Genomic DNA, 72,089 nt, shown 5'->3' with positions numbered 1-72,089 from the left:
CATAGAACATGCTGACAGTGATTGTTAGGCATCATTGGAAAAATGATAGAGGCTTCCACAGAAGGTAGGTTGGTTTTATTTTTTTTTTTTTTTTATTTGCAATACGCGGGCCTCTCACTGTTGTGGCCTCTCCCGTTGCGGAGCACAGGCTCCGGACGCTCAGGCTCAGCGGCCATGGCTCACGGGCCCAGCCGCTCCGCGGCATGTGGGATCTTCCCGGAGCGGGGCACGAACCCGTGTCCCCTGCATCGGCAGGCGGACTCTCAACCACTGCACCACCAGGGAAGCCCCGGTAGGTTGGTTTTAAATGGTTGACATTTGAAAGAAATGTCTCCCTAAGACATCTGTAAATTTCTTAATTCACAGGTATACCGGAGTATATAATAACCATACCCCCTCCAACAAATGGCTTTAGAATAACTAAAGATGCTGAATATCAAGGGTTTTATATACCTAGGTCTAAAGTAATTTCTCAATTAGTTACAATAAATTCCTCTCAAATTATGTATGTACCTAGTGTCCCATACTTTTTATCTTGTCTTCTCGTAATAGTATTTTGTATTCAACATAGTAATAAACTAATTTATTTGCTCCTTTGTGTCAGGCATTGTGCTAAGCTATTTACATGTATGGTCTCGTTTTGTTCTCACAGCAATCTCAAGACACGGGCACCATCATTACCGTTTTATAGATGGGAGAATGGGAGCTCAGAGAATCAAAGCTTGTACCCAGGTCTGCCTGATGACTTCCTGTGGTCTTAATTCCCTCACGTGGCTGCCTCTTGAAAGAGGTGAGTTGTAATACCATGAAATAGAAGTGGGATTCCAAGTAAATATCAGCAGTGCAAGTAGAAGATTGGGAAACCCTGACTTGCCAGCAATTGATGTCAGTAATAAATACCTTAGAGCTTTTGTTGACCACAAGTTCAATAGGCGTTAACAGAGCAAGGCTGCTGCCAAGAACCCACAAGGAAGCTTTGATTCTTTCCTAGGGATGTGTATGGCTCTGTCCACAGACTGTGCCATTTAGGGAGTCAGATTTCATTCAATCTAGTGATCATTAGATTGATTAACTGTATCTGTGGCTTTTAAGGTGGCGCGTTTTAAGAAGGTCATTGACAGTTTGGAGTGTGTCCACTGAAGGAGAATTAGGAGGGTCAGAGTTTGGTGAAACCATGATATGTGGGAAAGAATTAAAAAATGGAGTATGTGTAATCTTCTACCAAGAAGACTTAGAGGTTATATGGATAAATTTCTTCAGCTACTTGAAGGGATTCCATGTGGAATATGACACAATCTCATTTAAGACTGATCCAGAAGTCATGGGTAATGGTTATATGATCTGTTGGGCTGGTGGTTGCAATCTGGGTTGTGAATTGCTTTGAGATGTGGTAAGCTCCATGACTCTGACGGAGTGGCGACAGAGGTGACTTAGAGGGGGCTGCTGCCCTGAGGAGGTCCTTTTCCCCACGTTGTCTTCCGAAACGATGACTTCATTACTTATGACCAGAGTATTTACTGAGGTTTCCTGTGTGCTCAGCCATTACGATACAATGTAGTTGGGAAAGTGGTACACCTGCTCATCAAATAATGCATGAAAATAGTATTTTAAAGGGAGAATGTTTACTCCTCACTCCTGTTGTTTCCTTTCACTTGGAGGAAACTCCACTAGTATAACACCCCTGGCTGCTTTCTGACGCTCTGCTCATTCCACACCATTGAAGGGCGAGAGAGAAGAGACTTATGTGCTATACAGTTTAAGAATAGTAAACTTGACATTCTTGGCTCAGAAACCCCCTCATCTCTCTTGGGAGTGAGCTGCCCGCAGAAAGCATAATTCATCCATTCTTTTCCAGGCATAAATACCCTGTTCATGTCCTCATATTGGGTGGCTGTCTGAGTTCAGTGTTGCCATTACTATGTGAATAAATGTGTCAAATTTCAAGGTTTAAGATTAAGAATCAGGTTTGCTTTTACCTTAAGTGGCATCTTGAATTTAGGCTTGTTTGGGAATAAGGGGGCTATGGTAGCTTCCATCTGCAGCTCTCTCATCTCACGTCTCAATTTTTTTGGAACTCAGGGAAAGAAGGGTAACTGGATGTTTATTCTCTGAGCCTCAGGTCCTTACACTATCTCCTCTGAGCATGCCAACTATATCTCTGTTATTACCATCCCCAGTTTATAGATGAGAAAGATGAGGCTTGATCAGGTTAGGAAGTGAGAAAGCAAGTTTCAACCCATGTCTGCTTGAACTCAAATCAAGGCTTTCAGTTGGTGTTCAGTGAAGAGAAAGGTTTTGAGCTACAGAGGATATTGACAGTCACAGAAGGGAATGACTCTCGGGGCCCCTGAGGGAGTGAGAACTATTATGGGCCTTAGATGGTCAAAGTGATTAATGGAGGAAAAGAAAGGAGTGTAGACCTTCCAAGGATATAAGCAAGAAGCAATGTTCCATCCCAAGAGTGACAGTAATAATGTCATCGTCACTGCCAACTTCTTCATCTTCAGCACCATCTTCATCATAAGAGCCCCCATTTGTTGACCTTTTACTCTATACCAGAGACTGCTCTAAGCACTTTACATCTGTTGTCCCATATAGTTTTTAACTGCTTTACTGAGTTAAAATTGACAATCAGTAAACTGCACATATTTAAATGTATAATTTGATAAATTTTGACATACGGAAACGCCCATGAAACCATTACCACAAATAGTGAACATATCGATCATCCCAAAAAGTTTCCTTAGGCCCCTTTCTAATCCTTCCCTAATTCTCTTTTCCCCTGGGCCCTAGTTCTGGCCCCACACAACCACCGATAAGCCTTCCATCACTAAATCTGCATTTTCTAGAATGTTATACAAATGAAATCATACAATATGTACTTTTTTGTTGTTGTTTGGCTTCTTTTACCTAATATAAATACATTGAGATTCATCCATGTTGTGTTGTATTGATAGAGTTTATTCCTTTCTGCCGCTGAGTAGTATTCCATTGTTTGAATGTAACACAGTTTGTTTATCCATTCGCGTATTGGTGGCTACTTGGATTGTTTCTAGTGTCTGAGTATTACACATAAAATTGTTTTGAACATCTATGTACAAGTCTTCGTGTGCACAAATGCTTTCATTTCACAGCCCATATTTAATCATTACAGTGAATGAATGGCATAGTACTATTATAGTCCCAAGTTTATAGATGAGGAAGCTGGGGTCCACCAAGATCAATCACACTGCCTGAGGCCAATGGCTAATTTGAGGCCGGATCTGTCTGACAACCCCATGCTCAAAGTTCCCGTGCAATTCTGCATCCCCATGCTGAGAGGAATACCTTCACTTGGAGAAATAAAGACATTTATTTTTTTCGCTATAAGAATATATTTCTCAGCCTATCTCTACTCCCTGTCACGGTTATCCAGATTGGCTGCAGCACCCAGACTCTCAGAGGGCAAGATGAGCATTCCTGCTGAGTTTTTTAGTTTACCCATCAACAAGAGATAAGAAAATGCTACTAGGGGCCAGGACATTTTCCTGTCAAGAATATGAGATTATATCTTCATTTACAGAGTAACTTTTAGACCCTGAAAATGAGAGTTAAAAAAAGAAAGCAGATAGAAGAAACAAAGAGAGTGTGCAAACATCCTTGTGCATATTCGCAATCCAAGAGCTGAGAATTTTGTGGATAAAATTAATCCATAAAGAGAGCTCAGCTGCAGAATTATAGTCAAAAGTCTTAGGAGGTTCAATTGCGGCTGATACCCTGGGGTTCCAGGCAAGCACTTTGAGGAATCCCTGCCCACATTTCTCTGTTTGAATCTGGTCTGAGCCTTTGTCCTGTGCTCCTACCTCATTCTGATTCTCCAGCTGATTGATTCATTCACATGCTGGGCAGCTACTGTGTGCAGGGTGGCAGTGTGAGAGAGAAGACTCGATACAGTCCAAAGAACTTACAGGTTGGTAGGGGAAGATTTACAGGAACCAGATGCTTTTCAGGGCAGCGTGATAACTGCTCCTGACAGAGGGGTACTTGAAGGACACTGTGGGAACACTAAGCAGGGAGAAACTGAGAGAACCAGGAAGGCTTCCCTGAGGAGGTGTCATTTAATTATTTAATGTTTTTCTTTTGTTTATGCTTTTTGTAATGCACATGCTTATTATGATAAGTGATACAACCAGTGGTGTGCTGGTAAATGTTTGACAAATAGTTTTCTGAGAAGCCATAAATTGAGCCCTGGCTTGTAGTGTTTGCCAATTTCTGTGGTGTAAATACTCCCACTGTTGCTGATTTCAAGCTACCAATGTGATGTCACTAAACATGGAGCTGGCAAGAAATGTGCAGTCATACCCCATAACATGGTAATTCTATCGTACTGATACTATACGTGTAAATAGCCTCAAGAGCATAGATAATAGTAAAAATAGTAAAATGATTAAGAAATGATGAGTATTGTCTATTTATCACCTTTTAAAAATATAATTTATTTAAATTATATGTATATACATAAAACATACATATGTACATATATACAAATACTTATTATAAAACAGTTATGATATAAGGAATGTATAGTATACAATTTACAAATAACAATCAAATATACAATATTCTTTACTGTAAATTTCATATATATGGCCAATTGACTTTTCACAGAATGGTTTCACTGATTTTTGCCAAACTCTCATATCCTTAGCCAGCCTATGGTTGTAGTTAACAAACAAGTATACTTCTACATGACTGCTGATTAATGTTTTCATTTATGTTAACAAAGAAATAAGGTAATGTTATAATGTTATAGAAGACCAACAGTGAAACAATGAAAACATGTCAGAACTTCACTTGTTCCTCAATTATGTCAGGCACATGTTTGCTGAATCAGATAATAATTTTTGATAACTTGAAGAATAATTTTCTCTATATTTTGTGCTATTCACAATATAACAGCTACAGATACACCCACTTTTGTTACCGAATTGGTGGCCTGGACCCGTGCCAGGGTCCTAGCCCAGGCTGAGACCCCTTGTCTCGGCCAGGGAGGGTCTTTTTCCGCTCAGATTCACACAGCCAATAACAAAATCAGTGCTGAGACGGGAACAGCCGAAGCTTCATTCAATGGCCAAAGAACGGAGAAGCTGGAACTTAGTTCACAAATCAACTTCTCAACTCAATTCGGACTGACTCACCATACATGTAGGAGGGTCGAGGTAAAAGGGAGGAAATTGGAAAGAGAGGGAGGCATATTCATGAGTTTTCTGAGAACAGGAGTGTGGTTTGAACCCGGAACTGAGGCAACACTCCTTTTCAGTCCTTGTATGGGCTTTTTTGGTTGTTGTTATGGCAGTTGTCAACTGTCATGGCGCTGGTGGGTGTGTCATTTAGCATATGCTAATGTATTGCAGTATGTGTATAATGAGGCTCAAGGTCTACTGGAAGTCACATCTTCTGCCATCTTGGGCTTAGGTGGTTCTAATCAGTTCTTGTTTTTCTCTTTGCATCTTCCTCCTGAAACTTAGATAAGAGCAGTTGGTTTCCATTCCAGGGAGGGGCAGGGATATGATTCTGGGGCAACAGCCTTGGTAGCACACTGAGGTTTAATCTATGTTATTAACACTTTTCTCCATCAATTTCTTAAATTTAGGTAATCATCAAAGCCATAAATTGAGCCCTGGCTTGTAGTGTTTGCCCATTTTTGTGGTGTAAATACTCCCACTATGGCTTATTTCAAGCTACCAATGTGATGTCACTAAACATGGAGCTGGCAAGAAATGTGCAGTCATACCCCATAACATGGCAATTCTGTCGTACTGATACTATATGTGTAAATAGCCTCAAGAGCATAGATAATAGTAAAAATAGTAAAATGATTAAGAAATTATGAGTATTGTCTATTTATCACCTTTTTAAAATATAATTTATTTAATTAAAAGTTTGTATAATTTAATTTTTAATAATGGCTAGGTTTAACAACCATCTTGCAAAATTCCTAAATATTTAACAACGGAAAGTCAGTAGGGACCTACAACTAGATACATTTATAAAGGGTAATCATTACCCTCCAGTCAACACTCCCTTCCCTTTGTCCTCCCATCCTGTCCCACTTGAGGTGTATGCTGGCTTCCATACCCTTCTCTTTATACCAGTAAACAAATACAAACATGTGCATAACATACACAAGACTATAGGGGAGTTGGTTGTCTCTGTGTTGACTGAGTAATATCATACCATAAATGTTACTCTGTCAGGGATGGAACTCTAAGAAGTAAATTTGATCAAGTGCTAGTTTTTTATTTTCTAACACACATTTCCCAAAACAGAGTCATGTCATACATACTGCTTTGTTGATGTCATTAGTGTAGTCTTTTTTCTTTTGGGCTGGCTTTGCTCTGCTATCTCTCTCTCCAACTCTACCTCAGTCAGCGCTACCACTCTACCCTAATGACCATCCCTCCACATCATAAACCCAGGCTAATAGCCTGTTGCATATTTTTTTATACATTTCTCCATTCTTACATAATTACTTATATCTATACATACATACACATATACATAGGATTTGTTTTTAAATGTTTTGTTCATTAAAACATGGTATTATATTATGCATACTTACTTGTATCTTGTACTCTACGGTTGTTCTAATTTCAACAATTGTTCTAAATCTCATTTTTCATTTATTTGGCTGCATAGTATAATATTTCATGGTATGATTATACTATAATTTAATACATATTCTGCTACTGATGAACACTTACTGTTTTCAGTATTTTTCTCCTCTCTGAAGAATGCTGTAATAAATGTCCTTGAACATCTATCTTTAGATACTGAAGCTTTTATTTTTGTAGGGCAGAATAGGAGGAATGGGGTTTCTGGGTTGAAGGGTATGTGTATTTTTAATATTAATAGATATATCCATATGGCTTTCAGAAACACTTCACATTTATACCAGTAATAACTGAGAGAACTTTTCCATCAACCCCACCAGCAATAAGTCTTAACTCTCTTTTTAATTTTTGCCTGAGACAGGAGTATAGAGAAATAACTCATTGGTACTTTAATTTGCATTTCTCTGACTACCAGTGAGCTTGAATATATTTTCTTATGTTTATTGGCAACTTGGGTTTGCTCTTCTGTGAATTGCCTATTCATATACTTTGTTTATCTTTTCTGTGGAATTGTTTCTCTTTGTCAATCTCTTTGTATAGCATAGATATTAACCTGTTATTTGTCATCTGAATTGAAAATATTTTTCCAAGTCTTTGGTTTCTCTGTTAACTTGTAAATTGTTACTTTTAGCTATGTTTAGATAGTTTATGGTTTATAGTGATACAGTATATAGTTTGTAGTTAATGTTTATGTAGAATGAACATAAATGCTTTGTTTTTCCTTTAAAACATAGGGTTCCCCTTTTGGGTATGAAGATCTTCCACCTCTAGACTATAAACAGATATACATTTTCTTGTGATTTTGTTGTATAAAATTTTATATCTAGACCTTTTAAAAATCTATGAAAATTTATTTTTATTTATTTTTATTTTTATTTTTTTTGCGGTACGCGGGCCTCTCACCGCTGTGGCCTCTCCCGTTGCGGAGCACAGGCTCCGGACACGCAGGCTCGCGGCCATGGCTCACGGGCCCAGCTGCTCCGCGGCATGTGGGATCCTCCCGGACCGGGGCACGAACCCGTGTCCCCTGCATCGGCAGGCGGACTCTCAACCACTGCGCCACCAGGGAAGCCCAATGAAAATTTATTTTTTTATATGGTATGAGATAATAGTCCAACTTCATTCTTTTAATTCAGTAACCATTTGTGCATGGCCATTTGCTAAGTAAGCCATTCTTTCCTCATTGAATGGTTTACTGGGATCTATTTCTTGATCCTCTATTCTTTTCCACTGATTAATTTTTCTATTCTTATGCTAATATTATATTGATTTGTTTAGAGTGGTTTGTAGTGTGTGTTGGTGTCTGGTAAGGCAAATCCCCCATCTTTAGTCTTTATACATGTATATATAAATTTTAGTATTCTCAAGCATTTTTTCATCTATATGAACTGAAGATTATTTTACCTTCAAGGAAAAGGAACGTAAAATGCTATTCATGTTTTAATAGGAGTATCATTAAATTTTATATATTTGTATGTATAATTTTGACACTTTTATGACATTAGATCTCCCTAATGAAGGACCTAGTTTCTATTTCCATTTGTTCAGAATCTTTTTTATGTCATCCAATAAGATTTTATAGTTTTATTCATATAGGTCCTATGGCTCTCTTGTAAATTTTTTCCTCTATTATAATTTTTTTTTTTTACTATTTCCATTTTTAGGTACTTATTGCTAGCATATAGAGGATCTGTTTTCCCCTCAAATTCTTCTTATACTCTTGAATCTTATCAAATACTCTTGTTAATTATAGAATTTAAAAAATAGCTTATGTAGGCATTATAGATATGCAATCAAATCATCAGCCAAAAAAAGAGTTTTACCTCTTTTCTGGTTTTAGGTCCATTATTTAATATTCTTATTTTATTGCATTGTTAGAACCATTTAGACAATGCTGACCGATTTATTATTGATGGTAGGCATCTCTATCCAGTGTTCAATTTTTATGGAACTTTTTTCTTATTTTAAAATTTGTTAGTAACTTCTGTTAAAAAGCATTTATCATATTTAAATGTTTCCTTTTGATTGTTATTTTACTTAGAGTATGTATTATAAGTGGCTGCAAGTGTTTATCAAATGTCTTTTCAGCATGTGTTAATATGATCATAGAGTTTTCTCCTTTATTGTTGATGTAATGACTGGTGGGAATAAATTTTCTTATACTACAAATTGAGTCTCTAAGGATGAAGAGGAGTCCCCTTGGAGGGAAGGAGAAGAGCATATTCGACATAGGGGGGAAAACTGTTAATTAAGGGAAAACAAGGAAGTTATGGTTAAAGTTAGACAAAAAACAAAGCTCTCCAGGGTTTGAAGGCAGGCAGTCTGCCATGCAAAGTGGGTAAATGAGGACACTCAAGTGTGAAGGCTGAAGTTCCTGAGAAACATGGTGGCTATTGCATATGTGGTCACGGGGGTGTTTTCTGCTGGAGGCAGGACTGGATGCCATATGTTCAGTAATTGGATAAAGGCTCATGGGTAATGGAGAAGCAGGAAATGCTCCAATGACGAGTTTGAACAAAATATCCAGATATCCAGTCAGAAAAATACAAGCCCATGGGGAGAGAAAGTGGAGAATTCTTTGGCCACCAAGGGTGGAAAAATGTACCTACTGCTTAGTATCAGATAGATGGGGGATTAGAAACTAGAGATGTAATCAGATGAAAGACTGAAGCTGTTTCTTGTGGGTGAACCTTTTTTTTTTTTCTTTTTTGGCCATGCCACCTGGCTTGTGGGATCTTAGTTCCCCAAGCAGAGATCGAACCAGTCCTCCCTGCAGTGGAAGTATGGGGTCCTAACCACTGGACCGCCAGGGAATTCCCAGAATCTTTTAAACTATATGATTTTTATGGGCAGATACTACCTTTTAACTATTTTCAGGGCTCAGCATAGAACATCCTATCCAGAAGTTGCTGAGTAAGTGCTTGATGGAGGCATGTGAGCCCAATTTGGGCAATAGGAAGACGGAAATGAACTAGAAAGAGAAAACCACTGATCACCAAACATTAGAGTTTGAAGAAATTTTGAAAATGCAGTCATTCATTTATTCATTTATTTATTATTTCATATTTATTTGATACCTACCATGTATCAGCTGCTAGGCACTGGAAATACAATGATAAATAGGATAGACAATGTCTCTGCCTTCATGGATCTTACCTTTCAGTTTGGAGTGAGATAGGTGATTACTAAATAAACAGATTAGACAATTACAGGCTTTGAGAAGTGCTTTAAACAGTGCTTCTCAAACTTTCATGTGCATATGGGTGACAGGGAATCTTGTTAAAATGCAAATTTTGACTCAGCAGGTCTAGGGTGAGGCTGAGATTCTGCATTTCTAACAACTTCCTGGCTGATGCTGCTGCTCCTAATCCAGGGACCACACTTTGAGGATTGGCAAGATCATGAGGATACAGATAGAGAGTGATGGGGAGAGGGGATGCTTTGCAGACATGGTGGTCAGCAGAGGCCTCTCTGGAGAGATGCTTTTGAGCTGAGTTCTACAGGAGCACTCAGGCCAGGCCAGACACCGGTCCTGCAGGCTCCTAGAGAGTGTGTTGTGGGTGCGGCTGGTGGAATCCACTGTTGTCCTTGATAGAGGGCCTGAAAACAGAGAAGTGGTGATGAACTGAGGATGATGAGATTAAGAGGAGATGGGCTTGTTTCTGGGAAGTGATGTGCCCAGGGCCACTGGAGGATGTAAGTGGAGGTGCTTGGAAGGCAAGCCAGGAAGTAACACTCACCAGAGGGAGAAAGAGGAGTGGAAAGTTGTGTCTCAGACTCAGATATAGAGGCATTCCAAGGAGAGTGAGAGTCTCATTGGATGAGGCTGGAAGGGTGGATGGGGGCCAATCCAAGAAGAGGCCCAGTGGCTTCTTAAGGCTCTATTTATAATGCTGGTGTCGGTAATGGGGGTGGTGTCCACTTACGGGCTGCCTCTGTTGTCCTCAGCTCTTAGGACCTGCAACTGGCCACCCTTTGGCAATATGGCCCAACTCATCGGCCATGTCAATCCTTGTTGTTTGGCTAGAGCAGGAACCTTGATTACTTGGGTGATATGGAAATTATTTTCCCTGGGGGCCAGAGGGCAAAGTCATCCATGGTTAACTGTAACCAAGATGCATGTCTCTGCTGGCATTGCTGTTGAGATAGTTTGAAGGGTGGGGTGAGCCAGCCTCTCTGTGACTTCTCCACCTCTGCCATCCCAGCTCTTTCTGCCTGACTCCGAGGGCTCCACCAGCAGGCTGGACCCTGCTCCGAGTTCCTTCTTTCTTGTGAGAATAGAGCCAAATTGTACCACTATCTTTACACAATTTCTCCTTGGGTGCCACAACGAGGAAGGCTCTGATCCTAAATCTCACTTTACACCGATGTGAAACTTGCCCAATAATTAGGGCATCCCACCTTTGTTAAGTATGCATCATGTACCAGGTGCAATGCAGTAAGTAATTTCATCAAGAATTAGTTCCCTTAGGGACTTCCCTGGTGGTACAGTGGTTAAGACTTTGCCTTCCAGTGCAGGAGGTGTGGATTTGATCCCTGGTCAGGGAGCTAAGATCCCACGTGCCTTGCGGCCAAAAAACCAAAACATGAAACAGAAGCCATATTGTAACAAAGTCAGTGACCTAGAGGGGTGGGATAGGGAGGATGGGAGGGAGGCTCAAGAGGGAGGGGATATGGGGATATGTGTGTGCATATGGCTGATTTGCTTTGTTGTGCAACAGAAACTAACGCGTTATTGTGAAGCAATTATACTCCAATAAAGATCTATTAAAAAAATAAATGGGGCCTCCCTGGTGGCGCAGTGGTTGAGAGTCCGCCTGCCGATGCAGGGGATACGGGTTCGTGCCCCGGTCTGGGAGGATCCCATATGCCGCGGAGCGGCTGGGCCCGTGAGCCATGGCCGCTGGGCCTGCGCGTCCGGAGCCTGTGCTCCGCAACGGGAGAGGCCGCAACAGTGAGAGGCCCGCATACCGCAAAAAGAAAAAAAAAAATAAATAAATAAATAAATAAATGGTCCACATCAAAAAAAATCTTAAAAAAAAAAAGAATTAGCTCCCTTGGACTTCCTGGCAACTCTATGAGATAGAAAAAGGAGAAGAGAAAGGAAAAGTCAAATAAAGATGTGTGTAACTTTAGTTAACAAAAAATTAATCCAACAAATTTAGATTGAGCCCCTACCTCGTACCAGGTAGAGCTGACAATACTGGGGAGATAGCAGTGGACACACAGACAAAAAACCCTGTTGTCACTGGCTTACATTCTATCAATAGTTAGGGGACAGAGGTTATAAATCAAAGAAGGAAGCAAGATATAAGCCATATTGGAAGGTGATGTGTGCCAACAAAGACAAAGCAGGCAGAGGGAGAGTCGAGGAGGAGGGTTTCCTAGACAGAGAAAGCCTCCGTGAGACTGAGAGCTTCTAGTTGAGGTTGAAAGAGGGGAGGGAGGGTGAGCAAAGGCCTGAAATGAGAGCCCCACATGTGTCCAGGGTGTGGCTGGGGGGAGTGAGAGAGGGAGGCAGAGAGTGAAGTCAGAGGGGTAGGGGATGCCTTTGGAGGCCTTGGGCGGGGGCTTTGGCTTTACTCTGAGTGAGGGGAAAGCCACTGAGGGTTTTGAGCAGAGGGGTGATGATGCTGGCATCATTTTTAATGCATCTCTGGCTGTCTCATCAGGATGAGGGTATTAAGGGACCAGGGTCGAGAATAACACATTATGGGAAACACCTAACTTCCACTTTCCTCCACTCTTAAAATGCGCTTGAGCTTCATCTTCTAGGATTCTCAGGAGCTCGAGAGAGAGCAAGTCCATAAATAAAAATAGGTACTGGATTCAGAGTGGAGCGGTGGGGGCTGCCCCCTCCCCTCCCGGAATGTGCTCCCCTCCCTTTAGGCTCCCAGCGCCTGCACACCTGGGGCATGTTGATAATGTTCTTGATTACCTTTGTTCTCCCAGCCTCCTCTGAGTTTGTAGAGTTTTCTATTTGCATACTTTCCCTGAGCTTTTTATGATTATCTCCCCAACTTTACAGTCTGCCCCATTATTTAAATGAGCGTGAGGTAGATGCAAAACTGCCAGCTGGATGAACATACTGCTTTGGTGCTGTGAGGAAGGTAGTGTGGAGAGCGTGTGGAGCCACGGGCCTTCCTTCTGCCATCTGGGGTCCATGTACCTACCTGTGTCCCTACATAGCTCCCTGCTGCCCCCTGTATAAGCCCTGCGGTCCTGTGTCTTCAAGTTCATGGACGCATGGGGACTTTAATGGGAACGTTAAACAATGACCACAACTGTCCATATGAACTCTGACTGGCAACTAATTTGTAGATGTACTGATTTTTTTTCCATGGGCTTGAAAAGACTCAATGAAATATCTGGGTTTCATTCTCCTCCCTCTTCCTCCAAATTGTTTGTTTTTTAAATGCACGTAGATGCTGCATTCGTCTAATGCCTGGTGTGGTACTGGGTACTTTGTTACTGTGTTCCGTCCTCACAACAACTCTAGGGGTAGGAATTATTGTCTTATGTACCAGATGCAAGGAGGCAAAGAGAATCACCTTGCCAAAATTTACAAAGTAGTAAGTGGAGAAGGTGGGATTCAAAATGTGGCCTAGCCTGTTCTTGAACTTGTGGTCTGTTCTGTAGTCCTCCTTCTTGGGTGTGGGGTAGAGGAGGCTGCACATGCACAGGAGGGAGGTGAGGCTATGTCCTGATTTTCCCAACTTGGCCAGCAAAGACAGCGAGGAGGCCAGCAGCGGGAGGGGCTTGCCCACCACTGCCATCTGTGCCTTGAAAACGATGTGGATAGCAGCTTTATAAAGTTTCTGCAGACAGGCAAAGACAGTGTTATGCTGAATGACAGAATCAGGGTCACGAAGATCTCAGTGGACTAGAATGAGGAGTTGAACCTAGTGCAGTGATATTTAATTAATTTAGTAAATGTAAGATTTGGCCCTGGGGTAAAAATATTAACTGAAAAAATGTAGGTCCAAGGAAATCCTGCCTTAGCTGGATGGATATCCAACAAATATTTACTGAACACCTATTCTTGCCTGACATTAGGCTTACAGCAATAAACAAATCAGGTACAACCCTTGTCTCAGGAGGCCGATATTCATGTGGGCAGAGAGAAGCAAACCTAAGTAAACAAAAATAGATAGTAAGTCACCAGTGTTGATGAATGCTGGGATGGGATGGGGCTATGTATCAGGTGATGTGAGGGTGACAAACAGAAGAGGACCATTTAGTTAGTCTTGGGGACTTTGTAATCATGAAGTGCATGTTAGTGGCTTCCAAAGCCAGGTCTTCAAAAGGGGGGCTAGAGTGCTCCGAAGTTTGCCCCATAGTTAGGGAAGGAGTTGTTCATTCTTTTGTTTAATACATATTTGTGCACTGCATGGCAGGTGCTCTCCTAAGCACTCGGGATAGACACTCTCTTAGGGAACATGGGCAGGGAAGAGCTCTCTGGGGACATAATATTTGAGCAGAGACCTGAATGAAGAGATGGAATAAATGTGAGAATATATGGAGAATGATATCTTGGCAGCAAGTACAAAGGCCCTGGGGCATGAAATGAGTTAAGAGTGTTCTAGGTCTAGGACAAAGCCTTTGTCCCTGAAGGGAAGTGAGCAAGACATAGAAAGTTGGGGAATGAGTCTGGGGAGCAGGCACGGTGGATCCTGTGAGGCCAGTGGGCGTGGGAGGAAGTTTGGATTTCTTTATAAATGAGAGGGAAGGACAGCACCATGGTCTCTTGAAGCTTTAAAGGCCACTCTATGCTGCTTTGTGGAGCCTAGGCTCTAGGGGCAAGGAGACCGGTTGTGAGGAGGGAGTGGAAGGGGGCTTGGATGAGGCAGTGGATTAACAGCAGCAGTCCTAAAGTCCCACCCTGTACCTCATGTGGCCCAGGAAGCCCTCACTGACACACAAGATGCTGAATCAGGCTTCCTGAGGCTCCTGGGGTTAAACGTCACTTGAAGAACAACCTTCTTGGTCAAGAGAGATTTCAGGCTCTTGGCCATAGTGACTTGTTGGTCTCAGCCCACGTAGTGCTGATTATTTATAGCAACGCTTACCTCACATGTAGTTTTGCAATTAGACATACTCAAAACAGGCTTTTCTCCTGATGTTCAAGTCTTTGTGTTTTCTGCTTAGTTGTCATTCCTTCTGTTTTCCCACTGGTACCACTGGGCTCCCTATCCCCTGAGCTCAGAATGAAGATGTCTGCTGACAGATTCCTAATCAATACCTCGAGTATGTCCAGGAGTCCCCAGAGGGCATTCCACATGGGCCCACATGCAGTCTCATGCTGCTCTGCCCAGAGCTGGACATCCTTGCAACATCCTTGCTTCATACTGAGATCCCGTTTTCTTCTTCTGGGAAACAGAGCTCTGCCCTTGAGGCTGCCTGTGTCCCAGGGTGAAGGGCAAGAACTTTGCGTTCTTTGCACAGCTCCCAAGTCCCTGCTGGTTCAGCCACTGCTCTCCACGCAGGCATGGGGAGACCGCCCTTCCCTTGGAGCCTATACCTTATCCCTTTACTTCTAGTTATGCCCTTGTCTCTTATGCAGGGACACCGCTGATTGCTGAGTCCCAGGCGGAGGTGGGCATCATGCCATGCCTTTCTCAGCTGCCTGACTCTCCACCACATGTGTCCCTCCTTCATTCAGGAGACCAACAGCCCTCTTGCATATCAGTCCATAAGAAATGATTCCTGGGGACCGAGGATTGCCCTGCCTCTGTGTCCAATTTTCACTTCGCTTCATCTGAAACCCCCCAGCTCGGTATCTGTCTTTGGAATCTCATTTGGAGTTAAACTCAGACTATTCAGTATTATTGATTATGTTTTTTATAGGTCCCTAACTAGACTACAAACACCTAGAGGGCAGGATCTGTGTCTTATCCATCTTAGTATCCCCCAGAGATAATAATGCAGTGACATTTATGGTGGGTGTTCAGTAAGTATACACTGATTGACTGGCTGCTGTGCAGGCCCCAGGAGCTGAAGGGCTTCTGGGAGTGTCTGTGCAGGGACTGACCGAGTGTTTTTCTCTCAGCCTATTCAGTTGTAACAATAGATCAAGGCGAGACTTCAATTATCCTTCACTTTCATTCCCAGACTCTCTTCTCTGTTCATTCTGTTGAAAATGCCTGGTGACAGAGAGCAAGACGCTGAGAGAGACAGAATGCTTTCAGAGGCTTAGGAAAGCCGTGTAGCAGGAAGGACATATTTAAAATGAAGCTATTTTCCACCAAGGCTAATATTGTGCTTCAATTCTTCAGGCTCTAGTGAGCTCATCAACAATGTTTGCCTTTAATTTTACCATTTGAACTCAATCATATGTTACTTGCTATGTTTGTGTCTAGCTTCATTTTATCAAAGGGATCTTAGGGCTTTCATCGTCTTTGAAAAGTTGCTTTAAGATGGACGAGCATGGATATCTATCACGTTTAACTATCTCCATCACATTCTTCAGTCGTCTGTTAAAGGATAAATTGTTCATATACTCATTAAAAAATGGAACTTTTGTTATTGAATGGAGGAAGGAAATTGCATATTGGGTTGGGGTGTGGGGAACCGTCTGCCTGACTTCCCTCTGGGAGGACCCTTGGCCTTTCCCTGAAAGAGCACATGGCCAAGGCCCAGGGAGCCTCTTGCTTGCAGGAGAGGAGAACCTGTGTTCTCTCAGAAAGGATTGCATATAGCTTTGTGAGAGGTTCTCAACTCTGGGGTGAGTGTTAGAATCACCTAGGGATAGACACTGGCACCCCACCTACTCTGGCCAGTTAAGTAAAAATCTCTTGTTTGGGGCTTGGAAACTGGCATTGATACAGTTTTAAAAGCTCTCCAGGTGAGTCTGATGTGCAGCCAGAGGGGAAAGCTACTGACCTGGACCAGTGATTCTGGAGCAGTTTTGTCCCTAGCAGACATTTGGCCATATCTGGGATATTTTGACTGACATTTTGATCCTTGGGGGCTGCTACTGGCATCTAGTGAGTTGTGGCCAGGGATGTTGCTAAACATCCTGCAGTGCACAGGGCAGTCCCCCACTGTGAAGCGCAATCCAGTGCAAATTGTCAACAGTGCTGAGGTTGAAAAACCCTTCCCTAGAGTGTTAGCGAAGCAAACACACACACATACACACACACACACAGTTGTTTTAGTGTAGATATTTTTGCAGTTACATTACCTTCTGTTTGTAAATACATTGCGGTTCCCAAAGCAGTTTTAAACACTTCACTGGATTTGATCTTCACTATGACCCTATAAAGGAAATATCACCATCTTGATTTTATAGATCAGGAAACTGAGGCTGAGGATAGTGAATGACTTCCCTAAGACCACACCACTTCAATTCCTCAGTTAAGACTCTTTTCACTAGCTGAAATGCCAGTGTGTGCACAGACATCCTCCTTGCCCTGTGCCCTTCTCAAGGCAAACAGTGTAACTCCTATAATCAGTCCTCATTCCCACTGAGCCCAAGTGCAGCCTCAGCATCTTTCTCAACACAGCACTCCAGGCAGTCCCAACTGATTGGGGTCTGCATGTGAGACAAAACTTGCTTGTCACATAGCCTCTCCAACCCAAGCACGGTACATCTCCCTGAATTAAGCTGATCTTGCTGAAAGAAACATGAAGGAGAGTACTTGAGGGTAGGAGGGTCGTTGAGTGTCTGCAGGTGTTCAGACAATCTGTTTGGAAATTGCAGTGTTAGCAGCATGCGCTCCTGCCTGAGTCCGTGAGGAAGCGGCAGTCTCCCTAACCCTTATATTTCTTTATCACTTTATTAGCGCATTTTGCTCTCACCATATGCCGCTAATTGATACACAAAGGAAGTGCACACAGTTGTGTTCTTCATTTGGTATAAACGAAAGATTTCGCCTTCTTCTTGAGCTTGCTAGGATCTCCCTTTCAAGCCTTCAACATGATATAATTATGAGAGCGTGATGAACTATGACTCATGAAGCGGGCAGGGCAGGAGCTGGTGTGTGCTCAGTGTGCAGAGTGAAGAAGCTAGAGGCGGCAGCCCCTGCCTGCACCCTGGGCACAGTGAATTGTGGCATGCACAATTAAATGCCTAATGCCTGTAGGCACTCTGCAGTGGGAGGGGTGCAAGCAGAGGAAGAAAAGCAAGCACAATTAGAGACTAACTTCTCCATCTCCCAGGCAGGCAGGTAATGGAGAAGATGCAGGCAGCTCAGTGGATCATTTAGCACCATCCTTGGCAGGCAGAAGTACAAAACAGGGCACCGAGCAGCTGCTCACTGGGGCGTATGCCACCACTTTCAAAAAGCTGTATGAGTCTCTTCAGAATCAACAGGCCTCTGGCCTGGCTTTGCCACCCACAGGTATCCATGGACTCGGTCTCCAGCATCAAACATGGAGAGCTCATCTTATAATTCAGGTGAGGAGATGGGTTTGACCTGACTGGTCTCACCATGGGGCTGCCCGGCATGTGGGTCCAAAGGCCCTCCAGTATGAGGCCACACGGGTGCTCTGCTGTTACGTGCTTCCATAATAGTGGGGAAGAGGAAGGGTCAGGTCACCCTCTCATGTTGGGTATGCAGCCACAATGCAGAGGCAATATTCAGGTGGGTCTTGGTAACAGAACAACTCCCAGCCTCCTCACCTTCACCAGGAACGTGGCAATAGACTTTCCATGAGTGGTGCCTGCTGTTGCCCTGGAGTTCTGGTGCCCACCCTGGCTGTCCCTTGGAATCACCTAGGGAGCCAGACTCTATAGAAATTTCCCTCTTGCTCTGCTGGGCTAGAATCTCCTAAGGACAGGGACTTTTGTCTGTTTTGTTTATAGCTCCACCCTCAGATTCTCTATCAGTGCCTGACACTCCATGAATGAAATTTCACCTACTACGTGTCAGACCTTGCTATACCCTTTCAAAGACATCCACTACTATCATGGTTCTGTAGTCTATTGTGTATTCATTCTTATTTTTATGGTAGAGGAAATTGAGGCTGAGATAATTAATCTGCAGAATGTTATACAGCTGCTAAGAATCGGAGCTGAGACTTGTACCAAGTCAAGCTCACAGCAAAACCCAATCTCTTTTGATTCTGGTGCTTCCACTCTTAAGAGGAATGGATGAGGTAGCGTGAATGAGTTTGCGCACCATCTTCCATTATGGTAGACCAGTCATTTTTAGCAAACTAAGTGGTTAAGAAAATGCAAAACTCTTCATGATATGGTATTCTTGAAAACAGTATTTCTAAAACTGTTCCAGGAATAGGCATCCTTTGGGTGTTTCATTAAATATCTAAAAAATAGTTTAAAAAAAATTTTTTTTTTTATTTTTGGCCGCATTGGGTCTTCATTGCTACACGTGGGCTTTCTCTAGTTGCAGTGAGCTGGGGCTACTCTTCATTGCGGTGTGTGGGCTTCTCATTGTGGTGGTTTCTCTTGTTGTGGAGCATGGGCTGTAGGTGCACGGGCTTCAGTAGTTGTGGCATGCGGGATCAGTAATGGTGGCTCGCAGGCTTAGAGCGCAGGCTCAGTAGTTGAGGTGCATGGGCTTATTTGCTCCACGGCATGTGGGATCTTCCCAGACCAGGGCTCGAACCCATGTTCCCTGCATTGGCAGGCATATTCTTAACCACTGCACCACCAGGGAAGCCCTAAAAAATAGGGTTTAAGCAACAAAGAATGTGGGGATTACCATCTTTTGAGACCCTCTCCCACGGGATCATAATTTCATCTTAGCATAACAAAGGCTCTGAGCAATCCTGCAGTGAAGAACTCTCTGCTTAATGCAGTGTTTGTAAAATCTGTGTCTTCAGAACCTCTCCTTTTTTCTCAAAGACAACCTACCAGTAGTTCCCAAGGCACTGGTGGCCCGTTTACGACCAGATCATGATCTGGAGACAGCCTGGAATGTGCCAGGATGTCAAGCTAAGAAAAAACAAAGCTGAACAGAATGCAGACAAGCTCATATGAGCAAGATGCTCCAGTGACAAATCTGACCTTGATCGATAAGTTGGAAGTGATTCAACGCTCTGAAAAACAGGGCTAAAAAAGTCTTAGAGATGGAACTAATACAGAAGTTTCACCGAAGACTTGAAGAGTGTTGAGAACCCTAATTCATTTCAAGCGAAGTAATACTAGCCTCCATTTCACAGAAAGCATCATTTGTTCCACAATGATTTATTGAGTGCTGTTAGGTGCCAGGCTCTGCTGGGCATTGGAAAGAGAAGATTAAATGAGATAGGCATGGTACTGATCATCACACGGTTGGCAGGTTTGGGTCTTTTCCCTTAGGTGGTTCTGAGGGGGTAGTGAGGAAACAGCTGCTTTCCTGTCTCTACTCATATCCAGTTCACATCCCTGCCTTTTATTCAGCCAGCCCTAGTCATTTATCCATTCGTTGATTCATCCAAGAGATCTTTGTTTTGAGCACCTACTATATAGCAGGCACAGGTATAGCAGTGAATGGTACAGATCAAAATCCCTCCCCTAGGGAAGCTTTTTCCTATTGGAGCTTATATTCAGATTATTCTATATTTACTTAAAGTGTTGCCATCACCCTGAGATCACACCTGGCATCTCCTTAAATGGAAACCCAGAACCATCTCACTTGTTCAGGGTCTTGGATCTCATCTACTGATCCAAACCTTCCTGGTATGACATCCTGTTATGTCCTTGAGACCCACTGATCCCCATTACTTGTTCTCTATTTCCTGGCCCTTCAGGCTTAACTTTACCTTCCTACTACTCCTGGCTGATTCATTTATACAGTCCTAACACCTTTATGGAAATGTTCTAGGCACTGAGCTCCAGACATTGTACAGGACAGGGTATTAACACTTGTATTATTCAGGTTTCTCTAGAGAAACAGAACCAATAGGATATACATGGACATCCACAAAGAGATCTATGATGAGGGATTGATTCATGCAATTATGGAGGCTGAGAAGTTCCACAATCTGCCATCTGTAAGCTGGAGCCCCAGGAAAGCCAGTGGTGTAGTTCTGGTCGAAACCCAAAGGCCTGAGAACCAGGAGAGCCAATGTCCAAAGGCAGGAGAAGATGAATGTTCGGGCTGAAGAAGGGAGAATAAATTTGCCCTTCCTCTGACTTTTTCTTCTGGTCGGGTCCTCAGTAGATTGGATGATTCCCCCTGCATTGGTGAGGGCAGATCTTCTTTTCTCAGTCTGTGGATTCAAATGCTAATCTCTTCTGGAAACAGCTTCACAGACACACCCAGAAACAATGTTTTGTCAGCAACTTAGTCTAGTCAAGATGACCTGTAAATTTAACCATCCCAGTTCTCAAGGGACACAGAGTGTGGTGAGGGTGAGAGACACATGAATGATAGGATGAATTTGGTGATGGAAGTGAGCACAGGAAGTGAGCACAGAAGCAGTGTGGGCTTCCCAGAGGAGGTCACACTGTATCTGGTAACTTGAAGAGTGGGTAGGATGTGAGGTGGAACGACAGCGGGTGGCTTGAGAGGGAAGAGGAAGACCTTACAGGTCGAAGGAGCAGGAAGAGCAGATGCTGGAAGAGGAGAGAGGAACGGATAGCAGGCAGGGCAAGATCATGGCTTCCCTCCTCCTTTCAGTCATTCAGTGATGTGTTGGCTGCTACCTTCTGCTCAGCACTGAGCTGAGCTCAACTTCAGGATGAAAATGGTGACTCTAACAGACTGTGTTCCTCCCAGTCAAATGAAGGAGACAGGAGCAAACCTAGACTTTGTGATGAGTGGTGTGAAACACATGAACATTATTTAGTGGAAGAACAAAGCAGCCAACTAGGGCCCTACTTAGGGAAGAGGGGATCTTAGAGCTGAGACCTGAAGGTTGAAAAGGAGCTGACAGGGAGAGCAGCGGGATAGGCAATTCAAATAGAGGGAACCCTGAATGGGCACTGAATGAGGAGGGACTGAGGATGCTGTTTAAGGAACTGGGAAAGGGTGCCTGAGTGAGAGTGTGGTGGGCAAAGAGGAGCGGGCAGGCAGGAGCCAGTTTTGCTGTGTGTTTTGGCCTCTGTGAGGCGTGTGGACGTGGTCATGAAGGAGCTGGGGTGATGCTGGAGGGATCCAATCATATTTGCAGTTTCAAAGCATAGTAACAATAATAATAATAGCATGGTAGGTGATAATTAAAGGAATTACTGATGATCGTTTGGATGTGATAATGGTGAGGTGGTTAAACAAAAAGCCCTTATCAGTTGGAGGTTCATGCAGAACTATTTGTGGGTGAAATGGTGTGGACTTTGCTTTAATATATTCCAGAAAGATAAGTAGGGGAAGAGATAAAACAGGGTCGGAAAAATGATAATTGCCAAAGTTGGATAAAGGTACATAACGGGTCATAAATTCATTCTATGTTTTAGGTATTTGAAATTTTCCATAATAAAGTTTTTTTAAGTTGAAAAATAATCATATGTGGTATGTGCTCAATAAGGGGGAAATTGTTAATAATAACAGTTGCTTTTTATTGCGCATCTACTGCATGACAGTTTTTGAATTAATGACTTTATTATTATATACATTAGCTCAGGGGTCTCCATGCTTTTTATTTTTTTATTTAAAAACTTTCTTTTAATTTTTAAAAAAATTTTTTTAAATTAAAAAAAGTTTTTTGTTTTTTGGCTGTGTTGGGTCTTCGTTGCTGCGTGTGGGCTTTCTCTAGTTGTGGCAAGAGGGGGCTACTCTAGTTGTGGTGCACAGGCTTCTCATTGCGGTGGCTTCTCTTGTTGCGGAGGACAGGCTGTAGGCGTGCAGGCTTCAGTAGTTGTGGTGTGTGGGCTCAGTAGTTGCAGTGCACAGGCTTTAGGGCCCACGGGCTTCAGTAGTTGTGGCATGCAGGCTCACTAGTTGTGGCTCACAGGCTCAAGAGTGCAGGCTCAGTAGTTGTGGTGCATGGGCTTAGTTGCTCCACGGCATGTGGGATCTTCCCAGACCAGGGATCGAACCCGTGTCCCCTGAATTGGCAGGCCGATTCTTAACCACTGTGCCACCAGGGAAGTCCCTCCATGCTCTTTAAATTGTACACCCCACCAACAAAAATGATGTTAAGCACATATCACCAATATAATAACGCTTAATTAGTTGCTTACACAGTGTCAGATGGTGCTTTTTGAGTACCTTATAAAACATACACAAAACGAGAAATTCTAAAAGAATGAAACTAACTTGGAATAAATAATATTTAATGTCTTGCTAATTGTGGTAGCCTTGTACTATTATTAGCTAACGTCTCCAAGCACAAGTTAAACGTAGAGAAAAAATTGTCATTAATAGTAGTTGTTGTAAATCCATGTTATAAACCATTTTATGATAATTTCCTTTGTATGGGTGAGGGGCGATGTTTTGTCAGCTCAGATTATATTATCATTTTCTTCCCCTATCATGGTATAGCCCATGAGGAAACCTTAACGAAGTAGAAGAAAGGTGAGTTCTATCATTTTTTGTGTGCTCATTTATACTTACCTTGTTAGCATGTTTTGAAATAGATTCCTAGCAGGATTTTTTAAAAGTCACTTGTCCTTTTTGTGAATTTGCTTAAAAACTGGTTATTATAATCCTTAAATCCGTTTACCTGGTCTCACATCAATTGCCACACAAGGCAATTTGCTCAAAGCAAATGAATGAATGAATTTGATCAAAGCAAGTGAATGTGTTAGCAGCTAATCTGCATTGTAGAAGAAAGAAAAGAGCTGACACACAGATCGAATATGGGTGTCAAACGTCTATTCATACAATGAGTAAAGCTTCATTTCCTTTTTTATTTTGAAGTGAATTAAATAAGCTAGAGATCAAAATTCTGATACCTTCTTCTTGCATCCCTCCTCAGAGTGCACACACTCCACTTTGGAGACCTCTGCATTTGTGGAGTTCTCACCACAACCGTGTAAGGCAGACATTACTATCCTCCACTTGGCACATGAGGGAACTGAGCCCAGACAGGTCAAATGATTTGCCTGAGGGACATAGCTGTTTAGAAGCAGAGCAAGATCGTACCTCAGGGATGCCAGACTCAAAGTTCCTTACTTCCTAATAATGGTGCTAGCTGCCAGCCATAGCATTGACCATGGGCCAGGCAGTGAGTTGGTTCATCATAATCCTGGTGTTACAGAGGACAGAGGGTCAGCAAAGTAACCTCCTACGATCAGGCTGGTCTGTCTGACTCTAGAGTCTACTCGTCTGCTTATGAATCCTAGTTCACCATCATGCAGCTTGGGCAAATGACTTTCTCCAAGTCTCAGTTTCCTCACCTTAAAATGGGCCAATAGGAACGCCCCCCACATAGAGCTTTTAAAAGATCTGGATGAGACAGTGGATGAAAATGTGACTATTATCTTTAACTTTTTTGTTCTGTGTACTCAGGGTGATGTCACAGAATAGACTTAAATGAAAAAGAGCCAGAGTTACTCTCAAACATCAATATATTGAATGAATGAGTGACTGAATGAATGAGCTGCCCCAGTAGTTCCCACATATTCTCAAACAGTCTCTATGGCTGGAGTCTGGTCTTGCATTTTACCTGCAGTGAATCTGCCCAGGGACCCATGTTCTCTTGGGCAGGGGCATGGTGATTTCACTTGCCTTGTTTGAATCTCATCCAACCTTACTTGCAGAGGCTGGAGCCCAACCTTTCTCCTCCTGTCACCAGCAATAAAAATCAGGCTCATCCATCCTTACTACTGACTCAGGAAACCCAGAGACAAAAAGGCCAGCATGGACATTGCTTCCAAATTTATGTGACAGGATGAAAAGTAATGTCTTGCATTCTGAGAGGAGAGATAGGCCTGGAATTTCTGCAAAGGTTTCCCAACTCACAGCATATTTTAATGCCATATTTGAGCCCTGCAGCAGAATGCCTGTCTCTAGACACTAGAGCATAGCTGTAAAAAAAAAAAAAAAAAAAAAAATCTCTTAAGATCCAAGTATGCTGCAAATTAAAAAGGGAGAAAAATTTTCAGGTGGCTCATATGAAGGAAGGGTCATCTGTCCAGAGAACCCAAGGTAACAGCAATGCCCAAAGTGGAACTGTGAGAAGGCTGTAATTTACTGAACATTCACAGCATGCCTCACATCATGCCAAATGTTTCTATCTATTATCTCATTGAAATCTTATAATAGCCTTAAGAGGTTGTTATTGATATCACCCAGAATCCCAAAAGGAAACAGATCATCAAATTAAGATAATTTGAAGAGGGTTTATTTGAAAGGGGACTATTTACAAAGATGTGGCAAGGTACAAAGGAGCCTCAAAAGGAAGTGTGGTACCCTGGGGCCAGTATCAGCAGAGCTGTTACCACCCTTAGGCCAAAGAAATGAGCACAGGCAGCAGTTGCTAAATCCCAGAAGGAAAAAAGCCTGCTTTGAGTGGAGCAGGGGCCTACGGGGAGGGACACAGCCAACCCAAGGCAAACCCTTCGAGTTAGAGCAAAGAGAATGACTAGCGTGACTTCATACTCCTCTCTCTCCTGATTTCTGCTAGGGCTCCCCATTGGCTGATGCCAGCCAGGAGCCAGAGGAGAAGAGAACCTATTGGTGTAGCCCAGCGTTTCTCACCCTCTGCACTACTGATATTTGGGGTTGGATAATTCTTTGTTGTGAAGAAACCCTCCTGTGCACTGTAGGATGTTTAATAGCATCCCTGGCCTCTACTCACTAAATGTTAATAGCAACTTCCTCAGCTGTGATACCCCAAAATGTTTCCATACCTCCAACTGTCCCTTGAGGGGGCAAAATTGTCCCAGTTGAGAACCACTGGTATAGTCCGTATAGGTTGGTCTGCCGTATAGGTTGGTTCGGATGGATAGAGAGTGGATCTGGAGAAAATATCCAAGAGAGAACTTACATTAGTCTTAATTCACTGCTAAGGAAACTGTGGCTCAAGCAAAGTAATTAACTTCCTGAAACACACAGATTGTGAGTGCAGAAGCCAGTCTGGAAACCTAGGTCTGTTTGATCTCAGTGCCAGAACTTATAATCACAAGTTGTATTGCATATTCACAAATGGGGAATGTATCAGAGGAAGTGAATGGAGATTTGGAAGTGGAGCTCTTGGAAATTCTGGGAGGGTTGGAATGCCGGCATTGTGGGGCCCTTACATTCTGAATCCAGAGTGCTTAATAGCCCATGTTGCAGACCTTTCAGCAAAAGGAGACCATCAGACATGTAAGGACTTTGGCATCTTGAAAGTAGTCTTTTAAAACTATTGTTGCCCATAAGGGATGAACAAGAAATATGGAGCCTGGGTAGATCATATCTCTATCCACTCTTAGTCCAGGAGATCATTCCATCTCAGGTTCCATCACTATGGGGTGGACTGTTAGAGGGTGCCCAGCCACATCACCTTTTTTTTCTTTAAAACCATCTTAACCATTTTTAAGTATAATTCAATAGTGGTACGTATATTCCAAGAGATGGAAGCAACCCAAATGTTCATTGAGGAATGAATGGCATATATAGACAATGGAATATTACTCAGCCTTAAAAAGGAAGGAAATCCTGTCACATGTTACAACATGGATGGACCCTGAGGACATTATGCTAAATGAAATAAAGCACTCACGAAAACACCAAATACTGTAATTCAAGCCACATCAGAATAGGTCGACATGAGGAATACTACCACCAGGGCTAGCCATTAAAACTCTCCATGCATGAGCCTCCTTTCTTTCTCTCCCTTCAGCTGCTGGTCAAATGTAGCAGATCCAGAGAAGGATGTTCATGGCCCAGGGATTGGTAGAAACACTAAACGGAAGAAGCCTGGGTTCCTTGGTCACTATGTGCAAGGCTGCCTCCCAAACATCCAACTACATGTTAGCTGAATGAGAAAAAACAAAACAAAAACAAACAAACAAAACTTGTAGTTTCCAAGTAATCCATCTTGGTTTTTGCATCTGTTTGTTTTTCGCCCTAATACATTCCTGTCCTCTGGAGCTTACAGTCTAATGGAAGGCATAGACATCTGAGCCACACAAATAATTGTAAAGTTGCAGCTGTGGTAAGTAGTACAAGGAGAGATGCAAGGTGTTATAAAAGTGTAGTGTAATGGGATTCACGTTGGTCAAGGAGGTAAGAGGAAGCAGCTCCAGAGTCCAAGGATCACACCAGTCCCCCCATTCTTGTTATTATCTATCTCATGGCATGCTCTTTCCTACTCTGCCTTTCCACAGAGTGTTCTCTCTGAACTTCTGTGTCCTCCATTTCCATCCCCCTTTCTGCTGTCAGTATAAGATAAAATCTTAGTAATCAAGAAACTCTCACTTGCTAAAAAGTGGAATATTGCAAACAAATTTGTTATACTGAGGGTTATAAGTGTGAACTCACAATTTTAAAATAGCATAGTTCTGTCATTGCTAAAAATGGCTCATTTGGGGCTTCCCTGGTGGCACAGTGGTTGAGAGTCTGCCTGCCGATGCAGGGGACACGGGTTCGTGCCCTGGTCCGGGAAGATCCCACATGCCGCAGAGCGGCTGGGCCTGTGAGCCATGGCCTCTGAGCCTGCGCGTCCAGAGCCTGTGCTCTGCAACGGGAGAGGCCACAACAGTGAGAGGCCTGCGTACCACACACACACACAAAAAGCTCATTAATGGCAGTAACTGATGCACCATTGCCCAGCACCAAGAGGTTAAGTGACCTTTTCAAGGTTACATAGCTGGTGAGTGGGGTACCCCAAATTTGAAGCCAGGCCATTTGGCTCCAGGGTCTGTGCTCTTATCACAAAACATTCCATTTCCCATGGAACCAAATATTTTTATATTCTTTGATCAAGCATTTGCATGCAAAATAGAAATCTGTACTTGCTTCTATCAGTGCAATTAAGAAAGAATAAACTAGACAAGTGTACATAAATCAAGTAATTCCAAAAATAACGAAGTATATTGTGTTCAAAGTGTAGGCAGGACAGATCATACTGATGGTCATGCATAATGGCCAAGTAGAAGGAGGGTTCAAGTCAGTGTTCCAAAATGATTAATTAGCTCAAAGTCCTTGAGAGGCATGCTAAGTACGCAGACCCAATTGCTCATCTCCTAGGAGATGAAACCTCTAGAAAGCTGTAGAAATTATAATAAAATAGAAACAGAAATTTGTACATTTTAAATAATGCTAACAGACAAGATCAGTAAATTAAAGTGACAGCATTAAGAGGCAAAGAGGTGTAATGCTAGCCAAACACGACACTCAAAATACACAGTTTGCAAGGCTATCCCCAAGTTGCCAAAAAGTAAGCCCTGTGTGAAAGGGTGGATCTAGAAAGTTCTATCTTGAGGATATAGTGAATGGACTTTACTCAGTCTTATGACCAGGCTTGAATTACTTCAGGTAATCTTTAACCTCAAGTGGCCTGAGAAGTTCTCCTTTTACTTGGGTATAGCATAATAACTACAACCAGGAAATATTGTCAAAATATTACAGTGAAAACCCTAGAAGAAATAAAAGCTACATAGGAATAACCCTAGAAAGTAAGAAGTACAAAGACAAATATAATGAAGCAATGAATGGAATGCTTGGTGTTGCTGTTTTAGAGTAAGTTTTAGTACCTTTGTAAGCATTATATGCCTGTATATTTTGCCTGCTCTTGAAGGTGTCTGAAATTTTCAAGACTCATACATAGTACATGTAGCAGCTGCTGCTGGTATTTCACCCATGTGCCCTCAGAACCCCATTTCCATGCTCTGCAGCCCAACTCCAGGCAGACTGCACTACATCTTTGTCATTGGGCTGTCCGCAGGCTTCCAGAGCCCACCTGCACATGTGCACAGGGTAGACTGGAAGTGCCTTGGAATTAACTACCCCTATCACTATCCTGTGACAGTCCCTACCCAGTGACTGACAGGTATGGGAGTATAGATACCTCAGTTCCCTTGCCCCTTGGCCAGGATAATTTCCAGGTATGACTTTACATCATTTCCCAGAGCTTCCTCATGAGATTGTTTCAGTCACCAGCTATGGTAGCTGGCTTGATAACATATCCCTTCTGGTCTGACTCTTCTTACCTGGACTGATTCTCCAGTTACTGCCCCCCGCTTCCATCCCTTACAGCTCCCAACCACATTGTGCACACTTGAACCCTGATCAGGGAGTGCTTCTGCAGAAAACCCAACTAAGAGACTACGCTTGTAATTGTAGTTTAATTTCTTTACTGGAGGTTCATAAAACTTGTAAGCAACGTTTACATGACCAAAAGAGTTGTTTTGAAAAATTTACCTATGATCTAATGGATGATTTTAGTAAATGGAACATCAAAACAAAGCACAGTATTTGTGGCTGTTTGTAACCAGGCACAAAAGTCTTTCAGACATTAAACAATATATCAACATCTGATAGTAAAACTCCTAATCCACTTTGTAGAAACAGCTCAAATGTTAGGGTTTCATGGAATACTCTAGAGTGAATTAGCTGTTTCATTTTCTCTCCTTTCACACATTCGATTCATATTTCTGAAACAGCATATACCATGCTGTATTGTAATTGATCTGTTTACATAAAATGTATCTCCAAGATTATATTCAGAGTTCCTCAAAGGCGAAGACTAAATCTCACTTGCCTTTTTCATCCCCACACCCTGATCTGGCCCTGCCACATTGTTGACTGCAATATTTAGTTTTTGAAAAAACAAATAAGTGAATGAATGAGTAAATGAATGAATAAAGGGACATCTTCCTTGTCTAATAGATTATATTATGTGTCTTTAAGGACTGAGACTTATTTATCATCAAAACCACTCCAGCACTATGCATAGGGCCTAGTAAGCAGGTGGGACTTGTTGCTGAAAACTAAAGAAGTGAGTGAATGAATGAATGAGTGAATGAATAATAAGTGAAGCATATGGCCGACCCCAGATCTTTTTTTTTTTTTTTTTTTTGCGGTACGCTGGCCTCTCACTGCTGCGGCCTCTCCCGTCGTGGAGCACAGGCTCCGGACGTGCAGGCTCAGCGGCCGTGGCCCACGGGCCCAGCCACTCCGTGGCATGTGGGATCTTCCTGGACCGGGGCACGAACCCGTGTCCCCTGCATCGGCAGGCGGACTCTCAACCACTGCGCCACCAGGGAAGCCCCCCCAGATCATTTTTGAGCAGTTTTTGCCAAACCCAGTTTTCTCCCTTCATTGTGTTGATAGATAGAATGTAGCTTATTTTCATTATTGATGATGCTTTGTTAATCAAAGAACAATATACTTTCAGGCATGAACTTCTATCACATTAATTTGGGCTGGTAGTTTTGGTGTCTCTGCCTAATTTAAAATTTTGACTTTGTCATCCATCATATTGGATATTTCTCCTAGCTTTGTATCACTCATAAATGTAGTCAGCCTATTCTCATATCATTGCAGTAGAGACTGTTCGCCAGTTCAGTCCATGGCACACTTAAGATTATAGCCATTCCACCATCTAGGCCAGGGATTGGCAAACTACAGCTGTGGGCCAGATCCAGCCAGTAACATTTTTTTGTAAATAAAGTTTTAGTGGAACACAGCTACACTTATTTGTTTATATGTTGTTTATGGCTGTCTATTTTTCTCACACTACAATGGCAAAACTGAATAGTTCTGACAGAGACACTATGGCCAGCAAAATTTGAAATATTCACTCTCTGGCTGTTTACAGAAAAAGTTTATTGATCTTTGGTCCAAGTGATGAATCCAACAACAAGTGAACCTACATTTCACTGTCTAATGCATAAAGTCTAAAAGGGGTCTTGTGACATACTCTGTTGAAATCAAGATACATTGTGCTTGGCCTACAGCTTTCCTCTATTTTCACAGTAACATTACCAAGGAAGGAAATGCACTTATGTAGTACAAATACCTCCTAGTGAACCAACATGATTTCTAGTGATCACCACATTAGGAATTAAAATGTCCACTGAACATACATCTGATCACTGTTTTTGGAATTCTATCCCTGTGCTAATCTGGGGCTAACCATCCTTTGCTAGAAAGGCTTGAAAAAGATGGAATATGAATTCCTTTGCCTCTCCTCTAGCCTTCTTCTCTTTATACTGTTCCCACAAATGAAGCCTCTCTGATGTTAGATCAAACTAACAACTGGTTTTATCTCTATAAATTATATTTTCCTCATCAGCAAGATGTTATTTTTCAGAGTTAACATGAGAATCAAATTAATTGATATAAAAAGCACTATAATTGCCTACATCCATTGACTATTTTTTGCCAGGCACTATGCTGGGTGTTTTTTGCATGCATCATCTCATTTACTATCCATAAAACACAGTGAACAGTGTCCCCATTTTACAGACAAGACAGAGAGATGAAGGAACTTCATTCTTCATTCAGTAAGTATTTATTAAGCACTACAGTGTGCCAGGTACTATTCTAGGCAGTTGGGATATATTTTTGGACAAAATCAGCAAACACCTTAGCCTTATTGTATGTGGTGGGTTGGGTTGCACAATAAACAATACACTACACATAATAATAATAAACTTGTTTAGTATGATAAAAGTTGATAAGTCCTGTGGAAAGGGAAGGGTAGAACAGGGAAAGTAAGATTAAAAGTCTTGGAGCTGGGGAGAGGAGGGAGAGGATTTAAATAGGATAGTCAGGGTAGCCTCATTGAAAAGGTGATGGTATGAACCAAGACTTGAAGAAAACAGGATGTTAGCTCCATCGGGAAGAAGGGCCTGTCTAAAGTCACGAGGTTAGTCTAAGACACAAGGAAGATTCCAACTGAGCTACATCAGACTCCAGAAGCCAAACTTATAACAATTAAGGTCAATGAATGTTAGTTCCATTCTTAGTACTCCCCAGGAAATGTGCTGTGCACCCCTGGTCTTTTTTCTTTGGCTGTTGCCTGCATTAATTCTGGGCTTTCCCCTTCCCCGAAGCCTTGCACTCCTCCAGGTCAGTGGGATGTCACATCCCTGTCTCTCTGATCACATGCTCGGCCTTTGTTACTGAGCCTTTCAAGACATGATGCCTTCAGAGAGCCAGTGTCGCCTTGCTGACTTCACCCCTTTTCCTTCTCACTGGAGCTATTTGGGATTTCGTCTTTACAATCTTTCTTTAGACGCTTCCATCTATTTTTAAGTCATGTAACTATTTAGCCTACAAAACCCCGTGCCCATGTTTTCTCTGTGTAAAGTGAGCAGCTATGCTTTTATCTTCTTTCGAGCTGTTGTTGTTGTTTGCTAAGGTATCCAGAGTCACTTTCTGTCACGCATAATCACAGAACTCTGATATATAAGGTTAAAAAAAAATCTATTTCTAAAAATTCAGGGTTTGTACCTGCCAGTGCTAGTTTTTCTCTTTCTGAATGACTAAGAGCCTCAGGAAAACAGAGTTACTTCCCTATGGCCTTCTGCCACCTCACCATTGCTAACTCATCTTTCTTCCTTAACCCAGGCTAAGCCCTCAGTCGCAGGTCACCTCATTGCTTCATCAACACTGAAAGAATGAAACCGCCCCCAATGGAGCAACTCGCCAGACCCTCTATTTTTAGCCAGATTCCCAGCAGATGTCTGGATAGTACAAGTCTCCTTTAATTACTATAACTTGTCTGGGTGTCATTTTTGAGCTCTGCAAAATAGGAATTGAAAATAGAACCCACCTCCTAGGGTTGTTGTGAAAATCAAATGCAAAAAGTGCACACAGAAATAGCACAGCACCTAGTCTGGGCCAAAGTCTTCGCTTGTCAGCTATTAGTGTTGGGGGAGGCCTTTCATTTGTGGTGGAGAGAGAAAGAGCATGGGGGCCAGACTGGCCTGCATGTCAGCCTTGCTCCAGTGCTTACCAGCTTTTTGATTCTCAGCGATACCTCACACTCCTTGAGCATCAGTACCTTGCCCTGTAAAGCTGGAATGATACTATCAATTTCAGTATCAAATGAGATAAAAGGTATAAAAATGCGTAAAATTATATGTAGAAAAATGCTGAAATAATATCTATTTGAGTGTTAAATGTACACAATGTATACAGTAATATGTATAAGCATGCTGGAATAATAATATCAGTTTAAGTATTGAGTGAGATAAGCTGTATGAAGTAAAAATCCTCTTTAATCAGATCAATTTGAGTATTAAATGAGATGTGTATAAAATTAATATTAATCAGATCAATAAAATTTTAAATGAGATTAATATGTATAAAGGACTGAGTATAATGTCAGGCACGTGGTAGGTACTTGAAAAATGATATGTACCAATGTTACCATTTTTGTTAATACCATCAGCATCCTCCTCAGTTTAGGCTGCATTACTCTCAAGGTCATACTTTGCTATAAAATCTTCTCCTCGGTGGTACCGAGTGAGTGTTTAATAGTAACAATTCTGATCATACATCTTTATCCCTAGGCATGTATATACCATTTTCAGACTGCCTTTTCTTCCACAGTCTCATGAGCACTCATTTGAAAGTGGCTCTGAACACAGATTGGCAGTCAAATTGGGATTTAACAGGTTTTATCTCCATCAATATTTTCATACCAGAAGGCTAAATATGATCTTTCAGGAATTCCAGAGTTCTCGAAGGGAATAATTTTGCTCCAGAGAACTTGGTCACATAGAAAGAGAAGGGGAGTGAGCATTATATATCCAGAAGCTACACAGGAAGACAAAAACTTCCTATATGGAAAGACAACACTGGTCATATATAATAGATTGGAGGAGATTATTTGATTCAGAATTAAATGAGAGAAAAATGATATACAAAGGACACCATGAGAGTATCCTGGAGGCTGAATGTAGCCAGCTAGAGGGCAGTAGTTTGCTGAGACAACAGTTATTGATCATCGCTGGGTCATGACTGTGAGCTGACTGTCTTCCATTGTCCCTCCAGGTCTTCTCTGCTTCCTTCTCCTGCCCAGTGCCCTCAGTAGCTCATCTGTATGAACTCTACCAGCGGGGCTCCTTGGTCCTCTGGACTCTGATTGGCTTGGCCAATGGAGAGCCTTAAGAGGGAATAAAGAGGGTGAAATTGCCTCAGTCTGGTTGTGTCCCTTGACTAACGGTTACATATCTTGTCAGGGTCACGTTCTCTCCATGACTCTCTCCTTCTGGGCCAGGAGTTTTTGAAATGGAGTTAGACCCTAAGCTCTGTGAGTACAGAAATGACTTTGCTTACCATTATACCCTAACACTATGGCTGGCCCCAAAGAGACATTCAATTAATATATTTTGATTGAATGAATGCACTGGAGAAGGCTCACTAAATTGCATTCTAAGAAAAACCACCACCTAAACCTGCCTGTGTACTAGCTGTTAAAAGAAGCCACGCTCTCTGAACAGTGGTTCTTAGAAATAAAAGCTCTTAAAATTCCCATCCACAAGCTGTGACTGCATAAGTGTTTTTCACTGGATTGTGCTTGGTGTCCCAGATGTTTGAGTCTTTTATTTTACAGCATTTGCTTTTCTATGAGATTCCAATTAATTGAATTGGGAAAAGCTGTAAACCCCCATGACAGAGGAACTATCTTTTTGACAAAACCCACATGCTGTAAAGTCTAAGATTCCTCTGTCTCCTGTTTTCTTAGGTTCATAAGGATGAATAAAACAGTTTGATTTCCTGTTTTAATATATTTGGCTGAGTAGCTAGAAATTTTGATATCATTCATAGATAGGCCAGAGTGTCATTTGGGGAAACCCTCTTAGGTGACGTAGCTTTCTAGAACATCAAGGGATAGGGTGGGAATCCCAAGATACCTGCTCTTACATTCAAGGTTACTTTTTCCTGGAAATTGAAAATTCGTTTTCTCTCTGTTACTTTCTCTCCTCAAAGCATCAACCAACATTGTTTTCAGCAACAACCACTCAATTCCACAGTCCTTATATATTTTCCTCCACCCCATACCTCTCAAATGCCAGAGATACTGCATCAGGTAGGGCCTCCCCTTTCACCTGTTGGCTGTTTCAGTTTATCCCAGGTAAAAGTCTTTGCAGTTGCATTGTGCCCACACATCAGAGATGATCTCTAATGATGGAAGTCTTCGTTGCCCACCAGCAAATGACTCAACATCAGTCTCATTTTTCCCCAGGACCACTCTTGTTTGCCAGATGCCTTAGGTTTGGTTTCCTGGAGGTCAAGTCTGATCAGGGATTCAGGTACATGTGATTACTGAGGGATTGCTCTTAAGAAAAAAAACCCAAAAACTGTGAGGGAGTAAGGTTAGCAGAAGAGGGAAGGGAAAAAAGCTGAGCAGGGAAGTGGCCTCTAGTCTTGGCATGACCCATGGAGGCCTCTGGGATATAAAATGTCCCACAAGGTTGTCCTCTGAATTGAGGCAGCAGGATTGGTCTATTGTCCACCTATATCGGCCAGTCATTGACTATGGGATGCCCCTGGAGAATGGTGTACCCTTCTGGATGACGGATCTCTGGTCCTCCAAGGACTGTTTTCTGGAAAAGCGGAGCAGCTGTGAGCAGTTAGCAGCCAAAGCTCATAGCATTTGAGTGAAAATGTTCCAGAATACTCTAGTATATTCCAGAACAAGTGGTTGGTTACTGTGAATCTAACAGGTTTCTAGGGTTTCACCCAGGCCTCTGATTTAGGCCTTCTTTGGTGAAAATCAGTCCAATGTGCTGCAGTAATTTTGAAGCTGTGCTAGGCAGAGATCTATTCTGATTTTAGCTGTATGGCAGGCTTCCATGTAAGATTTACCTGAAACAACAGACTTCATGGCTAAGAAAAGTTTGAACGCCACTACAGTCATGTAAAGAGGCTTAGGAGACAGAGATGCCTGAGTTCAAATCCTTGTCTTTTCATTTATGTGCTGTGAGATCACAGACAAGTTAACTGATCCTCAGAGCCACAGATTTACCATCTCTAGAGACTGAGATGAAAATACCCACCTCCTAATGTTGTTAGGAAGGTGACAGGAGTCAGTGTGCAAGTAGGCTGTCACAGGACCTGATGCTTTTAAATAAGGGCTCAAGAAATGATATCTTCATAGTTATCATTGTAATTATACAACATTCATCAGTAATTTAAAAGACAAGTAATTGTGGGTGACATGAAACTAGAGGAAACATGGAATTTGACACAATCAGGATTCAGAAGGGTCTTCAAAACGTTGAAATTATGGGCTTAGTTTACAAGAGGAAGTTTAGTAGGGATAAACATAACATTTCACCTTGGAATCCTGGAATGCAAGTACATAAGAATAAAATTGGAGATGATGTGGTCTAATGGTGGCATGTCAGAGGATAGTAACTTCACTTTTGTTCAACCCTATAATAGGGCTGTATTCAGAAATGTGTGTGCCCTGTACTTATATGACTTGGCAAACCATGCATGGGTGAACTTTAGGTCTTGCTGTTTTAGGAGTGGCCAATATGAACTGGAGTAGTTTGCTTCTTTCAGTAAATATTTATTAAGCATATCTTATGGTCCAGGTACTCAGGCTACAATAGCAAACACAAAGAAGTTGGCCATTGATTTCTGAGAGCTCACTGTCTAGGGAAGGAGAGAGATATTAAGTAACCACCCAAAACAAACATAAAATTAAAACCGTGGTATGTGCCAGGAAGGAGAAGTCCATGATATTCAAAGAAACTTTATTGGGAGAACTTCTATTCAGGGAGACTAGGTAAATTTTCCCTGGGAATAGAAGATAAAGCTAAGACCTGGGAAAAATAAAGGTGAATTGGGAGAAGAAGAGGAGTGGTCCAGGAGAAAGGATCACAGTCGAAAAGGCTGGGATGAGAGGGAATGAGGAACACTGAGTGCAGAGAGGAAGACTCTTGTTGATGTAGGACGGATACTGGGACATAAAGTTCAGGGGGAGACAGTGGCCAGACCATAGAGGATCATGTAGGCTGTGCTATGATTTAGATCTTTATTCTAGAAGCAACTAGAAGTCCCTGAAGGGATTTAGATAAGGAAGTAGCCTGGTCATATTTGCTCTTTGAAAAGATTACTCTGGCTATAGTGTTGAGAATAGATTAGAAGTGGGAGAAAAGTAGATTTCAACATTTGGCTTTCAACAATTATTCTCCTGCTATCAGTAAGTAAGAGAACCTGCTTCATTCCACCTCAAAAGCCTAGAGCGTGATCATTAAAAAGAAAAGTTTTGAAATAAAATTCTATTTTATTGTTTTGTTTTGCATTTTTCATTGGAGACATTGAATGAATTTTGTTTATTTGGACACGTGCTTTTCTTTTGTAATTTGTTTTTTTGTGACTTGAAATTTTAAAAATTTGGCTTAAGAGTTTTTATTACAGACTTATAAGTATTCTCAAAATATTGAGGCATTATCAATTTATTTTATTTTTGAAACATTTATTGACGTGTAATTGATATATACACAAGCACACACACACACGCTTTGTGGGGGTTTTAAAACAATTTTCCCTGTATTTTGTTACTTTTAAAAGTTAAGAAAAGCTTTAATTTTTGTAGGAAAAATATATGTCTTTTTCATTGCTTTGATGCTTGGATATTTTGAGAAAAATCAGCTAATTTTACACTTGTAAAAAACTTTAAAAAGTGTCCTAGATATACATTTAACTCTTTATTCCATCTGGAACTTACTCAGTGGACTAGAACTCCTAGAAAAAATTTTAAAACAACTTTGGATATTATGGACTCTTATCTAATTTTCAATTTTAGGAGGAATGTTGCTAGTGTTTCACTATTAAATATAATGACACTCGATTTAACTTAATGTTCATTTCACATTAAGTCAATTCTCTTTTATTCCTAATGTGGTAAATTTTTGCTTTTAATTATGACTAGTTACATTGTATTGATTTATTTTTCAATTTACCTTTAAAATTTACCTATAAATATGATGAATTGTGTTATAGATTTCCTATTATTAAACTACCCTTGCTCTGAAATAGTAAACTATGTTTGGTTGTAGTAAATTTTTCTTCCCCTGATTTATTCATGCATTCATATAATAAATACTCATTAAATGCCTCCTACATGCCCAGCACTCCTTTGGGGGTAACGGCTCAGCAGTGGGCAGATAAGGACTCTGTCCCCATGGAGTTCCCAGTCTGGGAGATTCTAAACATATATTAAAAATAAATGTGAAGAAAAGCACAACATAGTGAGTAAACAGTGGGCAAATGGGCAAATCTATTTTAGATCATCAGGGAGGGCATCTCCATGGAAGTGACTAAGTGATGAGTTAGAGAGAACCCTATAGAAACAGTCCCAGCTTCCTTGTCCATCTGGGAGTTTCTCAGCTGTCAAAGACACATATCTGATTTAATTTCCACATTGTCCCTTCTGCTCTTCTCTGCCTCCAGTGAGGACCTAGGTTCTGCTATTGAGTATTTGAATTCTCAGTGAGTCTCAGTAGCGAGCTCTCCGTGTGCTGTCTTTCTCATCCTCTCCACCTGTTTGTCCCTGTGGCTCCTGGCCTGGCTCTGCAAAAATCCATGGTCTGCCCATTTCTTAAAGAGCATAATTTCTAGAGACATGTTCTTCTTTTTCCTGAAACCCATTATCCCTTTTTGTTCATTTTATCATCTCTTCATTTAGTCATTCTTTTATTCATTTGCTCCACACGTCATTTTGTTAGTGTCCTCTTTGCACTGGGCATGATATTGCTGCAGTCCTGTTAGCACTTCCTTAGAAGGTTGGGGGTGTCTTGTCAACAGATGGGGCAAACGCCCTTAGTTAGCCCAGCTGGGTGTTGACTTTTCTCTCTGATGAGATCTCAGTGCTGTGTACTTGCACAAGATCATGTTTGCAGGCCCACTGGAGTGAGGGAGGGGCCTTTCTTACCCCAGCCTGGTTTCTCAGATGATGTGCACAGTTCTTCATTGTATAGTGTGGGCACGGGAGACTACATTTTTAGTAACAGGGTATTTTCTTAGGTTGCCAAGCATCTCAGAATCAAAACTAATTCTCACCACAGTACATGTCAAATGTTACTGTCTTAGAATGAATGGAGATTAAGAGGAGCCATTGATGGGGAGAGCAGGAATCTCCTATAATCCTAGTTCTGTATCTCTTAGAAGGATGCTCCTGTGGATTGCCTTCCATTTCTTTCCTGGGCACTGTAGAAATAAAGGACATAAAGTGAAATTTAATGGAGTAAGGATCTGATGTGTTACCTATGTTCTTTGGGGGCATTTATGCTGCTATGAATTAAAGGGTAGGATTTATGGCATGTATTCCAAAAATGTGCTCTTCCTTCAATCCCTATCATCAATGCAGTTAGAGAAAATTCCCCTTGGATTTTTGTCATGTTTTTTTTTTTTTGCAAGGGCCAGCTGCTGTCTGTTATTTGTATTTTCAAGTGTATTTTAATAAAAATTTGGAAAGAGGCAAGCGTAGAAGACATAGGTGTTCTGTCTCTATGTTCACCAGAAGTATCCCTAAGAAAGGTTTTCTAACAGAATTCTGAAGATGGAATATGCTGTTGTTATGAGAATGTATTTCCAGTCTATGGAGGTGTTCAGACATGAGCTGGGTCATTGCTTGGCTGTGATGCTGAATTGGTCATTCCAAAGGTCTTGAGTCAGGAAAATAAATGGGTTTTACCTTGTGGATCTAGTCTGATGGATTGTTACTGGCCATCCGGGCTCAGTTGGAAGAGTGTCATGATCCATTAACAAGATCTGTCCTGGGAATGGGGAGTGGAGAGGGTAGAGACACACATGCTAAGTATCTGTCATCCCTGAAAAAGGAATTGAGTTAGAAAACCTATAATGCACTTCAAACACTGAGAATTCCCAGAAGAACAGCTTTGGTATCCCTGTTAGATTAGCTTATGGGAACACAGTGAGCAATATTAGCTGGAGCAGCCCTTCTAGAAGGATCCAAAAGTTAAGTGTCATAGGAGTTCCAAAGTGGACTATTTTAGAGATGATAAGATTCTGAGTTTACACTGGTGTGTTACCTCTAGAACATCAACCACCTGTGGGGTCTGTTGGTTTTCTTGGTTCCATTTACTTGTCATTGGCTTATGTGGGTTGATTAATGTATATATTCATCACTTACTGAGAATTTACTTCACACCGTGCTCTGTGCTAGATCTAAATAGAGATGGACTAAAGGGTGAACAATTCCTAATTTTATGGTTTCCTGAGAAATTGGGTTACCTTGAGGTTTGCTGTTGAGGATAAAACCCTTGGGCTGCATGCAGATTTTCAAGACTTAACCTCTAACAAAGCCATCTACTTTTTAACCCAGGAATTTTGTTGGGTTAAGGTCAGGAGCTGGCTGGTGGAGGAAGAGAGGCTTTCGCAGGGTTTAAGCACACTTATTTTTCACAACTTTTGATGAGGCATAGATATAGCAACACTGAGTTCACAACATCTCAGTTCCTGTTGGTGGCTAAGGAGTTGGTGTTTTCTTCTCACATTATGCAAGAGATGCCTGCCACGAGGTATAGCACGGTGGTTATGAGTGTGGGCTTTGGCGTCTGAAGTTGGCTCAGATCCCAGCTCTGTCACTCACTAGTTAGTAACTTGGAGCAATTCATTTGACTCTCTGAGCCTCAGTTTCATCATCTGTGAAATGGAGATGGCAACAGGACCTACCCACATAGAGGTGAAGATTAAATAAGATAATGCATGTAAAGCATTTAGCATCATGAAGCTGGGCTATAGTAATCACTGTATTTTAAATACGTGTGTGTGTGTTTCTGCTTCAGATCCTAAAATCTTGAAGTTCCATGAAGGAGTCAGTTTCACTCTGTAGCCACTCTTTATTTTAGAATCTTGTTAATCTGTGAGTTTGAGAACAGGAAACAATAAAGGCTATAACTATAATCCTATGACCTCCCCCCGCCCAAATGGCACACTCAAATTTATTGTAAACCTCCTGTTTCTTCAAGTGTGCTGTGCACTTCCGAATGTATTAATAGTGCCCTCTGCTGCCCACAATGCGACAACTTAATGGGAGCTCCTGGGGCAGACGGATGGGATGTGGGTCTTAGCATCTGGCTCTTCCATCTCTCCCTCTCATCCTCAGACATATTTTCCTTCCAGTACACAGATCCATTTTCTCGCCTGCAATTCCAGCTAAGCTCTGAGTCATCAATTTCAACCTTTAATTCAAGTTTGTGCCTGGACCTCAACCAAACCGTAGATAGATACCCATAAAGGTTGTGCAGATGAGAATATATGGTTCTCTCACTTTTGATCCTCAGCAGGCCGAGATTGGTTTCATGGTGGCAGAAACCAAGTCTATTTTCTTGTGCTACAATGCGGGACTTAAGTCATGCCCAGAGCTGGCTGAGTGATCATCTAAATCGGAGCTGTGTGCAAAGTGGCTTGCCATGTTTATCAACTGATTTCATTCTAGTCCCCTTTTCACAGCCAAATGCAGTCATAGTTCCATAGGATGATGCTCCAGATCTGCTCACTTTGTCTTTTGTGGTGGTACGGTGGTGTGGAGAAATTACGATGGAAGCAAGCGTAAGGACTTCTGACAAATTTAGGCTCCATTTGATCTCCGCCTCATTTAGACCTTTTAGTGTAATTATAACTCCTCTCACAGGAATGAAATGTGGAGACGTTGATGATAAAATGATCAGTACGCAGAAAATCCTGTACATTACACCTCATAGTGTGCAGGTTAGACATAGGGAGACGGTGGAGAAATGTGAGGCAATGAATTGCCTTCTGTAATGGAGTGTGTACTTTGAGTAGTGAGGCAAGAGGCTGAGATGTATTTGCCCTGCATCAGTCACTCTCCCTGTACCCCCACTGGTGCCAGTGTCAGTCAGGCAGGTGCCTAGGACGGCACAGCCTGAGCCTCCTGGGTGAAAAATCTAATTAACTTCTACCACATCAGAAATGGCCATCCTGGCATCCCCAACTCATGATCCCAAACACTGGAGCTAGCCATCCAAGTTAAAGAGAGATGCAAAGTCTACAACACTGTATATAATTTTCACACCCAAAATGTTCTATTTGCTTCCACATAGCTATATGATATACCATAGCACAGCAGTTATGAACACAAGCTTTGGAATCATACTGCTCTGGGTTTGAATCCCAACCATGCCGCTCACTAGCTCTGCAATTTTGGTAAGTTACCTGTTGATTTCCTTATCCCCCCACTGCAGGAATACCTAAACTTACCCAACAGAGCTATTGTGAGAATTAAAGTTGGTAGTGCATGCAGGCACTTTGCACAATGCCTGACACAATTAATATTAGCTGCTGTTTCAGTGATAGTGTCATGCTGGAAAGAAGCTGGTCCACCCATTTCAAAAAAGGAACCAAGTGATGAGCCCAAGGAAGTGGCAGAGCTGAGTTACCCTCCTCTCTTGCTGCCTCACAAACAGGTTGCTCATCTGGGGATTTCTCATTAGTCTTCAAGGGTTTCCAGATCTCATGCCATTAGGCAAGTATCAGATCTGTAGTTCCCAGACATGGAGATTTTATAGATCTATATACCACCTACATTGCAGAATAGTTTTAAGGACTAAATACAATACTGTGTGTGAGTTTATATATATATATATATATATATATATATATATATATATATATATATGACTCTAGAAAACTTAAATAGGCTCATCAACTTCTTATGCCAAGTAAGGACATTCAAAAACAAATGTACACCACCATCTACTCTCACCACCATTTCATAGAGGAAATTAAAATTATATACAATGTTGTGGATTTTTCTTTTCTCTTTAACTTGCGTGATTAGTTTCAGTGTTTAGGGTGCATGCTTCTGGGACTCCAGGATGCCCAGTTATGATTTGATAAAAATTAGAGTTTTCAACCCAAGGGACACAGGCTGTAGTATCTGGGGCCCCACCCCTAACCAATACTCGTCACTGGTTGTAGAGAGAGTGGCTGGAAACCAACAAAGATCGCCTTTTATATTGAATAAATTTAGCTCTGTGACAAAACTTAAAATGTTGCTCATTTTTCAAGAACAAGTGAAAATTTGATCTCCAGCCAGCTCTTGGGAATCATCGGCACAGAGGGCAGGAAGTCCTCTCCTTTCAGAATAGCTCAGGGCTCCGCAGTGACCTCCTCTGAGAGGGTGGAAGGGAAGGATGAAGAGAGACCATCAGTGCTGCTCTTCTAAAGGTCACCTCAGGCTGGCAGACATGCTTTCTAAAATGTCTCAAGGATCGGGGAGCATGAGGGGTGGGATAGAGATGTGTGGATTTAAGCCAAGCAATTCAAAGTGATTTGAAGAGATTACTGAGGCTTCTGTGTCCTTCACTGTGGTGAGTAAGCAAGTAGTGTACTGTCCCCAGAGACCAGCACCAATTAGTCATTCCTAAGGACACCTCAGGCTTGCCAAGGTCTGGTCTGAAGTAGAAAGGACATATCAACTTCTGGAAAGAGGTTACCTCTGGGAGGGAAGGGAGGTGAGAAATGCAGCTGTATTTATATCTTAACAGAACAAGATAGAGAGAGGTCCCCCCACTGCCCACAAGAAAGTATGTGCAGGGGCTTCCCTGGTGGCGCAGTGGTTAAGAATCCGCCTGCCAATGCAGTGGACACGGGTTTGAGCCTTGTGTTGGGAAGATCCCACATGCCTTGGAGCAACTAAGCCCGTGCACCACAACTACTGACCCTGAGCTCTAGAGCCCATGTGCCACAACTACTGAGGCCCGCACGCCTAGAGCCCATGCTCCACAACAAGAGAAGCCACTGCAGTGAGAAGCCCACGCACCACAACCAAGTGTAGCCCCCACTCACCACAACTAGAGAAAGCCCACGTGCAGCAAAGAAGACCCAATGCAGCCAAAAATAAATAAATAAAATAAATAAATTTAAAGAAAAAAGAATGTGTGTGCACATTACTGTGACAGCAGCAGTTAGAGAGATGGGGGGCGACCTGCCAGCCTAAAGGGCTGGGCTTCCAGTCACACGTAGAGCACAATAATCCTTCTACATGGCGACCCAGAGGAAACAAAGCTAGGCCCTTGAGCCACTACCGAACTGTTTACGTGACTATCACAAAATCGTGGCAGGCTTTGGAGCCAGACAGGCATGGTTTGAATCCTGGTCATAGCACTTCTGAGCCACGTGGGCCGGGACCGATGACTTGCCCTCTTTATCCATCTCCATCTTCTTTGTCTCTCACTGCCCTGTTCAGTAGCATAGCCACCAGCCACATGTAAGTTTTGAGTCCTTGAAATGTGGCTGCTGTGACCCAAGATGTGCTGCAGGTGTCCAGTCCCTGCTGGATGACACTGAGTATTAAAAAAATGACTGTAAATATGTGATTAATGATTTTTATACTGGTTACATGTTGACATGTTGAAATGATAATATTTTGGATATAGGGTTAGATACAATTTGTTGTTAGAGTTAATTTTACTTGTTTCTTTTTGCCTTTTTTAAAAAAATATGTGGCCACTAGGAAGTTTAGTTATGTCTGTGGCTTACATATACAATTGGAGGCATCTGTTGTTCTGTTGGACAGTTTTAGTCTATAGAATTAGGAGCAGAAGAAGAGGATGGGGAGAGAGAGAGGGAAGCTACACAGAGAGTCCTACTATGTGCCAGATGCTGTACCCTGACCTTAAACCGCTCAGCAGCCCTTCGCAGTAGCTACTATATTTACTTCACCATTTTACAGATGAGGCTCCCAGAGACAAAATTCTTTGCTCAGGGACCAACAGTTAATAAGTGCCAGGTGATGATTAGAACCCAGGTATTTGGACTCAACAGCCCAACATCTCACTATTAATTAATGCCTTTGCTACAGTCAGGGGCATTCAGTAATGTCCACCTTGCAGACAACCGTTATAGGGATTAAATGAAATGCTGTGGGTGAACTCTTAGCTTAGGACCTGACACTTAGTAAGAGCATCAGAAAATGACAGCTGCTATTAGTGTTAAAATAAGAATAGAAAAGAGGAAGAGGAAGAGGCGGATGAGGGAGAAGAAAGGAGGAGAAGGAGAGGAGGGAGAAGAGGAGGAAAGGGTCATGTGGTCACCACCACCACCACCACCACCAGGTGCCACGTGCTATCTTGGGCACTTTACATACATTATGTAATTTAACACTCACAGCAAGCCTGGCCCATGTTCACCCACCCTTTCAGTCTTTAATTTTTGCTGGTATGAGTGTAGGCAAAGTCTGCCTGGCACTTGAGTGCTCACTTTGACTTCATGGACCTTTCCCGTGATCTGCTGTGGGGTAGGAAGCTTGAGATGGCAAAAGAGGGTGCTGGTGGGGACTGGCAGCCAGTGAGTACACTGTAGAGCTAAGAGGGTGGACAAGGTTGGGGTTTTATAAGAGAAGAGTGGATGCTGTATTTTTAGCATCTGATTCACACAGGGAAATTTGGAGCACTGTCCCCAGAACTCAGAAACTGTGAATACTAAGGAAGGAATGACCAGTTGTTGAAGATGTCAGTGAGGGTGGGGGAAGGAAACAGAAAGAAAGATGATGGAATCTTACTAATAAGGATCATAATTCTAACCTAGTCCAATGCCAGTAGGAATGGAAGAGTGGCATTTTCCTTTAAGGAATTCTAGAAACTTATTTCATGTAATTGGCCTTGCCCCAAAAGATGAGGCAAGAAAGTGTACTTTAATGGGACTAAATAAAGAGTCAAGCTTAAGTGGGTTGGAAGGCAGTTGCCTTGAAGTGAGAAAGATGTGAAGGTAGTGTGTATTTACCAGGTCCTTGGAAAATTTTGATAACAGAATCTATACCCAGCCTTGTCCCTGGTCAAGGAACATGGGGCACAGAGTTAATAGGTCAGCCGTTCCTGCTGCTCTTGCTGCCTTTGCCAGCTCAAAGCACATGGTCTCTCGTCATTAAGACAGACTTCCTCCACTTTCCAAAAACAGTGAGTGGACGGCAAGGGCCAGCCTTTACTCTGTCAGATTCCATGCCAGGCCCAGTTCTAGCTGCACGTTTGCTATATGTTATCTCCTTGAATCCTCACTCTAACCCTCTGAAGCATTTATTTTTATCCTTCATTTTACAGGTGAGACTGAATTATTCTGCCAGGCCATTTAATTACAAGTTGGCAGAATTCTAAACTAGGTCGATGTGACTTGCAGAGCCTTGATGTTTCTGCTACGTCACACAGCCTTTTCTTTTAACCCCATGGTCAGGACCAGAGATTCCTCTACCTACACACATTGCATGAAGGAGGTCTTGCTGCTGTGACTTCTCAGAGTAAAGAGCTGGTTCACTTCAACCACATCCAGGGGCAATGCTAGAGAGTCGGGGTGGAAGAGGGAGTAGGGAATTGCTCTTTTGTTAAATGCAACTTGTTTTTGTTTGGAAGTGAGAGAGAGAGAGAGAGAGAGAGAGAGAAAGAGAGAGGAAGATAGGGAAAAGGGAAGAAGAGAAGAAGAAGGTTCTGAGAAAGAATCAGGTTGCTCAGTGTATTTTGTAAAATGAAATAAGATAGTTAATAAATTCATACTATGCATACATGATCACATACACACGTATATATCTACACACATTTATGTGTATAAATACATACACATATGTGTGTGAATAGCTAGCTAGCTAGATACTTGTTTGGGTTACCAAATATTTTTAGTGTCTACTATTTTTTATGAAACCTAGCTATTCCTTTATGGCCTTTAAAAAAATCCAGAAATTACCCTTCAAAATACAAAATATTTAATTGACATGATTATTTGAAATGTTCAAGTGGCAAGAGAATATGTCCTAATCATCAGAAATCAAAACGATTCCACAAATGTGAAACCCCCATTCACTTGTTCCCCTCTGCTTCCAAGCCATCTCTTCTTCCCGGAGGCGACCACTGCCATCAGCTTACTAAGAATATTCGTAGCCTTTTTTTTCTAACATTTTCGCGTATAGGAACATAAAGAAATATATGGTTTCTTTCTTGTATCAAAAATGGGATCCCCTATTATGTATTATTCTGCAACCTCTGCTTTTACCTAATGTGTCTTTCTTTCTTGGTGGCTATATACTACCCCAGAATACAAAGGTACCGGAACTTATTTAACCATCCTCTACTGATAGACATTCAGGTGGTTTCTTTTTTTCACTATTAGGAGGGTAATTCTTTATTCTTTCATTCTGGAGAATTCTTGATGTTTTACAGTCAACATATGGCTAAGTAAATATTTAAAATTTTATGTTGACATTTTGCTGTCAAGTTCAGAAATTTTATTATGCAATTTACCTCTTGAATTATATAATATATATTATCACTTTCTAAGTTTTAATTTACAAGGCTACAGCTATAAATGTTGATTGTCTTTTTCAGACAATCTTCAGTTTCCATAGCTAAGAGCCAGTAAACAATACTGACACCTGCCTTGGATATTCGAACTATGGTTAGGGATGTATACATGGGACACAATAGAAAAGTGGAGATTTGAGGGTTCTAATCCTACCTCCTTTCTCTCTGTGGAAGAACCAGGTGATTATCAAGTGAAACCTCAGATGCATTAATGAGCAAGGCCAGTGCCAAACCCTTAAAATTCAGGGTCTTTGATTAACTGTGCTGGAGAACACAGCTTGGACCTGAGGTCAAAGTGAGTGTTTTTGCAGTTAACTCCTATATCTAGAACTTGGACCTATCTGAACTGAAGCCGGGTTTTCATTTCCAGCAAGTTCCCAGCCAGCCAAGCATTTCTGGCTTCCCACTTACCTATTATTTGTAGGGGAATAGAGTTATGCTGTCTGCGTATCTATTCTTATCCTTGGTAAGTAAGGGGCCAGAGGATGTCAAACCTTCCCCAGTTTCCACAGAAAAAGTAGTCTCTGACCTTCCCATAAGAATGAGTAAGTGAGGAGGTGCTAAGGGAGCCAGAAGAACTCCAGTCCCACTCTCTTCTGGGGAATGGGATAGAAGTGCACTCATGGAAACATGCAAGGAGGTGAATTGGGTCTCCCCCAACATAGCATTTGAAAAATTACAGATTTTCCAAAAAATGATGATATTAATTTTTGTTTACAACAGTCATAAACAAAAATTTCATAGGGTTGACTAGTGGCCCCCTATCCCAAATAGGACCATATCCTAATATCTGCTCCCTTGTGAATGTTATCTTATTTGGAAGAAAAGAAAGGTCTTTGCAGATGTAGTTAAGTTAAAGCTCCTGAGATGAAATTATCCTGGATTAGCCAGATGCGTCCTAAATCTAATGACAAGTGTCATGAGAGCCAAAGATACAGAGTGTGTGACATTGGAGGCAGAGATTGTAGGGATGTTGCCACAGCTAAGGAACATCTGGAGTCTTGAAGCTGGAAGAGGTGAGAAAGGACACTTCCCTAGAGCCTTCAGAGGGAGTATGGCCCTGCTGACACCTTGATTTCAGACTTCTGGCCTCTGAAACTGTGGTGGGATAAATTCCCTTTGTTTCAAGCCAGCCAGTTTTTGGTTATTTGTTATAGCAGCTCTAGGAAATGCGTACATTTACTATAAGAATAAAATAAGGAAGTGGTGCTCTAGTCCAAGGTAGAATATCTAGGTAAGGCTGGTTGCCTTTATTCTAAACTCAGCTGTTTCCTCTCACTATTTAGAGCAGAAGTTGTTTTTCCCCCAATTGTGACCCATTTATAATTAGTTTTCCACCTAGAGCATTTCACCTGAGCTTATTCACGGCTTCTGCCTGCTGATGGCTTGCTCCAACTTGTGCCAGGAAGCAGGCAGACCTCTTGTAAATGGTGCTTACCTCAGCTCTCTTCTGCTTACCAGCTCTTCTAGAGGGATCTGACTTTTCTGCGTCATTGCTTTGGTTGCCCAATAGTCTAACTCCCAGCTTCAACTCTTCATACATCTTGGTTAAAGCAAAGTGAGAAGAAGATAACAAAGGCTCTCTACTGCTGCTGGTAGCCTGAGTCCTCGAAGACAGGCTCCTTTTATTCAGGAGGAATTTACCTGGGAAACTTTTGTATGTCAACTAATTCAATTCTCAGTTCACCCACTTGGTACAATTTGGTCATTGTACCAAATAGCTTTACTAAGTGCAAGGTTCTTCAGAATCTTTACCCTCTTTGGTCCTTTGTTACCAATTGGTGCTTTCAAAAAGGAATCAGATCCTTCACTTTCTTGGTGGGAAGTATACTGAAAACAAATTGAACAAAACAGAACAGTTTCGGAACAGTTTGTTCAATGTTTAGCTTATCGAACTTGTACCAGGCCACTGGTGATCCTAACAGTACTGGGGGAGATAACAGGCAGAGAATCCTTTAGGGTAGATCTTCCCAACCAGCGAGGATTCCTTCAGTGGGGATTCTCAGAGTGGCTGGCAGCACCAGCTTCATGAATATGCCGCTGGTATAGTTACTTGGTGCTTAGTTTAGCCCTTTGCTGGTACTGTCTTGAAATTCTCAATAATTTCTGAGTAAGGGGCCCCATGTTTTTATTTTGCAGTGGGCCCTGTAAATTATGTAGCTGGTCCTGGTGGCTAGCACTGGCCTGGGGCAGCTAAAGTCCTTCCTACAGCAAGCTACCTCCGCCATTGTCCAGCACACTGTGGGTGCATGTTGGGTTTCCTTTTTGCTATATGCTATGGCCTGAAAGACATCAGGAAGCAGTGCCCTAAGGTAAAGCATATAGGCTTGAGAAGTGGTTCTCAAATGGAGTGGTTTTTGTACACCTCCCCCCCATTGGAGATACTTGGCAACCTCTGGAGACTTTTGGTTGTCACAACTGGGGAATGCTATTAGCATCTGGTGGGTTGAGGCCAGAGCTGCTGCTAAACATTTTATGGTGCTCAGGACAACACCCACCACAGAGGATTATCTGGCCCCAAATCTCAACATTGCCAAGGTTGGAAAACCCTGTGTTAGAGCCCAGCCACTCAGAAGTTATCTTCTCACCAGCAGCCTCAGAAACACCCAGGAACCTGTTGGAAATTCAGACTCTCAGGCTATACCCAGACCTACTTGAGTCATAATCAGCCTTTTAACCAGATCCCCAGGTGACTCATACACCCATCAAAGTCTGAGAAGCAATGGGCCAGAACAAAACTTACCTGGTTTAGGCTTAAGTGTCTGCAGAGTTTCTGACTGGAGGGCTATCCTTGGCGTTGAAGGTCATGAATTTGGATCAGACAGGGTGAGTATGGCCTGAGGGAGGAAAACCTGAAAACCAGCCCAGTATAGAGCAATAGGTTCAAAAGGCAAAGCAGGAAAGGAAATAGAGGAAGAGTCCTCAGGGCGAGCCACCAGTGGTTCCTCAGGTCATGAAGACCTAAGGAGGGCTTGAATCCCCCTTGCATGTAGCCCATTGCGTGAGGTGGGTAGGAAGCTTCTAAAGGAACCACAACTGTGAACACACACATTTGTGACCATCAGAGACCACTCTGTCTAGTGGTGTGTCTACTGGACTTGGGATATGGACACGACCAGAGTCTGCCTATATTACTTTGCTAGGATCCATAACAAAGTGCCACAGGCTGAGTGGCTTAAACAACAGATATTTATTTTCTCACAGCTCTATAGGTTGGAAGCCCAAGATCAAGGTGTCATCAGGGTTGGTTTCTTCTGAGATTTCTTTCCTTGGCTTGCAGATGGCTGTCTTCTCCCTGTGTCTACACATGGTGTTCCTCTGTGTTTGTCGGTGTCCCAGTCTCCTTTTATTACAAGGACACAAGTCATATTGGATTAGAGACCACTCATATAACCCCATTTCAACTTAACTACCTCTTTAAAGACCTATCTCCAAATACAGTCATGTTCTGAGATACTGGCAGTTAGGACCTCAACATATGAATTTGGGGAGGGGACACAGTTCAACCCACTGTCCTCTCTTCCCACACACTCCTCAACATCACAGTCTCCCATTCATCTCCACTGGGCTCTCTTAGCCGCCAACTTTGGGCCTTTTCCCATATGACCCGCCCCATTGAGAGTTGAAGTTCACTAGCTCCTGGGAAGTCTGGTGCCCTGCTGAATATTAAACATATGGGCTCTAAGCTCTTGAAACACAAAGTGAGTTGTGAACCAAGACTCTGCTCTTTTCTCCAGAAGGCATTTGGCATCTCCTTCCCTTTGTGGGCACACCACACCATATCCATGACCCTCAGGTTAACTAGGGCAATTATTAATAAATGGTTAGAGTGTGATTGCCTCAAGGTTCTGATAGATAGGTCAAAGGAATATGAATGCAAATGCATTTTTTAAAGCACACTGCAGCTATTGTTGGGTATAATGGAAAGTCATTAAGCATATTAGCTGCTGGTTCTATAATTAAGTGCTAGCATTTTCTGGATGCTAACCTAAGTAACAGGAGATATTGGCCATTTGCAAAACATGTTTAAACAAAAAAGATTCAGGGACAAGAAGTGCCTCTCATCTTAATTATTTTTTTTTTTTGCATCATAAAAACCTCATGAACAATGCTATTGCAAAGCATAATGGATGTAGAGCAGCTGTAGAAAACATCTCACTTCCTTTGTTTGGAAACAACGTTTTACATTTGGAAAGAAAAATTCTGTCCAGCTGATTTTATTCCAAGGAGAGGGCGATTCTCTGCTGTCTGAGGAGTATCTATCCATGTCCATCAAACACTGGTAAAACTTTAGAGGGAATGGTTTGAAATTGTGCTTGTTTTCTGTCAGTGCTGCTTCTTCAAGGTCTCCAGGTGGCTGCTAAGTCTGCAGGGGAAGGTGGACTGTTGAGCATCACGTCCTGACCTTGATTGCCAAGGAGCAGACTTTCATGCTTTCACGAGTGGAGAGAGAACTTCTTGTTCTCTTTTTCAGAGCCATTCACAAGCCATCAGCATCAGCCCAGACTTGTTTTTCCATATGGATAAAACAAAATTACTGATCACATCACATCAGGAGCAGAACGTCCCCAACGTGTCAGCTGATCATGCTTAGGCAGGCAGCACATCTTGCCTTTCCAAATTCTTAGATGTGAATCTATGGCCAATGAACTCTGTGTCCAGTGTGCCCAGCAATGGCCAACAAAACCATGGATCCTCTGAGTCACAGCATTCTCTACCTCTCTGAGTTGACCCCCTTCAGGGGACAAGCCATCTATCTACTCTGTACCGGTTAGCAGTTGCCATGTAACAAACCATCCCAAAATTTAGTGGCTTAAACCACAACCATATGCTACTTCTCATGAGTAACTGGTGACTGGGTGGTTCAGCTGATCTGGGTCAGGTGTGGTTGATCTGGACTGGGCTTGCTAATAAATCTGTGGGCAGTTAGCAGGTCTACTTGAGGCTAATTAGCCTAGGATGATCTTTGTTGGGATAAGTTACTTTTTTCCCGAGTGTCTCTCCTCATCCAGGTGAGACTGGGCATGTGCTCATAGTGGTGGCATGGGTCCAAGAGGGGAAACATAATTGCTGAAGTACTTTATCAGGCCTCTGGCCCCATTAGCCAAAGCAAGTCAGTGTCCAGTGACCATATTGAATTACCCACTTTAATTGAGGTCCAACTGGCCTGAGTCAGACTAACTAACATCGCTCTGCTCAGCTTCCCTCCTTTTCATGGAGGGATGAGATCTTACCCTTTGTGACTCCCACTCCTGACCGGGGTACTGACATGAATAGGGTCATAAGACCATGGGCACCTAAGGGGAACAAGTCAAAACTGCATCATGAAACATGGTACAATATGAATGCATGATACAGTGGAAAAAGACAAATTCTGTATTGCCAAGATACAACTTAAATTCAGTTTTATCATTGCCCAAAGTCTCCCACCAGAAAGGCCCTTGCTCCTCACTCTGTGGATATTTGCCTCAATCACACCTGAGTTCTTTTGCTGGCCTTATTTGATGCTGACAAACAGCCCTGGGTGAACTGGCGAAAACTGAATTGTCAACCAGCAAGTACCTGAACAATAGATGTGGCTCAAGATGAGGAGTCTTTTGGTAACTTTCCTTGAGGTAAGAGAGTTTTTGGACTTCTTGGTCCACAAATTCAATTTATTCCATTCACCCAGAGAGTATTAGATCTGAGAAAGCTTGTTAGGTGTTTTGTTTACTTGCTAAATGTGTATTTATCCATCAAATTTTTGCCTAACTGTTCCCTTCTCTATTAAGTCTTCCATGAACAGGTAGAATTAGCCAATCCCCTGTGTGTGAACCGTTGCACTTATGCAATAGACTTTTTATTCTTCTTTCATTCATACGTTCACCAAAAATGTATTGAATGCTTCCTATGTGCCAGGCACTGAGTAAAAACCTTTGAACAAAAGGTCCCCACCCTCATGGAGCTTACATTTGGAAGGGAGGGTTCCATAATTAATAAATGACCAAATAAATATATACTATATCAGTTGCTAAGAAAAAAATAAGATTGGGTAAGGAACAGACAGTGATGGTGTTTTGTGTGTGTGTGTGTGTGTGTGTGTGTGTGTGTTTGGGGTCTGTGTTAGGTGGTCAGGAAGCCCTTTCTAAAAGTTGCATTTGGGCAAAGGTCTGAACCACGTGAGGGAGTGGGCTACATGGGCATTTAGGGGATAGCTTCCTAGGGAGAAGAAGTTTCAACACATGGAGCAAGCTTGGCTCTTTTGAAGAACAGCAAGGGAGCTGGTGGGGTTTGATTGAACAGGGAGAGAATGGTAGGGCATGAGATCAGAGAGATAGTAGGGTTCCTGATTGCATGAGGCCTTATAGGCCAGGGAAACAACTTTTAATTTTGTTCTAAGTGGGATCGTAAGTATGGTAGATAGAATAGTGGCCTCCAAAGATGACCATGTCCTAATCCTTGGAACCTGTGACTGTGTTATCCTTACATGGCAAAAGAGACTTTCCAGATGAGATTAAGCCAAGACTCTTGAGATGGGGAGATGATCCTGGGTTATCAGAGTGGGCCCAATAGAATTACTAGGGTCCTTATAGAAGGGAAGCAGGAGGGTCAGATACAGAGAAGGAGATGGGATGACAGAAGCAGAGGCTAAGGTCATGCAGGGCCATGAGCCAAGGAATGGAGACATCCTCTAGAAGTTAGAAAAGGCAAGGAATAGATCCTCTCCTGAAGCCTCTAGAAAGGAACAAAATCTGCTGACACATTGATTTTAGCCCATTAAGACCCTTTTCAAACTTCTGACCTCCAGAACTATAAGATAATCAGTTTGTATCACTTTAAGTCACTAAGTCTGTGATAATATTTTACAACAGGAAGTCACTGGAGCGTTTTGAAGAGAAATGTGATACAGTATGCCTTACATTTAAGAAAAAAATCACTGACTGATTATGTGGAGGATGCAATGAGGAAGGCCAAGTAGAAGCGTTTGCAGGAGTTCAGAGAAGAGATTATGATGCTTGGTCTAAGGCGATGATGGTGGAGAGAAGTGATGGAATCTTCATGTGTTTTGAACATAGACTCTAGGACTCAGTATGTCAGAAATTGGTTGAAGGGGCTGAAGGAGACAGAGGAGCATGGATGACTCCCAGATTCTCAATTTAAGTCCTCGGAAAGCTGAAAATGGTATTTATTGAGGATGGTCAGAGGAAAATCAGTTTTGGAGGTTTGGTGTCTATGTGTGGAGGGAGAGAGTGGACTGAGAATTCCATTTGGGTATATTATGTTTACAATGTCTGTAAACCATCAACTAGGCAGTTGCTGTTTTTTTAAATGAATTTGGAACTCAGGAGTATTCTGGGCTAGAGGTCTAAATGGAAGAGTTGGCAGTGTAAAATGATGCTTAGCACTTATTCATAATGGAAAGATGGTGCTTTCTTAAATAGATAAATAAAACCACATATTTAAGCAAAGGCAGCCATCATAGCATGTGTACTATGATACCCTTTGGCTGAGTATACCCATGAAAGTGCTTTAATATGGGTTCATCGGATAAATAATGATTGTAAGAAAAGGGTAAATACTTAGGGGAAGAAGAAGGAGCAATACTATGTGGAGGGCAACATGGCTTCCCAGATTGATTCATTTGCTCTTGTTGACTATTTCCACGCTATAAATCTCAGTTGAAGAGTCTCGCTGTATCCAAAATGAGGGCCCAGAAACCCCAAACAAGAATACAATAGCTCACAAGGGAAGTCAGTCACCAACCTAAATGCTGCTTTCCTTCTCTGAAGAAATCTCCTCCAACTGTGCCAGAGTTGTTATCTCTGCCTTCCTTGGAAAAGAGGAAATTTGCACTATCAAAAATAGGATTTGTGTGTCCAACCTGACTTCAAAGATATTAAATGATAAACTTTCCAAATAAAGAACAGAATGAAATCAAAGCTCCCACTCCACTTGCTGGGTAAATGAAGATGGAGCCTCAAGCAAAACTCTCTGTGGGAAGGAAAGCAGGTTTCTTGGTATCCTACCCATAGGCAGGCTCTGACAAGAGCTCTATTTCAAAGACCTTGTCCTATATTAGGGCCTCTAAGTAACTCATGATAATTCCTTGGTTATTTTCTATGTAAGTTATCTCCTATTAAAAACTGCTCCTTCTGCTATATTCTTGCTGTATGAAGAGTGTATCAGTTAGATATTGCCACCATAATGCTGTGTAACAAGCCATCCTCAGACTCAGTGGCACATAACAATAGGTATTTATTTATACCCATATATCTGTGGGGCAGCTGAGGTTGGCTCAGGTGACTCTGCTCCACATATTTTCACTCCTGGGCCCAGGATAAAGGGGTAGCAGTTATCTGGGGGGAGGTCTTGTATGGTAGAGGTTGGAAGCTCGCAAAGGGGTGAGCAGAATGACATAATATCTCTTAAGGCCTAGGTTCAGAAGTGATACATTTCATTGGCCACAGCAAGTCATATGACCAAATCCAATATCAGTAGGGCAGGGAAGTGTACTCCCCCCATGACGTTTGGGTAAAGGGAGTGAATATTTACCAAATGATAAGCTAATCTATATAGGGAGGAATACTTATATTTCTGTTTTTTAGATGGGAAAACTGAAATACTGAGAGATCAACGCCATGTCTGTGAAATAGTTCTCAGTTGAAACTTAGAGAAATCACTTTGTATTGATTACCAAAATGGTTATTAACTAGACTATTTTTGCATCTTCATGTACTTAGCCACCAGATATAGTTATTTTCTAGAAGGGACCAGAGTGACTCTCCTGCTATTTATGGAATGCCTGGATGGCATTGACTACGCAGTGACCTGGTCAGGTAGTTGAAAGTTGATCAGAGTGACCCTCAGATAATTTGGATGATGGTGTTGGAGGATGGAGGGAACAAGAAGTGCCCACCAAACTGAGAAGGCATTCTGAGACAGAAAAATGAGGCAGGCAGCTCCATGTAATCAGTGGGTCAGTTTATTCTAGGGTAACTTACTCACAGGGTGGGGTCTGGATCAGGCCGACAGTGATCTGAAAGAGTTTGCGGCTGCACTCTGCACCGCCGAGGGGCCACTGGGACAATTTTATGGTTAACCTAGGGCAAGGGGGTAGGTGTTTGGAAACAGGACATGCATTCCTAAGTTAAGATTTATGAATGGATGACTAGTCTTGTGGGTACCAGGCATATGTCAGGGAAGGTTTTCATCATTGGGAACTGACAGTATAGTGGCTACCTGGTCCTAATGATCATTAAACAATATCTATTAACTACAAAGCCCTTGACAACAGAGAAGTGATTCACTGCACCGTACAGTTCTGGGTAGGGTCAGCAAAAGGACAAGATAAACTGTAAGGGCCCAACATAGCATCAGTTATACTAACAACAGTCGTACACATGGCTTATGATCGGATTACAGGGCATGGTTTTGAATATCTTCTCTTTCCAAAATCAGTGAGCTGTTAGTTAAAGTTCTTGTTCCTGGGAGATCAAACCGTGACCATATTATGGCTTGAAGTTATGACAGTGTGGCACACATAATTAATCATTCAAGCATCGATTCATATTTTCCCAGCTGTCTAGATAACTAAGAGTCCAGTAGTGGCACAGTCTTAAAGCCAGTATGCTTTGGTCAGCTTGCCCAAAATAATGGAGGCATGTGTCACCTCATGGCCTCACAGTGAAGACTGAGGATCTTTGTGCCTAAGAGAGTTTCTCAAAGCCTAGTCTTAGACACCAGATCCCTCTTTCTAACTTCATCCTTAAGAAAAACCGAGGTTAGCTTCTCCTACCTCTTTTTGATATCATGTGTTGGCAGTGTGCTACTCTTTCAGGAAAGGACATGCCCCACATTATTTTTCCTGCCATGTGCATGGTCTTGGAATCTAAAGGCGTGCCAAAAGAGAAGGAAGAATTGGCGGTCACATGATTGTGAGGAATTCCAGGGTACAGGACTCAGCAGTGCCTTTCCATGCAGAACCGCCCCCCCCAGAACCTTGAAGAAAAGGCTCCAGGAATGAGCCTGGCCTCTTGAGAAGAGGCATTAATTGAAGTTCATTTTTATTCATCAAATGTGTTCACCAAAACTCATTTCCCTTTCCTCCTGAGCAGACAAATAGATATTTCCCAGCCTTCCTTGCAGCTCGATGGAGTCATGTGACTGAGTTCCAGCCAATGGGCTAGTTGTGATCTGCACCACTCCCTGGCCTGCTTGATGCGTACCTCCCTCGTGCATTCCCCATGCTCTCTCCCTTTTCTCCAGCCGCTTGTCCTCACGCAGCGCAACTTTGGGGCCACACGTTAAAGATGGCAGAGATGCCTTCCAACCAGAAACACCTACTGTGGCCTGCTACATGAGTGAAAAATAAACTTCTGTTTTGTTAAGCCACTGGTATTTGGTAGTTTATATGTTAGAAGTTAGTTAGAAGTTATATGTTACACTAATTAATATGTTTTTTAATATTTTTAGACTCATAAAAGTCTCTCACTTTCCTTTGTCTCCAAGGCCCTGCTTGGACCCAGTGGAACATCTGAAGACCCAAACATGTGCGTCCCATCTCTAAGTCCTAGCAGGTGTCCCTATCATTGAGCCTCACATTCTGTCCATGATGAGGCTGATGACAACTAAAATGTATTGTCAGTTTATTATATGCCAGGCATTTTATGGACTTTATCACATTTTAACCTCATAAATCCACTGATATTTATCATGTCCGTTTTACTGTTTAGTAAATTTAGGCTCAGGGTGGATAAGTCATGTGCCCAAGACTGCACAACTAGAAAAGTGGGGAAGTCAGGAATGAAGCCCAGGGTAGGGGACTCTAGAGCGCGTGTCCCTAACAGCTGTGCCGAGTTCCCAGCCAAGCAGATTATTAGGTCTGCTGGCAACTCTTTCTCCAGGCAGCGTCACATTCCTGCTTCTCATGGCCATCCTGGAAACCAGTGACTGCTTTCCCAACACTCCTGAGTGACTGACTAAGCTTTCCGTGCATGGCCCAGCCCTGGTCCATCCCTGACTCTCCTGAGATCTGAGCAGAACTACACTCCCTGTGCTCCATGCTACAACACCATGTATCTTCAAGCTGCCTCTGTTTAGAAACAGGCCTCCCTGAGCCAGCCCTTTCATTAAAAAACCTCTGCCTGCCCTTTTGCTCACCCACACTGGGAGGCCATGTCCATAGAAGACTCTCCTATTTTCCCTAATGACGAAGAGAATGATTACCCATCGCCCCGTCTTCCAGATTACTGAAGCTGGTAGCGGCGGGAAAAATACAATCAAGGCTACTGCGTCAGAGCATGGACTTAGCGGAACAATGATGAATGGGCTTAAAGAGGCCTGCGCGGACTCTCGCAGCATAATAAGGTGCTGGCTAGCAGGCTCTCGCCAAGAAGGGAATAGACACTCCCTTGCTGGAATCAGGGCTCCTTTTTCTCTTTCTGGAGGAGGTCTGAGCTCCTGTCACTGTCACTCAACCTTGGTGTCAGTTTCCAGGAAATAGTCAAAGGCAGCTCAGAGAACTGGGAGGCTCTGGGAGGTGGCTCGGGGTGACAGGGTGGAATGGCAGTGAGCATGGAGCAGGGCTCCTGACCAGCTGAACCCAGACTCCTCAGCATTTCCGAGGTGGCCATGGTCTGAGCCTGGAGCTGATCCTACAGTTATAACTGAGGCAGTGTGTGAAGTAGTGATGAGGAGTCCGTTGGCCTTGCTTGGAATGTTTGCTCCATCACTTCCTTATTGCAAGACCATAAGTTAATTTCTTAACACCTGCAGGGGTAAGTTTTCTTATGTGTGCGGTGGAGATTTTCGAAATAGTACTGCTCCAAAAGGGGAGGACTTATGCAATAGGCAGAGAAAGCACTTAGTAGAGTTTCAACTTTTATGAAGTCCATCCTGGCCACCACATCCTAAGCAGAGCTTGTTTGGTCAAAAATAATTTTCAAGAGAACATTAGGGCCCTGGAAGAAAATTACAGAGAAATCCATTTGTGTTCCCGTGGTCATACTTCAGGGTTGGGGTTCTGAAGGAGAGGCAGGAATAACCCTTTAAGCTGCCCCCCTTAGTTCTCTCTGCCGGTGAGAGTCTGTCTGGAGCTGAGGGTGAAGAAGTGAAGTTGATGCATTTTTCCCAGTGAATGAGCTGTCAGCTGGCCCCGTTCAACCTCAGTGGCATGTGTCCATCTGCTTTCCATCTGGAGGTGGCACCTTACTTCTAAGGTGGGAAGTGTATTACTGTAGATGAGACTGGGGTGGGGGGTGCTGACCACCAAGGCAGTGGAGAGATCACCACCATGGCTTAGGTCCTGAGAAGGTGAAGGAGAGCAGAGTCTTCAGTGAAACCAGCGGGACTGACTTTTGCTCTGAGGAAGAACTCTTCTTTCTTCGCAAGGACACTTATAGAGCCCTGGTCTAGTCCCATGGCAAGTTTGTATTTTAAAAAGTCTAGTATAGGCTTTCTTCATGTTCTCAAACAGTTCAGGGGGTTATCTTGGTTTGGGTTTCCCCCAAAGCAGGCCCTGAGATTAGGATTAGAGTGCAAGGATTTTATCTGGGAAATGATCCCAGGAGTTCCCATCGTGGGTGGGGAATAGGGAAGAGACACAGGTGTGGTAGATTAAAAAATGGCACCCAGTCGATTTCCATGTCCTAATCCCTGGAACCTGTGGATGTTAAGTTATGTGGCAAAGTCACTGCAGATGTAATTATTAAGGATCTTGAGATGGGGCAGATGATCCTGGATCATCTGGGTGGGCAATTACGTGTATCCTTATAAGGAGGCAGAGGAAGATTTGAAGCACACAGAGAAGGCAGTGTGACCACAGAGGCAGAGATTGGGCTGATGTGACTATAAATCAAGCAGTCCCAGCAGCCACCAGAAGCTGTAAAGTTTTTCCCCTAGACCCTCTAGAGGGAGCATGGCCCTGCTGACACCTTGATCTTGGACTTCCGGCCTCCAGAACAGTGAGAGAATAAAGTTCTTTGTTTTAACCCACCAAGTTAATGATAATTTGTTAGAGCAGACTTAGGAAACTTATACAACAGGGAAGGAAGGATATTTTCAGGGCGTTAATAAACTGGTTTTCCCTCTGGGCAACTGAGGCCCAATCCCACTGGGGGTTTCTTGGAGTTTTGCAGCAGTATCTTCCAGTTGCATCCCCCGAGGATCAAAGAAATTGGAGTATTTATTCACTAAATCTTTTAGTCAGTGCTCCGTGGCTACTCATGGGGGCATCAACTCCCTGGCACCACCGGCTTGCTCTATGTACCAGAGCTTTCCACACCAGAGAACACTGTCAGGCAGAAAGCTGTTGCAGTTTTCTATAGTAAGAATTTGCCAGCGTGCTTGGAATGAGGTGATAGAGTCTGCTCTGGAGGTCACAGTGGACTCTACCCATGTACATAATCCAGGTGAACTGGGTTTTTTTCTCCTAGTGTCTGAAACCCTCACAGAGCCAGCAGCCTTTTGCCCTCCTAGCCCAGGACTTCCCCCTCACCAACAGCATCCCTGTTCTGTCATCTTTGATACCTGAAAGCTCTGAGTCAGGGAAGGGGAAAGTTGGTGAATCCCTACTGGTGAATAATTTTGGTCCCATCCTAAGTACAGTAAGAGGCAAAAAGAGAAATGGATTTGAACACAGGATTGTAGAAATGAATTTCCTCCAAGACCCCTAATTGTGGGAGAGAGACATAATCTGGACGTTCTGGTGGCCTCCCCACACCCCCACCTATGCTTCTCTAGAACATGTTTCTCTGGATTTCAGGTGTGTTTGGGCAATACACCGCAGACATCCAGAAATTAATTACCTATGTAGGGTGTTTTGCAGGCTACAACTAAGTTATTTTTTTAACCTCTTTATTGGAGTATAATTGCTTTACAATGGTGTATTAGTTTCTGCTGTATAACAAAATGAATCAGCTATACATTTACATATATCCCCATATCTCCTCCTTCTTGCGTCTCCCTCCCACCCTCCCTATCCCACCCCTCTAGGTGGTCACAAAACACCGAGCTGATCTCCCTGTGCTATGTGGCTGCTTCCCACTAGCTAGCTGTTTTACATTTGGTAGTATATATAAGTCCATGCCACTCTCTCACTTTGTCCCAGCTTACCCTTCCCCCTCCCCATGTCCTCAAGTCCATTCTCTATGTCTGTGTCTTTATTCCTGTCCTGCCCCTAAGTTCTTCATAACCTTTTTTTTTTTTTAGATTCCGTATATATGTGTTAGCATACGGTATTTGTTTTTATCTTTCTGACTTACTTCACTCTGTATGACAGACTCTAGGTCCATCCACCTAACTACAAAATAACTCAATTTTGTTTCTTTTTATGGCTGAGTAATATTCCATTGTATATATATGCCACATCTTCCTTATCCATTCATCTGTCGATGGACACTTAGGTTGCTTCCATGACCTGACTATTGTAAATAGAGCTGCAATGAACATTTTGGTACATGTCTCTTTTTGAATTATGGCTTTCTCAGGGTATATGCCCAGTAGTGGGATTGCTGGGTCACATGGTAGTTCTATTTTTAGCTTTTTAAGGAAACTCCATACTGTTCTCCATAGTGGCTGTATCAATTTACATTCCCACCAACAGTGCAAGAGGGTTCCCTTTTCTCCACACCCTCTCCAACATGTGTTGTTTGTAGATTTTCTGATGATGCCCATTCTAACTGGTGTGAGGTGATACCTCATTGTAGTTTTGATTTGCCTTTCTCTAATGATTAGTGATGTTAAGCATTCTTTCATGTGTTTGTTGGCAATCTGTATATCTTCTTTGGAGAAATGTCTGTTTAGGTCTTTTGCCCATTTTAGGATTGGGTTGTTTGCTTTTTTGATATTGAGCTGCATGAGCTGCTTGTAAATTTTGCAGATTAATCCTTTGTCAGTTACTTCATTTGCAAATATTTTCTCCCATTCTGAGGGTTGTCTTTTCATCTTGTTTATGGTTTTCTTTGCTGTGCAAAAGCTTTTAAGTTTCATTAGGTCCCATTTGTTTGTTTTTGTTTTTATTTCCATTTCCCTAGGAGGTGGGTCAAAAAGGATCTTGCTGTGATTTATGTCATAGAGTGTTCTGCCTATGTTTTCCTCTAAGAGTTTTATGGTGTCTGGCCTTACATTTAGGTCTTTAATCCATTTTGAGTTTATTTTTGTGTGTGGTGTTAGTGAGTGTTCTAATTTCATTCTTTTACATGTAGCTGTCCAGTTCTCCCAGCACCACTTATTGAAGAGGCTGTCTTTTCTCCATTGTATATTCTTGCCTCCTTTATCAAAAATAAGGTGACCATATGTGCATGGGTTTATCTCTGGGCTTTCTGTCCTGTTCCATTGATCTATATTTCTGTTTTTGTGCCAGTACCATACTGTCTTGATTACTGTAGCTTTGTAGTATAGTCTGAAGTCAGGGAGCCTGATTCCTCCAGCTCTGTTTTTCTTTCTCAAGATTGCTCTGGCTATTCGGGGTCTTTTGTGTTTCCATACAAATTGTGCAATTTTTTGTTCTAGTTCTGTGAAAAATGCCACTGGTAGTTCGATAGGGATTCTACTGAGTCTGTAGATTGCTTTGGGTATAGTCATTTTCACAATGTTGATTCTTCCAATCCAGGAACATGGTGTATCTCTCCATCTGTTTGTATCATCTTTAATTTCTTTCATCAGTGTCTTATAGTTTTATTGCATGCAGGTCTTTTGTCTCCTTAGGTAGGCTTATTCCTAGATATTTTATTCTTTTTGTTGCAGTGGTAAATGGGAGTGTTTCCTTAATTTCTCCTTCAGGATTTTCATCGTTAGTGTATAGGAATGTAAGAGATTTCTGTGCATTAATTTTGTATCCTGCTACTTTACCAAATTAATTGATAGCTCTAGTAGTTTTCTCGTAGCATCTTTCGGATTCTCTATGTCTAGTATCATGTCATCTGCAAGCATACAACTCAGTTTTGAAACCAGTGTTTTAGTTACTTATGATGACGAGATGGTAAGGATGGTAGTATAATCATATTGACCATTTCTAACGATTAACCATTATCAACCAAATCCAGTTTGAAAACTTAAGCTTATGTCTTTGCTACTCAAAGTGTGATCTTCGGACAGAAGTAGCAGCAACACTTGGGAGCTTGTTAGAAATGCAGAATCTCAGGCTCCTCTTTGGATCCACTGAACTTGCATTTTGCCCAGTTCCCAGGTAGCTCATTAACTTTGAGAATTGCTAACTTACACATCTTAACTGAGACCTGGGTCTCTCCTGTGGCTCTGTTGACCTGGGGTCTTCTTTGCAGGCTTGAAGAGAAGGAATGGAGTGAGCAGAAGTAGACACTCAGGAGGCCTTTCTGGGTGATGCCCTAGGGTCTGAGGACCCAGTGATGCAGCAGGCAAGTCTTTGTGACCTTCCCCTCTTCTCTTCCTCCAGGTTGGTAGACCAGGCCTTTTTGTTTGTTTGTTTGTTTTTTACTGCTGACCCCCAGTTGCCTGCCCTCTGCAAATATTGGCATTGTGGGGGTGGAGAAGGACAAAGCCGCTTCTAGTTTTTCCTGGGAAGCCAAGAATTTAGGGTAATTTTCTAAGCTGCTTCCTCTGGCAACCTCCCGTCGCCCTCTTGCCCTCTGTTCTGAGTCTCTGGGGGTAGGGGGCTATGCTTTGCTGTGCTTAAATTTGGAAACCCCTTGTTACCCCTCTCAGCCCCCAGCTGTGATAGTGCCTGTCAGATTCTGCTCCCTAAACCTTCCCAGGCTCCAAATAATCTCCTGTGTCTTTCCTGTAAGCTCCTTTGAATTCGCTCACTCATGTAACATCGAGGAGAAGAGCTGCGTTGTTATGCCAAAGCCAGCTTCTCCCATGAGCCTTTGTCACACAAATAAAATAGCTGTTTGCTTTGTTCCTCCTGCTCCACGTTTTTACACTACCAGGCACAGGCTTTTAACAGAGTTTATTAGAAATGGAAAAGAAAGCCTCTAAAGGCAGCAAAGGGCGCCTGTGCATTCTTCTGATTCTAACTCCTGCCCTTCCTTGTGCCTGTGTTTTCGATAATGAATGTCACAGGGGGACGGGGAGATGAATGGGGACTGATAAGTGCAAACCGTTATTGTGTTCAGCTCTGTGGAGCCTGCGAGGGGTGCCACCACCGAGCTCCGTGCTGCGACAGCAGAAAGCACTTTCCTGCCGTCCTCCCATGTCCTCCACCCCAACCCGAAGGAGGACTTTTTTGTAATGGTGCAGAGGGGGAAAAACACTGGGTGTCCCAGTACTCCAGTTACTGGTTCTGGCTTTGCCAGCAACATGCTGGGAAACCGTGGCTGTGTGACTGAAGCTTTCTGGGCTGTAAACCGAAACTGAACCTATAAACTTGTTCCTGCTTCATGAGCTTGCACAGCTATACATGTTAAAATATTCTTACTTGGATTAAGGAAGAAATATAGGCTGCTCCATGCACCCCGAAGTGCCTACCACTGGTTGCTTTCCTGTGGGGCTCCAGAGACCAAGACTAGCCTGACTTGATGGGATAATAGACAGACGTGGAAGCACTTGGTAAACTGTAAAGTGCTATGCCTGAGAGCAGTGTTGCCATTGCCATTATCCTTGAGTCTGCTGGGGCAGTGTGGGCCCATTGTGGGGTGTTGAGAGGGAAAAAGTGAAGGAAGCTATGAGGGTTGGGTAGGCCTGGTGAAAGGCTATTGATGGGGGAATCTAAGGTGAGATAAAAGCTGGATAATGTGGGAAGGGAAGACTGAGGGAAGTGATGGATGGTAAGAAAACAGGTCAGACAATGCACTGGGGATAACGATTATCTTAGTCCATTCAGGCTGCTGTAACAAACTGCCACAGACCAAGAGGTCTACAAACAATAGAAATTAATTTCGCACAGCTCTGGAGGCTGGAAGCCCGAGATCAGGGACCAGCATGGTTAGGTGTGGTGTGGACCCTCCTCTGGGCCACAGTGGTGAGGGAGCCCTGTGACATTTCTTTTTTTTTTTTTTTTTTGCCTGCAACAATTATAGTTGTAGTATTGTTGCAAACTCTTTTTTTTAATATATAAATTTATTTATTTATTTTTGTCTGTGTTGGGTCTCCGTTGCTGCGGGCTTTCTCTAGTTGTGGTGAGCAGGGGCTACTCTTCATTGCGGTGCCCAGGCTTTTCATTGCGGTGGCTTCTCTTGTTGCGGAGCACGGGCTCTAGGCGTGCAGGCTTCAGTAGTTGTGGCACGTGGACCTAGAATGCAGGCTCAGTAGTTGTGGCGCACGGGCTTAGTTGCTCCACGGCATGTGAGATCTTCCCGGTCCAGGGCTCGAACCTGCATCCCCCGCATTGGCAGGCGGATTCTCAACCACTGCACCACCAGGGAAGCCCAGATTTCTTTCATAAGAACACTAATCTCATTTGTGAGGGTTCCACTCAAAGGCTCCACCTCCTAATACCATTACCTTGGGCATTATGATTTAATATATGGATTTTGGTGGGGGAAGCACAAACATTCTGACCATAGCAAAGATTGTAAAATGCTTGGCATCTTTATTATGCTTTCAGTTTGGATTTCACCCCTGTTCCCTCATCTCTGAACCTACTTTGGGTTGTCAAAGCCCCTCCTGATATGTTACAAGACTTAAGCTCAAATTTCAGTCATCAGTAAGAATGTCACCTCATTTAAGAAACATACTCTAGAGCTATTAATACAACCCAGAATTGCAATGATCGTTTTTTGGTCTGTTTTTGTCAATCGTGTTTTCCTGCAGACTATCTGAACTTCTTGTCCACCAATGCAGTCCCATCTTTTCTCTCATAAGCTGGTGCCAATGTGGCTCTCACTGATTCTCTATTTTATATTTAAGAGAAAAACTTTGCTCTGATAAATAATGACATTTTTAATAATTTTAAATATTGGCAGCTTCAGCAGGCATGATAGGTAAGGGTCCAGCCAGGTGGATAAATCCTTGTATGGACATCCAGGGACTTAAAACAGCATTGGTGAAGTGGTGACCAGAAGCAGAGAGAGGAGGGAAGGGTCAGATGGTAAATGTGGGATCTAGCCTCCTTGATGACCCCCAGTGATCCTGAGCTCCAGGTATTCACACCCTTATGTAATCTCCTCCCACGATGACTCAGAGGGCCAATCAAGTAGGGCAGTGGTTACAGTGTGTGACTTCTGAGGCTAGGTCATAAAAGGCATTGCAGCTTCCACCCTGGCCTCTTGGATCTCTCCCTCTGGGGGAAGCCAGTCACCATGACATGAGGAAACTCAAAGGACTAGGTGAAGAAGAGCTGGGGCCTCCTGCCAACAGTGAGCATGAGTTTGCCAGCCACATGAGGGATCCACTTTGAAAGAAGGTTCTCCAACCCCTGTCAAGCCTTCAGATGACTGTAGGCCTGGTCAATCTCTTGGCTCTAATAGAGTACCTCAAGTTAGAATTTTCCAGCTAAGCTGCTCCTGAATTCCTGACCCAAAGAAACTCTGAGTGATAACAAATGTTTACTGTTATTTTCAGCCACTGCGTTTTGGGGTAGCAATAGGTAACTAATACAGGGGTATGAACTTGGTGACAGGGAGATGTGGTCAAAACTACAGAAGCCAATTTTTGCTTTTAATCTACAGAGTAAAAAAGCAAGGAAACAAAAAGACTGGGATTTTTTTTTTTTTTTTAAAGAAAACTTTGTAGTTTATGAGAATTGCACTGTAGGAAGCAAAGAGGAGAATACTCACCATTTGGAGGCCTGGCACTTCCACACCCCAGATCCTTAATACATAAAGTTCCAGGCTTAAAAAATATCCATGAGTACAACCAAAGGCCCCTATGGCCGTTGCCTTGTGGTCATCAGGGGAGGAGGGATCTTGTGACATCTGTGGGGGAAAGATGAAGTCTTGTGATGCTCAGCAGAGGAGAGGAAGGTGGTCCTTGCTATAAGTTAGCAAACTTCAAAAAGGCTTTTGAAAAACATACAGATAGCTTATCTTTGAAAGAAGTCACTATATTTGTTCAATAAAACATGCAGGGTCTCTAAATGGGCTCTAGCATTTTTCCAAGAGAGTAAGGCTTTGAAGATCTATAAAGGGGTCATGGCGGGGATCGAGCAGAGTAAAACACTCCAGCTGTCTTGTTAGTTGAGATTTTTCAGTTTCAGAATATGTGACATGAAGTTCAGTTAACTGTGGACTGTCATCAGCATGAGGACAGAAATAAAAGCCAGACCATAAGGGTCAGGAGCTGGGCAGAGCTGGGGTGACCAGGGCCAGGACGGGAGGCCAAGTGAGAAGCACTTTACAGTTGTTACAGACACAGCTGCTCAGATATTTTTAGAGGGACTTAAGCTTCTATGACTGGAATAAGCAGTTCCCTGCTCTGCCTGGAATTCTCCGATTTACTTTCCAAAATTTGGGGGAAAACTTTAGTGCTTCCCTGCTCCTGGGTGTATAAAGAAATCCATTGACTAGACCAGGATGAGGCCACAGATGCCAGGCAATGAAGGAGTCTGGCCTTTGCCATGAGAGATCCACCCCATACAGGAAGCATAGGGTGGGGTTTTCACTTTCCTTCAGAGAAGGCAGTTTTCCTCCCCTTTCCATTTATGTGCCTGTGCCATCCAGATGGTGTGTGAAGACTGGATGGAGGGTGCTCATCAATGCTGATGACACTTAGAATTACCGTTATTTTCAAGACATTAAATCATGTTACCTTTTCCATAAGATGGGCCTCTGGATAGTATTTTTTCTGATTTAAAATAAAATGTAACCAATTGAGGAAATACATAACATTAGAGAAATTTTAAAAGGCAATAATATCTTCATCCAGGCATTCAAAAATAGGGGTCATTTTATATCTCTTCTGGGAAAATAAAATGACCACAAGAGAGGTATGGCCTAGTCAAGAGTGATTTGATTATAAGAGCCAAAATCCCACTTGAAACAAAATAAGCAAACCAAAGCAGAAGCAAAACGAAAAAACGAAAGAGGAAAGAAAGAGAAATTTATTGGACTGTTTCATGGTTCCTTGACTTAGCTCCATCTTCCACTTTCTTGGTTCAAATTTTCAAGAGAGAGAATTGGATTGGTAAGAGTGGTTTGGGATCCTTTCCAGGCAGGCAGGTAGCATGGTGGTGCGGGCCTACCCTTGTGTGTGGGGTAGGGTCATTATCAAATAAGAGGGCCACGAAGTGGACAGACACTCTGAAATGTCTTCTACAAACTTCTGCCCTGGTGGGGAGCACTGGTTAGCTCACAAACATGCACACCTTGAGGGACTGTAAGAAATACAAGGCTATACAGTTGCCAGATTAACCAAAAAAATAAAAGAGAGAGAGAGAGAGGGAGAGAGAAACGAAAGGAGGAAGGTGGTAGAAAGAGAAATGGGAGGGAGAGAAAACTATCATTAAGTATGCAATAATTGTTATATACTAAAAAATCATTTTTTGTTTATCTGAAATGCAAATTTAACTAAGCATCCTGCATTTTATCTGGCAGTGCTAACCAAGGGCAATCCTTCTCCATTGGAGCTGTCATGGAGGAGGACTAGGGAGAATTTAAACTGAGTCTTAAACTAAATTTTCTGTGCCCTGGGGCTGCTTGTGTCCATGTCCTGTTGGTTTTCTGTGATCTGTTTTTATTTTTAAGAGAAGCAACCTGGTGTGATGAAAAAGCAGAGAACCTGGCTTTGAGGTCTGGATCTGTCACTTAGGAACTGGAGATACTGGGCAAACCATTTGGTTTTGAGGTGCCTCTGTTTCCTCATCTAGAAACCAGGGGTAGTCCTGCCTATTTCAGAAGACAGCTGTGGGGGAGTAAGTTCAGGCCGGCAAAATTAGCTGGAGGGATACCAGCCATGTAGCCGGTACTCAGCTAACATGTATGCCCCTTTCTTTTTCCATCCTCATTGTATGAATAGAAATACCAGTATGTATTACTATTTATTGAATTGCTGTAATCATTTATATGCCAGGTACAGGATAATATGCTGTACAAGCATTGCCTCATTTAATTCAAGCAACAATTGAGTGAGAGAGCTACTGTTTTCCTTCCCAATTTGCTGATGATGAAACTGGGGCTCAGATCGGTGCAAGAGGACTGACCAGAACCTCTTAAAGGACAGAACTTGGGTGTAAACCCGGGCCTATGGGTCTCCAGAATGCATGCTCTCTACTTTCACTCAGATGCCTTTCACTGTACTCATAAAGCGCACACCCCATGGCATGGCACGTGGAGCATTTGCAGTGTTGGATCCACTCACTGTCCAGTCACTCCTTTCACTAGTATTTTTTGCATATTCACACTGTTGTAGGCTTCCTTCTGGACACTGAGGATGCAGTGACGATCAGGTCAGAGGCCTCCGTCATAGAGTTTCCATTCCAGCTAGGAACCGACAATAAACATGTAAGCAGACACAGGCAAGATATGGCATCATGCTGTGGTATGTGATATGAAGAACAGGAATGAGAGGTGTGACCTGGGCCTAGGGAGTAGGAAAGAGATATTTTAAATAAGGGTGTTCATGGAAGGCTTCCCTGAGCAGGTGACCTGTGAGGCCAGACGTAAAGAAAGCACAAGAAGAAACGGGCAGAGGGTGTGGCAAATGCAAACACAGAGACAAGAGCAAGCTGGGGTGATGTAACACAGCAAGGAAGCCAGTGTGAAGCAGAATGTGTGAAGGAGGGAGGCCGCGGATGAGGTCAGATCCTAGCAAGGAGCTGGGGGTTTACTCCTCGGGGATCATTTGCCGGGAGCTGTTGTGCCCGTGACCTGTGGTGCCCACCACAGCTTCAGGAGAAAGGCCCCGTCGCCGAGAAGTGGCTGCGTCGGCACAAGGAAACCAATCATGCCACTTACCGCCCCAGTTCGAAAAGTAATTGCAGACACACGTGTAAAGGGCAGGGCAATCTTTTCTGCCAATTATGTGCCCTGCTATTAGGCGACTAGAAGATGGTAAAGTCACGGTGTGAGGGATTAGCTGCGGTCCCTCTCCCGTCACCTTGGCGTTTCTGCTTCTCCCAAGGGTGCCTTCTTCCCTCCTCAGGTGCTGGTCTCAGCTGACCAGGTGCCTGTCCCAAATCATGTCCCCCTAAACACACCTGTCCTTGTGTATAAAAGGAAAAAAGCATGCAAGAGACTCCTGTAAAACTGCAGTTGAAAAACAGGTTAGGTTTGCCTGGCTAGGAGATTGCACACTTGTATTTACAGCAATACTTATGAAGACTGTTTTGTTCTGGGTATTTCCAAAGCTGCTTATCAACCAGAGTGTGCTGGTCCTTGCTGCACTTCCATGCACATGCCTTTATTGTTTTATTTGCTTCTCATGCCTGTGCACATCTGCCCGTTTCTTTGGGCCTGTGTATTCACAAATCCATCTGTCCCTGCATTCTTCAAGCCAGTACTTAATTAAGCATCTATTTTCTGCCCGGCGCAGACCTGCTCTTTGAAATGAGCAGTAAAGTCTAGTGGATAAGAGCTTCAGGGTCAAATAGCCCTGAATTCAAATCCCAACTCAGCTCCTTTAGTTATTTTTGCAGTCAGTATTTCCATCTGAAAAATGGGGATGGTGGCAGGATGGGATTCTCTGCCACTCTAACCCTCTTCACCCACCCTCATTCTCAGTCCTGGTGGATGGACAGCTGCGAGAAGACATTGGTTGGTTTATAGGTGTCCCACTCTAGAGGTGAAGATCCAAGGGCAGGGCAGCACTGCGGGACATGGGTTAGGGAGGAGGGTGGGACTCATGGGACTCCAGTAACTGGATGAACCTGGAAGCCTGAGAGGAAGAAGGAAAGAGGGGCAGAGGAAAGGAAGAAGGGAGCAGAGACAAGAGAAGGGGCCCCCCAAACATGCATCTAAAGGAGTCTAGACGAGCTATCCTGTACTGAGGCTGCTGCACACCTTGGTTGGCTAAGGGAGTAACTTAAACCAGACCGCTAGGGATCAAGTCCTGGCTCTGCCCCTGTTGGCTATGGGTCCCTGGGTAAGTAAAGCCTCTAACCTCTCTGTGCCTCATTGTTTCATCTCTAACGAGATCCTAATAATAGGACTTACCTCCTAGGGTGGCCGGAAGGACTCAATGAGTGCATACATGTAAAATGCTTAGAATGATGCCCAGCACAGAGTAATTATGAAAAAAACATTGGCAGTTATGGAATTCTAAGTCTCTTCCCATGTGCTCTCTCCTCCTTTCCTGCCTGTATTTCACCAGAACTCTTGTCACTATTTATCTTATCTCACATTTTTCTCACCCCACCGCCCAACACACTAGAATTCAAGTTCCTTGTCTGGGGCTTTTTTCTGTTTTGTTCACGACTGTATTCTAGCTCTATTTCCTGGAACAGTGCTTGGCACAGGAAAGGGACACAATCAATACTTCTTAATGGTTGAGGGAATGAATGGATAAATGAAAGAATGAATGAGTTATTATCCTGTGCACTCTATGTTCTTGATTAACTCTTAGGAATAATGGGCTACCCACCCAAACTTTCATAAATTGTGAGCGTAGTGGTGGTGTTTTATGATAATGATAGTGATATGAACTTTCTAAGGACTGAGGAGTGGAATATCTGTAAGATACCCAGGGTAAGTGCCTGCTAGTGACATTGTTGCTTTGTATGGTGTACTCTCTCCTCCAAGACACCTGGGTACCCACCAAGGTTACTGGCCATGAGGAATCTATGATTGATGTAACTGAGAGATGGGGAGGATCCAACCAAGGCTGTGCAATCTGGTTGTCTGGTTCTTTCCATCTTGAGGGCAGTGAAACCATGTGGCCAGGCCCTAGAGCTAGAGCTCTTCGGTGGTGGCTGTATGGAATCGGTGAGAATTTTACCATCTTGTGACAGGTTACCACTGTTCATGTATACCCAGTCTTAGATGCCACAGAATTGGGGGAGACTGAAATATTTAGAAACTCCAGTTCAGTGGACAGTCCCATAAACTGTACAGGTGCCCAGTTCTGCCCTGGGGGAGGGTGGGCTGATTCCAAACCCTTGATGACCACTGTCTTCTCCTAAGACTGCTGGGTGGTGTGTGAGGTCCTTAAGTTCTGGTTGATTTCACAGAACACGAGGATTGGAAGGGATGATCTATGGAAGAGCTAGTCCAACCCACTCATAAAAGTGGTCAGTAGGTGTTTTACATGAGTCAGGTCATTTAATCGTACAGCAATCTGTGATGTAGAAACTGTCAGCAGCCCCTTTTGGTTAAGAGGCATCTGAGATTTGAGAGGAGTTAGCAGTCATGCAAGGCGAGAGGCAGGGTCTGTCTTTTTATTAACATACAAAGAGAGGCACATGGTGAGCTGGTCAAGAGATTAGGTTCTGTAGTTGAGGGGTCCAGATCCAAGCCCTTTGTCCACTATTTGTGTGCCTTAGTTTACTCATTTGGATTAAGTAGGAGCTAGAAATAGAACCAGCCTCTTAAAATTGTCATAAATATTAAATA

The sequence above is a fragment of the Mesoplodon mirus genome, assembly GCF_964341445.2.
Source record: "Mesoplodon mirus genome assembly, chromosome: 19".
Lineage (NCBI taxonomy): Eukaryota > Metazoa > Chordata > Mammalia > Artiodactyla > Ziphiidae > Mesoplodon > Mesoplodon mirus.
The sequence above is the reverse complement of the archived record's forward strand: the minus strand, read 5'-3'. Positions refer to the sequence as shown.